We start from the raw sequence: 61,926 nt of genomic DNA, 5'->3' as shown, positions 1-61,926 counted from the left end.
AAGCATCAACAAAAACTCTTGTAATATCTAGAGTATATACAACTTCAGTGTTAATTTGAGGTTGTACTGGCAATGCATTATTGTCTGCATAACTGAAGTTCTGTAGATGAAATTGTATTCTAGTAACTGTGGAGAAATGGTTGAGGGTTTTATTTTGAAAGACATTTTCACATCTTTCCTTCCAAATCACCCAACAGCCCACCATTAAGGAAATTCTCCAAGTATTGTTTTCTGCAGAACCATTACTATGAGGATTACTAAACCAGGATATTATCCAATCCTTAATACTGTCACAATTTGCAGCAACCCCATCCACATTTACATTTAAGCTTCTCCAAACTGATCTTGCACGATGGCAGACTAACAAATGATGAAACAATGTTTCCATATGATGATTGCAGGTACCATGGTGCACTTGAATGCTGCTGTTGAATCCATCTGTTTTATCTTTAGTTTGTATAATTCCTTTTAATCATTTCCATATAAATAACTTCACTCTGTGTGGAACTTTAATTTTCCATAAAGCTTTCCAAACATCTTTAGGAAATGAATTAGTGGATTCATGGAGCAGAAAATTTCTTTCAACCAGCTTATTATAAGCACTTTTGACAGTGAACAAGCCATCTCTTGTGGGTATCCATCTGACAATGTCTTCTTCATTGATATTTACATGCATTCTTGCTATCTTATCAACCACATCAGAAGTGAAGAGAATTTGTAGTAAACTCATATTCAAATTATTTGAGATAGGAGATATAAGTTCAGATACATACTCATATTGCAGATGACTTGGACAAGAAGGTACAGGCTTGTCATTCAGATTAGTTATCCATTTGTCTAGCCAGACACGAGTTTTCTTACCATTGTGAACTTCCATGCAGATGTTCTGTTGCAGATTCTTGAGACCATCTTCGATACCTCTCCAGACCCAGCTAGAGTTACTCTTATCTTGTTGAATGTGAAGAAAATCTTTATTCTTGAAATATTTGGCTTTTAGAACTTTAACACACAACAACTCAGAATGAGTACATATTCTCCATGCCATCTTAGTTAGAAGAGCTCACTACACCAAAATCCTGGATTCGTAACAGGCATTCGTAACGGCTTTGTGGACATTACAAAATTCCCGTTATAAATAGCCGTTACAAAAAATTCATAACAGGATGAAGCCGTTACTAACTTTTAAAAAATTCGTAACAGAGTTAAGTTGTTACGAATTTTTTTATAGGCGTGCGAGTCACACGCTTGGTCACACTTGGGTCTAACACCTTTAGAATGTGTGTGTCATTCACATGCGTGGCATTATGTTTCCACCCCACACCCGTAGAACTAGAGGATTTTTCTCCCCTTAGTCTTTTTCTTCCCATCTCCTCGACTTTTCTTCTAATTTTTTCGTTTTCTTTTCTCTCTATTTTTCTCCTCCGTCTCTCTTCTCTCTTTTCTGTTCTGAAGATTCATCTGAGGGTTTCGATTTCACTCTATTATCTTTAGCATAAAACTAAAGTTCTTGTGTGGGTATTTCATAAATCAGTTTTGATTAAGTTTATTCATTAGGAGATTAGGGCTTTAAAAATCGATTTTAGGGTTTCATTCTGTATTATGATTCATTTTTCGGTTTTAGTTTGTTCGTCGGAGTTCGAACTTGGAAGAACTGATCTTCACTTTCAGCTAATCGTGAGAAAGTATCTGTTCCACTTTGTTTTAATTTAGGTATCTATTTTAGGTGTCCATCACTATTTCTATTCAATTACTGAAAAGAGACAATTCTATAATATTTATTTACCACCTTCACCTTCTTTCTTCTTCATTGAGTGTATTAATTCATGAGCAATAATAGTATTGTCATTTATTAATCTTCCTGAAACATATTCAACTTGATAAGGAGATACAATTTTGTCCATAAGTGGCTTCATTCTTGTAACCAATATCTTTGAGACAATTTTGTAAGAAGTTTGCACAAACTTATTGGCCTAAACTGAGAAGGAGTGGTTGGTTTTTTAGTTTTAGGAATAAGGGAGATATAAGTTTTGTTTATGGACTGCAGGATATGTTTAGAAGAAATGAAGCTCTTCACCATATCACACACATCATCTCCATTGTGACTTATAAAATCCATCTTGAAAACCTTCAGGACCTGGTGCTGACCAATTTTTCATGCTTTTAAGAACTGAAAAAATTTCTTCATTGGATGGAATTGCAGTGAGTAATCTATTGTCTTCTTAAGATATAATTGTAGGAATATGATTGTAAAACCTTTCCTCAATGATTGGATTTGAAGAAGTATTAATCTCTTGAAAATTATCAGTTATGAGTTTAGCAAGGTGATCTAAGAATGAAGCCAAGTACCAATTTTATCCTTGAGAGAATCAATATTATTTTTCACTCTCTTCCTCTTGGTTAGAGTATGGAAATATTTTGTATTATTATCCATATCTTTTAGAAAATTATCCCTGGACTTTTGTTTATTGAATTCAAATTGGATATGATGCCATCTTTATAGTTCCGCATTTATCTCTAGTGCTTTAGAAGTATTATCTGAAGAATTTGGTTGAGCTTGAATATCAATTAATTGTTGTTGAAGAGCATCCACTTGAAGATTAATATTACAAAAATGTTTTCTATTCCATTTAGAAAGTGCAATTCTGGTAACGTGGTGTCCAAACATTATATATACCCCATATGTTGTTGAGATGTGGTGTCCAAACACTTTAGTGTACAAGGTAGTATCGCCAATGTGCAACTCAAATGCACGCTGCTTGTTATATTACTAGTGACAACTAAACAGCAATTACATTTTATAATTAAGCAAACAACAACAATATATGGAAACGCAGAGATCAGTGGAAGCAAGACCAACAAACTTATAATAGTACAACAACAATATGCTAACAATCAAAGTAAATTACTAAATCGAAGCTGTTTTATTGGAAAGAAAATCAATTAAAGAAAAGAAAAAAAACTAATATGATATGCGTCGACCGGTATGTGGGAGAGAGACGTAATAAACTATGGGTATCGAGACGGATCATCGATTAGAGAATAGAAATCAAAGAAGACAATGTTTAAAGTGGCTCGGCACTAACGCCTACGTCCACTGATAGAACCCTGTAGGATGAATTAGATTGATCTCCAGATTTAATGTACTGGGATAGTTTACATTTACATGATTGATCCTATTTATAGTTCATAGGATATGAACCTAGAAGATAAAACAAACTACTCGTATATCTTTGACCAGGTGAAACTTATTTATCTACATTACGGGATATTCTAGCGTATTGCTACCGACTTGGTCTTCTTCGCCTGGAATGCACCATATATTCCAACACCCCCCTCAAGTTGGACATGGAGAGGATCGAAATGTGCAACTTGAGCTGTTGTCGAAGAAGACGATTGCAAAACTTAAGATATTTATTTTCTTATGCTCTCCACCATAGGGTCTTCACTGTCGGTCTTCGCTGTCGCTCTTCATATTTAATCGTCGACCACATCAACACTTGAACGTAAGTGAACTACTGTTAGTGATGCAATGCAGCAAACCATGAGTTGTTTAATAGTTGGCTACTCAATTTGTTTGGCCAACAGTAACAACTTTCCACGGACTTTTTTTTTCCCGACGAGTGTGTGATCTTATATTATTAAAACACGTCATCAAGAATGAAGATGAACTAAAATCACGAGATGATCCGGAGATGGAATCATACATTCAGAATTGATATTTCTTAAAAGAAGGAATAATATTAGATTGAGAAATCCTTAACTAGCAAAGCCAAAGATTACATAATTGTTCGAAAATATCCAGAGATAATTAGATTACGAAAATTGACGAGATTCTCAAAGAGAAACTGATCTAACTGTGATTATAACTCAGATCATCATTAGGTCTATGGCTGTACCCTCAGCCGGAACCCATAGAAAAACTCATGATGTGGATAGAGAACACCATCACGATGCGATAAATGCAAATATATTTTGGAGTGCAAAGTTCTTGACAGCATACATGATTAGCTCTATGTTTGATACCCATAAAATATGAGAAGAAACTCGTGATTTTGAGAGAGAAAAATTAGTTTGAGAAAACACAATAAAGAAGCTATTGATACGTTTCTTTGTTGTGGAGTACTAAAAGTACCGGCAAAGAAGAATATTGAACTCACAAGAGTACATGACAGCATCTTGCCTTGAAGATTTCAAAAACAGAAATCGAAGATATCGATAGAATTCACGCGTCATTGTATAGGGAGATCACAGTAAGAACACGGAAAACAGAGATAATTAAAATGATCAAATAGGCCGATAATGAATATGATCAATTGGGCCGTGGAGCTCATGAAAACTTTGAGCTGAATATTTTGAGCTTAGATGAGATCTAAAAACAGATATATTTAGACCGGAAACAATGAGATTACATTTAACAAGAAAGTTGGTCCTTGTAGAAAAAAAAATAGGGTTATGCCCAGTGAAACCCTAAATTTAGCCGTAACCAGGAACTTAATATGGATTCATACAGCCCATGAAAATCTATAGACTAAAAGCTTATTTGAATCGGATAATTAAGGATTTACCCTAGAATAAGGATATGGAATCCAAAAACACATATAGTGTTGACTAATTTGATCGGCAAAAAATAGGCATGCCAAACTGATAAAATCAAAACCTTTGACGTGGGAAAGAAAATCATGCTTCAGGTAAGGAACAACGATATACATCGAACAAAAGCCATGATTTAAGCTGTGATAGTAGAAAAACAATCCTGCATTGAAGAACAAAAATAAACAAAGATTTCTGTTACAAGTGATTTTCACACAGTGGAGTCTCCCGAGAGTAAGAAGTATGACTCTGCTAATATAAAAAATATATATTAGTTTCAATAAGGAAACGGAAAAACTGTTGAACATGAACAAAGTCATTGAATGACAATTTCAAATTAAGAAGCGGAAGCAAATCGGAGCGGATCTCCCTGCTCTGATACCATAATAAATTATGGGTATCGAGACCGATCATCGATTAGAGAAAAGAAATCAAGGAAGACAACGTTTAAAGTGGGTCGGCACTAACGTGTACGTCCACTGATAGAATTCCGTAGGGTGAATTAGATTGATCTCCAAATTTAATGTACCGGGATAGTTTACATTTACATGATTGATCCCTACTTATAGTTGATAGGATATGAACCCAGAAGATAAAACAAACTACTCGTATATCTTTGACTAGGTAAAACTTAACTATCTACATTACGGGATATTCTAGCTGACTTGATCCTATAATCTAGAAGGTGCCTTGACTGCACAATATCTTGGAACTGACTTATCTTCAAGTATTGCTACCGACTTGGTCTTCTTCGCCTTGAATGCACCATATATTCCAACAAGACGGTCGGCCGGTGATGATAACTGATCTTCTGCGATAATTCTTTTCCTCCATCCGGATTATTAATTACATTAGCAGGATTAGCACTGCAACTGTTGCAGTAAATTAAATTACCTAGCTCAAAACTCTGTTCAGCCCAGACCGTGTTTTCAACTCCATTATTTGCACAAGCAGCGAGATTACAGCCTAAATCGAGGTAGCAAGCTAAGCAATTTTCCAACATAAAGCAGCCATCATAGGGGGATATATATCTACCGAGAACTTCTTTCCCATTACAATAATCACCATTCACGGCATCAACTACTACTCTTCTGTAATGACACGAAAAAAAAAAGAAAAGAAAAAGAGAGATAAACTTTTGTTAGCAGATTGAGACATATATGCATAAACTATAACTAAGAAATGGAATAGATCATGAAGAAATAAAGCAAAACAAAAATTAGCTTACTCGAAGCTGGAATTAATAAACATAACCAACATTACCCAACCAGGTAGTGATGAATGACGAGAAGAAATGGGACAACTCTTCTTATTTGCCATGATTGATGTATGATGAAACAGTTGATTGGATTGAATGTTGTTAGTATGTAGCTTAGACAGTAAATACTATACTTCTCTATTTTACTTCAAACATAATGGATCTACAATAGGTGTAATTCGCAATGTCAACGATGTCTATAGACACACAAACGTGCGCTACGTCATCATAAAAATATAACATCCATAAAAAATTAGTATGGTTGATGAAGTTAATTTTTTTTAATTCTTTGTGATTAGTGTGACACATGAGGAGTTAAAGGCTTATCCCCCGGTGCAGCTTACCGACTTCTTTCGCTTCCCCACTATTTAAAAAAAAAAAGAAAAAATTGGTTTATTGATTGATGACTATTTTAATACCATGTATGTTAAAAATCCAGTTCATCGCATACCTATAAAATTTTATATTTAAAGATTTCCGATGATCGAACTCGATTAGAACATGTACTTGAATGCTGAGTTTTTGTACAGCTTCAATTCTTAACCTCTCGCATGGGAAGGTCGCTTTTGAAGGTTCATTTTGCTAGATAAACAATTTTTTAGCAGTTACCGCAGTACAGTCCTAATGTTTAATTTTAACAAATGCACTGACCTCGACTCTTATTTTAGGATGCTTCAAGAAGAATATGCATTTATCTCATACCCCATAATTGAGGTATATATACAAGGTAGAATGACACAAATAAAGATCTTGGGTCTAATCTAAATATGCTTAACTAGGTTATGAAGAGTCAAGAAAACTCTAGGGACAACTAGATTTAGGAGCACCGTAGCTCGAACTCCATCAAAGAAGAAGACGACAACAACTAAAGAAGCCATGAAAACCCTAGAAATGGTCCCCTAAAGACACGAGCTCATCAAGGCACGTTCTTTATAAAAACAACCACTTGTGGATTTAGTGGTTAACATAGATAGTACTACCATAATAATCTAGCAATAACTCATTTCCCACTTGCATGCCCATTTTCCTTATCCACAAAACCTCGACAAATAATCATCAGCAGAAAGAGTGTATCATGCTCCCACAAACTGACCCGCAATCACTAAGTTTTCTTTCAAGTACTCTTCCACGCTTATGGATTCTTCTCTGCATCGTCATATCACTCCAAATATCTCTTTTCTTCTTAAATCACTCGCTCCAAGTATCTTTGATCTCTTATGAATATCATTTTCCTACAGTACCACCAGTAAACATCTCCATTACAACCCAAACCACAGAAGCAATCATCAAAGAAAATCAGGAAACTAATAATTATTATTATTATTATTATAATACTTGTTGTGATAGTAAAGTGTATGTATATGAACTACCAAAAATGTTCAATACAGAATTATCAGAGAAATGTGATGAGCTGCTAAATCCATGGAATTCACGTTGTGAAGCTATTTCTAACAATGGGTTTGGTCGTAGATATTCGGCAACTGGAGGGGAAGTTGGTAGTAAAGTAGTTCCTCATAATCTTATATCTTCATGGTATTATACTGATCAATCTGCTTCTGAAATTATTTACCATAATCGTATACTACATCATAAATATCGTACTTATGATCCTTCTTCTGCTTCAGCTTATTATATACCGTTTTATGCTGGTCTTGCTGTTGGTAAATATTTATGGTCTCGTCATCATAATTACAGTACTTCTGTTCATCGTGAAAGTCATTCCTTGATGCTACTTAAATGGGTTCAACAACAGGTTTATTTTAAGAAATCAAAAGGTTGGGATCATTTCATTATGTTAGGTAGAATTAGTGGGGATTTTAGAAGATCAACAATCGATAATAATGGTTGGGGTTCTATCTTTATTCGTATGCCGGCGATGCAGAATATCACAAGATTATTGATTGAAAGGAATCCTTGGGATTATTTTGATGTTGGTGTACCTTATCCCACTGGTTTTCACCCTAAATCTGAATCGGAGTTGTTAGTTCACGTCCACGGAGAACTTTGTTTTCATTTGCTGGAGCTAAAAGGGGTCCTGCGGTTCAGAATAATTTCAGAGGTATACTGTTGGATCAGTGTAAAGAAGCATCGAATCGGTGTAAACTCGTTGATTGTGGTGAAAATCGATGTACCGGTAGTTCAGTGGTTCTTGAAACGTTTTTGGAATCGGAGTTTTGTTTGCAAATGAAAGGTGGTAGTTTTACAAGGAAATCAATTTTTGATTGCATGATTGCTGGTTCAGTTCCAGTTTTCTTCTGGCACCAAACGGCTTATGATCAGTACAAATGGTTTTTACCGAGTGAACCGGAGAGTTACTCAGTTTTCATAGACAGCAGAGATGTTATTATTAATGGAACATCTATTAGACGTGTATTAGAAAAGTTTAGTGAAAATGAAGTGAGAAAAATGAGAGACAAAGTCATCGAATATATACCTAAATTTGTGTATGCCGATTCTGTATATGGATTAGGTTCCACAAAAGATGCTTTTGATGTTGCCATTGCTGGGGTTTTGAAGAGGTTAAAGGCACAGAGTATGGTTGGATAGAAAAGAGAACCATAAGAAATGCTCATTCCGAAATGTATTTCCATGAATTTCTGGAACACCATAAGACTCGCTCCAACGGCCACAATAACCTTCTTTTTTCTAGCTACTTATGTTTTTCTTTTGGCTTTTTGTATTTTTACCTGTGTAATGCTCCATATTGAAATTTTCTACTGGTAATTACAAAGTAGGAATAGTTTCTTACATTTCTTATTCCCTAGCTTTTGATGCTTTGGAGTTTAGTTCTTCCCTAGTTATTTAGGATTCTTATTCCCTAGCATCTTTTTTTGTTTTGAAGCATATTTATTCATTATCCGAAGTAGAGTGGGTTTATATCGGATGTCTAAAGGGTAGTGCAATTATCTATATATCCTTAAATGATTTAAATTGCTTAAGTGCACTTATTCTTAAAAACCTAAAATCAAAATCACCTTTAAACTTTAACATACTCTCTTCTTCTCTAGCTTTAAAATAATAGTCGATATTTTGTATAATTGCCACAATTAATCTTCGATTTATGAAAATTTGACCATCTATTAAACATAGATATAAAATGACTTGCACAAAAAAACAAGCACTAGATAGACGTTTAAATTCTTTTTCTAATCCGTCAATTGAAGAACAAGAAGAAGTTGAGGTTTTGAAACTTCGTGCAACCCTTCACGAAAACAACATGAAAGAGAAGCAGTCGTACAACAAAAACACCAACATTGAAAACTCAGTAACTAAGATCATTTCTACACAGGAAAATAACAAAATTTCATCAATTAAAATCCTCACAAATAACCAATTTCCAACTTACAGATCTCCACATGAAACTCTCAAAAAAAATATTGATGAAACATGGATTAAACCTACAAAAAAGAAAAAAGAAAAAAAAAAAGAAACAACTTCCAACCATTCATATCCAACTCTTCAATACCAGTTCCCATTAAAAAGCCATACAGAAATCACCCAAGTTTCAGAAACTATTTCCCCTGGAAAAGGAAAGATAAAATCAAACACCTTCAAGCCCTATCACCTCACTTTTGTGGTCTTGAACCCGATGCCCCAACTGCATCTTTCTTCGCATCTCTTCCATCCCTTTCCTTTAAACCCTCCTCTATTTTGATATCCTTATTTGTATCCCTGGTGTTTGAAGAGGTGTCGAATTCCAAATCTGTAACCTCATGTCTTCTCACTATTGATGTTACAAAAGTTGGCCATGTCACTGGAAAAACTATTCCATCTGAGCGTTCCAGCATGTCAATCTCCTCAGCAGGCACCCATGTCTTAAAAATAGGAACTGTATATCGAGGTTTATGGACATACATATATCTTGGTTTTTTTTCCTCCTTTCATATTTATCCTTCTGCAAGTCTTTTTCTGTGAAAGTATCTTTCCTTTGATATTTGATCATGTTTTTGAAAAGTTTTTCAAAACCTTATTTAATAGACACACAATTGAAAGTGCATTTAAGTTATACAGTTAACTTGATGTCAAAATTTGACAAAATTTCTTTCATATTCTTTGCATTCAAGTCTCCTAGATACAATTATGCTGAGAAAAAAAGTGTTTCGATTTACACTACTAATGAGTCTGTTGGTTTCCCAATGTTTTTAGGCGGTAGATTACCTCCGATGGTCATCTTCTTCCGGGATCTTGTTCAGTCTCTTCAGCATCCTATTGATATGGACCTTGTGATATGGGTTAGCCCATGTCATTATCTTCCTGCCTTGTCTCCTACCCTCAAGCACATGGTCTCAAACACTCATAGTATAGCTCCAAAAGACCTAAGCCTTGGAGACAAAGAAACTGTCGATTTTGCTTTTTCTTCTAGTTTGACCAACAACTTGCATTGCACTTCAAGGTGCATTAACTACAAACATCAGTGTTTGGCTTTTCCCAGCACTATCTCTTCCCCCTTATCCAACATTTGTATCTTACCTTTGCAAGTCGCTACACACATATACTTCACATGCAAAATGAATTCAGAGAATCTTAGTACTTTGATTGTCAGCAGTCACGGGGACTACTCTGTGAGATATCTTTACCACCTCTACAAATCTCACTCCACAAACCCAAACCTTCACTCACTCTGCAGAGTATCCTTTACTTTCAATCTAAAGAAGATAGGGGAAAAACTAAAACCAAACCCACAAAATCAACGCTTGAATACTTTTGGTATTAGTTTTCATAAAGTTTACACCATAGCGCCATCTTCTGGTGCTTATATTGTTAAGGAAATAACTGAAGAAATGTAATCAAGTCAGATTATACATGATCCTCTACGACCAGTTGTTTTTCTAAGCAGGGATTAACTAAAGCCAAGACCAGTACAAGATGATAAGTGGTGCGTTGTTGGAAAACTTCATAGCAACATTTTTATCAACTCAAAACTATGCAAGGAAATACTGGAATCTTCAAAAAGAGGTGATTGTCACTCAGTTCAATAAGAAGAAAGAAAAATTTCCACTTCAGGTTTCATTATGCAGCAGACATTCTAGTTGTTAAATATATATCCTAAGCCTTGGCTGATCTATGAAGCTATCTTATCTATCATCCAAATTCCGTTTGAAGGAGTGAGCAAAATAAGAGAGGAAGAATTTTATAGAGTTCTTATAAGCATCACTATGAAGAGAGTTCCAAATGACTACATAAATTTCAGTGTACTTGAAGGAATAACAAGACCAGTTGGAAATATGGTGATGTTCAAAGATCCATATGGAAGAGATTATTATGAAAATAATGTTGAAGTTATGGATGACATCGATGTTACTCGTATTCTTCCTTTTGGTACTGACTGTGTTGTTGGTGGAGTTAAAGTTTGTATTGAGTTCTCTTACTATCTTCACCCTTTTAAGATGTGTCAGTTCTGTAGAACTCTAGACCATTCCAAGAGTAGCTGCACCCCTAAAAGAAGAGAAATCTTAGCTACCAAACTGGCTTTGAAGATAACCCACCTTATCAACCCATCTTTTAATATTCAAAACCTTGAAATCAATGAAATCTCTACTCCTGCAAAATCCCAACCTCCTAATAAAGCTGCAACCTCGAGTTTTACTGCAAATCCTTTTTCTTTGCTAGCTTTGGAGCCTCAACATCTAGAGTCAGAACCAGAGCCAAACATAAATCCCAAAGGAAATACTTCCCTAAATCCTCATCAACAAGTTTCTCTCCCTATGCTTGCTTTTACAGGAAAATCAAAGTCCTTTGCAAAGTTACCAAACTCGGATCTTTGTCGTGTCACTGCAAAATAACAAGTCTATTATGCTACAGGCTAGCAAATTAAAAATTTCTCTTACAATCTGTTTCAAAACCGGGTCAACTCACCTCTTGTTTCTGAACAAGTTGCGAATAATGAGCCCAAGTACCCTCCAGGTTTTGGCCCAAACCCAAATTTCTCAAAAACTCCTACGACTAAAAACACTGCTACTTCTTCTAAATCCAGAAAATGGATTAGAGAGGAACATCATAAAAACCCTCTCTAACCCTAAACAAACCTAATGATTCTACCAGTTGTCTAGTGGAAGGGGGGAAAGAAAAGAGTATCCCTCTCCTTACTCAAACCAGAAAAAACCTAAATCTGAATTCAATTCTTCTCAAAACCCTGTGTTTCTTTTTTTTGAAGCATGTAATTAAATAAAAGGGGATTAGTTTATAATTTATCGCGGGTATGTGGTACCCACAGAGTCGAGAAATAGAGTTTGACTAATAAAAGATGGGATTTTCTGGTCCCATATCTTGGTCGATAGATTCCCTGCTTGACTTCCATCTGCCACATGATTGGCTAACCCGTCTGCTGCTTGATTTCCTTCCCTGTAGTTGTGATGGATAGCAGCCTGCGGGATTTGTCGAAATCTGATTTTTATTTCTTCAATCATCCCTGATATGTGCCAAGGTGGGGGGGTGGATGAAGTGATGAAACACAAAAGGTTTTATGAATCGGTTTCAAAGATAACTTTTGGCCATTGTCTTTCTGTTGATGTTCTTGATGCCAATAGCAGGGCCCAAGTTTCTGCAGTTAATGCAGTTGTAATTCCTAGCGGCTGAGCTAAAGCCATTGTAATTTGTGCATCATAATCTCTGCATATAAATCCTTCCCCCGCAATTCCTGGGTGACCTATGGCTGCTCCATCCGTGTTAATCTTAATCCAGTTTATATTCGGGATGGACCATCCTACCGATATTGTTGATATCCTTTTGTCCCTTGTAGGGTGGTCAAAACCCTATGTTATGGTCCCCTTCTATCCGAATCCAATCTGGAAACCAAATTTTGAGCTTCATCTCTGGCTCATCTGAGAAAATTCCTAGATGTATCAAAGGCAAAAAAAACCATTAAGTCCCAAAAGGCGACCAAAGGAACAAAGGTGGGATATACTGGAAAAGAGGATCAGGGAGGTATTTCTTCACCTGCAAAGCATTTGGATACCAACTCAAATCAGGATTTTCTTCCAATTCTCTTCTCTTATTTACTGCTTTACTACCATGATGAAAACAATTGTTATTTCCAAATAATCATGACATGGTATGGAGGTAGAACTCTTAATTTCTTAAGTTTTGGGTATTCTGATGTGTCTTATTTTTGGCAATGGGTTAGAATCTTGTCTTGGAACTGTCAGGGATTAGTCCAAGCTCACACTAGACAACAACTGAAAAAACTAGTTAATGCTCATGAACCTAATATTCCTTTTCTTTCTGAAACTAAACAAATGCATAATTTTGTTGAAAAAATTCTTCATGACTCCCTTTTTTAAAATCTGGTCTGTCAAAATCTTGTGGGTCTAGCTCTTGGTCTTGTTGTTGCCTGGGATAGTACCACTAAAATTAATGTTTTTTATAAAGATGATAATCAGATAAAATACTCTGTGTACATGAAAAATCTAAAACTGAATGGCTTTTAACTTGTATGTATGGTACCCCTTATAAAGATAATATAAAGGATGAGTCTTGGAAGTATCATCTTCAAATGGGTGAGAATATGAACAAGCCCCGGTTGGTCTTAGGATACCTCAATGTCATTCTCAGTCAGGATGAGAAAAGAGGAGGAAACAAGGCAAGAGGTTTTGATACTTGGAAATTTAATTATATTTTTAATCGAATAGGTCTAAAATACTTAGGGTTCATTGGCTTCCCTTATACTTGGTCCAATCAGCAAAGTGGCTCTGATCTTATGTAAGAAAGATTAGACAGAGGTATGGCTAATTGGATCTGGCTAACCCATTTCCCCAATGCCACTGTTATACATCTAAACCACTTAGTCTCTAATCATTTCTACATTCTTATGAGCACCGACATTCCTTGTCAGGAGGGTTTCAAACACTTCAAATTCTTTGGTCTTTATCAAAATAAACAAAAGTGCAGAGATACTAAAAAAGCCTCGTGGGAAACTAGGATAACTGGGTCTCGTGCTTATATTCTAGTTAATAGGATAGCTATTTTCAAGAAGGAATTTAGTCTGTGGAATCGTAATAACTTTGGAAATATCAAAAATAACCTTTTAGGCCTAAATAATAAGCTTGACCTCCTCTTGTCTGACCCTAACATTAGACTTAATGATAAAAAAACATTATTGACACTAAGAGTGATATTCAGAAGTTGCATGACTATGAGGAAGCTTTTTGGAAAATAAAAGCTAGTGAGAATTTCATAAACTTAGGGGATATAAACACTCACTATTTTCATCAGAATGCTATATATTATAAGACAAAGGCAAAATAGAATCATAGGCTTATATGATAGTAGCAATAACTTGGTAGAAGGAATAGATCAAACTGCTAAATGTCTGAATTTACATTTTGAAACTCTGTTAACTACCTCTGCTCCTGTTATTAACTATAATATTGTCAATCTTGTTCCTTCTTCTATAACTGATTTTGAAAATAATAAGCTAATCGAATCTTCTTATGAGTCTAAAATTCATGATGCTTTGTTTGGCGTGCTTCCTAACCCCAGTCCTGGTCCTGACAGTTTTTCTGCTTGTTTTTTTCAAAAAAATTGGGGCATTGTAAAAAAAGATATTATAGACACTGTTAAGGCTTTCTTTCAAAGTGGGCATATGCTCACTCAACTAAATAAGACCTACTTTTCCCTAATTCCTAAAGTCCAACACCCAGCTGGTCCTAGTGATTAAAGACCCATAAGTCTCTGTAATATAACCTATAAAATTATCTCAAAAGTCATTGCTAATAGATTAAAACCCTTCCTATACAGATTGATATATCCATATCAATCTGCTTTCGTCAAGCAAAGACTAATCTCAGACAACATTCTTTTTGCTCATGAGATAATCCATGCTACACGGAAAAAAAAAAAAGAGTAAAACTGATTTTATGGGGCTAAAGATCGACATGTCCAAGGCCTTCGATAGAATTGAATGGGATTTTCTCAATTGCAATTCTCCGAAAAATGGGATTATGTGATGGTTGGTGCAACCTTATTCTCCAATGCATTAGTACCAGTAGCTCTGTTATTATTATTAGTGGCGTGCCTTGCAGACCTTTTAAGCCATCTAGAGGATTGCGACAAGTGGACCCTTTGTCCCCTTATCTGTTTATCCTATGCATGGAATCCTTCTCTAGAATTCTATCTGATGCTGAAAATAAAGGCCTTATCTCTGGTTTTAAAATAAACAAAAACTTCCCTTTTATTAGTCATTTGATGCTCGATGATGACTGTTTGATTTTTTCCAAAGCTAATACTACTCAAAGTAAAAATTGTTGAAACTCTTAGAGGATTATGGTAGCACTTCGGGTCAGATGATAAAATTTATTTTTGTCACTCCTCATATCTCCGATAGTCTTGGTAGAGACATCATAAACATTCTCCAAATGAAAAAAATTAGATTAGATGATAAAATATCTAGGTGGTCCTTTGTTTACTAATAAGTATAAAATTGATTGTTTTGATAGTTTAACTGTTAATATGGGAAGTGGTCTTAAAGGGTGGAAAAGTGAGTCCATATCCTCTCCTGGACGAGGGATCATGGAAAAAATTGTCCTTGAATCGTTGCATGTTTATTATATGTCTACGTTTATCCTGTCTAAAACTACCACTAAGAGAATAGATAATAATATATGTGACTTCTGGTGGGTCAAACTGGGCCCTAAGAAAGGAATGTACATAAAAGGCTGGAGAGGTCTTTGTAAAAGTAAGGAAAAAGGTGGAAATGAGTTTAAAAAAGGTTGATTTAATGAACCCGTCCCTCATTGCCAAAAATGGTTGGAGGCATTTCCACCAACCTAGCTCTATTTTTTTCAAAACTATGAAAGGGAGATATTTTCCTAACACTAATGCCTTTCACGCCACCTGTAATGATGAATCATCTTGGGCCTGGAAGGGTGTCCATAAAGGTCTCATAATTATCAAAGATTTTAGCATATGGAAAATTGGAAACGGTAACTATGTCCACATCTGGAACGATAGCTGAATCCCAGATGAATAAGGAAAACCTATTAGACTCTTAAGATTGGAAACTAACTCTAGCTACAACATGTGCATGAACTAATGAATGAAACTGGTTAGAATATGGATCGTGCTAAACCAAATTTTTGAATGGAATACCATTGTTAGAATTCTTATTATCTCTCCCAATAAAACTAAGGATGACACTCTTAGATGGATTGATAATAAACAAGGAATTTTACTAGTAAATCGTTGTATAATCTCATGGATAAAAAGGACTCTCAGCCTACTGACTTACTTGCTAAGAAAATCTGGGGTCTAGATGTCCTTTCAAGAATTCAGTTATTTATATGAAAGATGAAGAATGATAAGCTTCCTTATAGTGGTCACCTAGATAGATATATGGGTTATATTGATCCTCTTTGTACTATGTGTAATAACTGCATTTAAACTGGTGAACATTCGTTGATGTACTGTAATTTTGCCAAAGATGTTTGGGCTCATTGATCCCTCAATTTAGAAAATGCTATAAATGGTTTTAATAAACTGTCTGACTGGTGCCTTAGCTGGTTCTCTACCAGGCACACTGATACTCACTGGGGTTCCTGGGCTTGTGTTTGTGCAACCATCTATTGGTTCATTTGGAAGGAGAGGTGTGACAATTTTTTGAAAGAACCAAACCTTGTCCTAAAAATACTGCTAACAAAATTATTATATATCTGAACTCTGTTTTGGTGCATCAGCAAAACTCTAATTGCAGACTGAATGATAGATTGATGGAAGTTCCTGACCAAAGTCCCAACTTGCATATCTCATTTACTTACATGACTGTTATAAACAATGTCACAGGACTAACAGGTATTCGTGTTTGCATATTAGGTCCCTCTGGAGAACTTTTTGGCAGGAGAACCAGGAGCATCAGAGTCCATGAAAGAGAAGAAGGAGAGTGCGTAGTTGCCAAGGAAGCTGCAGATTGGGCCACCCAAATCAATTGTAGAATCTTCAATCTCCTGGGATGCAACAAGAATATCACAACAACTCTGTATGGAGGAACTCAAAATACCATTTGGAAGACAAATGAAAGAATAGACCAAATCATTTTGAATCTCAACTCTTTTGACAAAGGTTTTTTATAAAGTTATTAAAAGTAGAAACTTTCCTGATCTTTATAAATTAGTTACTTTAGGTTGCAACACTCAAAGTCCTCAGCTGTGGGGGAACCTTCTCTTCAAACTCATTGTCAGTCATTTTTCTCTTTATCTATAAAAAAAACAACACACATTTTTCAAAAAAAAAACTGAAATTCAATCAGAAATTCAACCGAGTGAAGAATCGACTCTTGAAATGAGTATTATAAGATAATTTATATAAACCAGTTTCTTATTTTGTTGTTTTTAATTGATAGAATAAGTATAATCATTAGAAAAAAATATGGAGTGAAGTTCGGCTTATAATTGAGACGAAATAGCAACCGAACTTCACTATGTTTGTCACCCTGAAGGTGCTTACGAACAGTTCGGCTTATATGACCTTGATTTTTCCAACTATATTACGATTTGGTAATCCACTTTAATTTTTATAAATTTGAATTAATCTTAATTTAATCCATAATATTCCAAAATTATATATCTATAATATTTCTTTAAGAAACATTATAAATCCACTAGATTTAGGTAAGCTAATATTTGTTTTTATCCATATAAATCCAGGTCGAATACACCCCTGTAAAGGTTGGCGGGTTCTCTTCGTCCGCTCGTGGTTGTGATTGTCCGCCGCGTTTAAGTTTCACCCGCTCGCGGTTTGTCTCCGTCTATGTGCTTCTTCACCCACCGCCCACTGTTTTTCGGTAGTGCAAAATCACGTTTGCCATCTATGTGGCTCAACAAATAAATTTTTTAGTTGATTGCCATAGAAATTGCCCTAAGGATTTTAATTTTACCAAAACAAGTTTTTTGTGAGAAACAAAAAGGAAGGTGGATAAATATAATCAAGTTTTTAAATTTGGTAACATAATTTTACCAAATCAATTTAGGTGATAGGGCTTAATTCAGTAAATGACCATTAGTCATGTCCCATTCTCTATTTCACTCGGTAGAAAACTTCGATAATTTTTTTTGTTTAACTTATCATTCTGTTTTGAAAACAAAAGTGTTGCACCTACCGAGAAAAGTAGACAAAATCTGATTCATCAGGAAAATATGATAGGTCAATAGATACATAATTAGCAAGTAGTCTAGGTCCAAAGAGAAGTTTGCTAGATTAGGATCCATAGGTATAAAAAGTGACCTTTTGGCTGAGCGGTTAGCAGTTTTCTCAATATCAATTAGTTCTCCCGCAAAACATCCCGACTGGGGATCGGATGGTTCAGGGATGCGCTCATAGCATTGAGATTATCAATGGCAAAAATGGGTCCCAAGAATCTGTTTCAATTATAGTCCAAGTATATATCAGGGCCACTGCTCCAAAATGTCCACATCCTAGAACCACTACTATAGATTGAGTTGAGGTTCCCTGTTTTCCGGAGTAAAAAAAAAAAAAGTTTTATTGAAACTTTTAAAAAAGAGCCGAACCGGCAAACAAACGGGCTGTCTCCATCTCTCTCTGTCACAGAAAAAAAAAAACACAGAGATTTTTTTCATTAATCAGCCATGGCGAAGGGTCGTACAACTACTGCTAACTCTTACGAAGAAGAAAGGAAGAAACAAATCGAAGATAACAAGAAACGACTTCAGGTCTGTATTTCTTAATAACTGTTCATTTTTTCCATTTTCTTTTTTCATTTCAATAATTCAATTAGACAAAATCTCATTTAGGGTTTTTGATTAAATATCTCTACTAATATTTCTGGGTTTTCTAATTAAAGATTAGTAGAGACTTATGTATTAAAGCTAACATTGATGAAACATTTCATCTCATTTAGGGTTAGGGTTTTGAACTAAGGGGCTGTTCTCTAGGGCATGCCTCCAATGCAGGAGGAATATGCCCAGTTCTAGTGTTATTGCTTTCAAGGGGAAGCAATTTATGGAGATTGTCTCGAGTTTGAGGACATATCTGTGGCTATGTTGTGAAAGGCGAGCTAGGCGCTAGGGTTTGGCGCCTCGCCTAGCGCCTCACACGACATAGATTTAGGCAGTAGTCACCTTTCTGAGAAACCCCCTGGGGAATCGAGTTTGACAGATCTGAGATGACTTAGCCTAATATTTAATTCTTGTTTGTTTAGAAGAAAGTGAACAAGGGGTAAGCTAACGCTGTGTATACCAATGCATTGGTCTACAAACAATTAGCATTTGGGAATGAGTAACACTAGGAATTGGATGCATGAGTTGCTTGCTGCTTGATTTGCCCAGTTGAATATTTCAACTTAGTTCGTTTTTGAATTGCAGGAACTGGGTATTGCGAAGGTGGCTAAATGTCTATCAGATGTCGCTAACATGGAAAAGCAGTCTCCGGCAGTAAGTTCTGAACTGGGTTTTCACTTCGAATACTTACTTTCTTGAATATGTGAAGTTCTCAACAAATGTAATATTTTTGTTCTTTTCTCTTGTTTACTTCTGAATCCATTTTGATGACATAGAAAAAGCAGGCCAAACCTAGAATCAGAAAGACTCCTACAAGCCCTGTTGAAGTGAGATGCTCTTCACGTGCACGTAACACGGTTTCGTACAAGGAAGAGGTAACATAACTTCTATGCTCTGCTTAGTGCACAGTGTAAACTCTTTATTTTTATTTTGAAAGAGGGGGTTACATTACTTATTCAAGTTTACATTGCGGGCAAGCGTTATCACATTTGAGTCGTCAGTTACAAGACCAACTGATTATTTTTTTCTTCATATGATTCAGTTCGTTGATGACCATTTGCGGGGAAATAGGTTCAGATCAAGCTCATCGTTGAATACAAGGTCAATTTTCTAGCTCAATGAGCTGTCAGCTGTGTATTTAATCTGCAGATTGTTTTTCCTCCGGTTTTTAAATTGCTAATACTCAATTACAATGATGACCAGCTACTTAGGGAGGCCACTCGAAGAAATAAAAGTTCCTACCTATGAGCAACGATCTGATACAATGGAGCGTGCTGGGATCTTTCAAAGTGAGCTAAAGCGGAAGTCTAAATACCCATCGTGTGTCAAATCGATGGTTCGATCTCATGTATACAGCTGCTTTTGGCTGGTAAGTAGACTAGTTTGTGCGACATGTTTTGTTCCTCCATATTCAATAAAAATATAAGTTATGTGATTATGGTTTCATATGATGATGATTTTAAGGGTCTTCCAAAAGAATTCTGCGACAGCCACCTTTCCATGGATTGCGAAAAATGGGAGATGGTGTTAGTGGATGAGAAAGGCATAGAGTATGACACAATCTACATTCCAAAAAGAACAGGTCTTAGCGGTGGGTGGAAAGCTTTTGCCCTTGATCATAAATTGGATGATGGGGATGCAGTGGTATTGGAGCTTACGGGGCCAGCGAGATTCAAGGTAGGATCATCCATCTCACACCTGTTACTATTGGTTGTACTATTTCTAAGGTATCTGTTTGTTTTCACATTTATGGATTATATCATCACCAACTAGGGTATTCCTTTTCATGATTTAAAAAGGTAGGCATAGATGGCTAGAAGTCCTGTTTAATGACCATCAGTGTATGTGTCAAAAAATTTAATGTGGTTGGTGTCAACTGAGAATATTAGCTGCAAAGATTTTACTGGCATAAGAGAAATAGTTTGGTGGCACTATATCAGAAACTGCATATGGTGTGGGAACTTCAATATTTACTGGCATAAGAGAAATCACCATATACTCAAATACACCCATAATACAAACAAACCATGGTATTAATTAGACTGTTCTAAGGGAATAGTTAGCCTTAGAAATGTTGTCTCAAAACCTGAACGTTCGTGCAATATTGCTGACATGGTAAATCGCCAGTCTATGTAACAAACAAACCATTCAGTGTAGATTTTGTATCTACTCAGTCAGAGATTTGAATTCTCTAATGGCTGAAATTTTCTATTACCACACCTCAAGAACACTCCTTTGGCCCAAACAAGTCAAATCTTTTATAAAATGTTGGAATTTGTAGTTTCTCGAATCACTGTTAACCTTGGAAAATATGAATTGTTCACTTTTGCAGGTCTATATATTTAGAGTGTCTGATAAGTGGGGTGAAAACTGGGGTGATGTTAATATTGCAGAAGTAAAGAAACCATGTACTGAGGATACTACTGATGAGAATATAAGTGAAGAAAAGATTGTAGAGAGCAAAGCTGAAGGAAGAAGAACCCACAGTCTAAAGAGAGTTAAGAAGTCTGATGCAGATAACAAGGATGCAGATGGCAGTGCAAGCGAGGAAAATGATACTGTAAGAAGAAGAACCCATAATCCAAAGAGACTTAAAAAGACTGATACAGACAGTGGGGATTCTGATGGCACTATGCTTGAGGAAAAGGCTGTTGTAGAAACCAGAGTTAGAGGAAGAACCCCCAATCCAGAGGGAGCTAAGAAATCTGATGCACGTGATGCGGATATTGATGAGAACACGAGTGAAGAAAAGGATGTAGTAGGTGATCCAAAAGCTACAGGAAGAAGAACCCGCAAGTCACAGAGAGTTGTGAAGTCTTCAACAGCGATTAGTGCAAGTGAAGGGGATGGGAGCTTGCATAACTTGCTCTAGTTAAAGAAAAAGATAACTGCACAGGTTTTAGCACAGTAACATTGCCATCTTATTACGTGTATATGAAAAATTGCTAATTGGTACTTGGTAGTAGCTCTAGGATAGGTGGTCAGGTCAAGCTACTTGCTTTTTTTTTTGAAGAAGTTATAATTTCCGAAGCTTTTAAGAATAGTAGTCCATAACTCTTGTAGGTGATATTAAGTTTTAATGATTGATTCTACCATCATAACGTCTTTTCTAGGCATTTGATCTAGCAGCACCAAACTTGTATTTGTTGTTTCCAACTGTTTTTTGACTGCCCGATTTTGTTACCTGAGTGCAACAGAAAGGTTGTATTTTCCAAGTGTTAAAAGGAAGAGGATGCTTCTTGTTTGTCAAATTGGTGACATCCCTTGCAGGAATTTTATTCATTTTTCTCAGTACAACCAAACATTCATGTATGTAACCGAAACAAGATCTTCTACTGTATAAGTGTAGCCTCGAGTCAATAAGAATGTGCAGGTATTTACAAGAATTGTGAACTCCTAAGTACATCAAAAATCTAACATGGAATAAGTATGGGCGGGGCGGGGTGGCAAAAAGAACGAAAACAAACGCTACCTGTATTATCTACCTTGCTCTTTTTTTTTTCCATGTATTTTTGGTTCCGACCAAGGTTTTCGATCGAAACATTTTTGGGAGATAAAGAAAAAGATGCTTTACAAAGAATGCCAGATCCAGAGTTTTTGCTTTTTCCTTTGCCATGTCACTTATTTTTCTCTACCTGGTCTTTTTTTTTGCTTTTGGAAATGGCACGGATTAAGATCACTGGGGTGTTGAAGATAAGTCATACCACTTCTGCTAACTTATGAGGCTCTACCCGTGTGTGCCATACTGCCTCTGCGTAGCTTACCCAGTGTACAAATCTGTCTGAAAATTTTCCAACCCCAAGAGCATTGGAACTCTGGAAAGAAGAAAAACAAGAGAAACTCAGTACCAGATCTATCTTAAACATCTCGCTCCACATATTGCTCAAATTAGAAAATTTGAGTGTATGTCGTCGAAGTAAACATGCTTCCGGCTATAAGTAAAGAGATGTTTTTTTCAGATGCAGCTGATTTGTGTTGTAATTTATGAGAGCTAATCAAATTTAGAAGCGACAGAATTCAAGAGGAATTTGGAAAGTGAAAGAGGTAAGGTAATTTCGACCTTCTCAGTGGAGTCATTTTCACTTGTAAAGGACGTAGTTTTATCTTTTATTCCCTCCATAACATTCTCTTCGGACCTACAAGCAGTCAGATTAGAAGCATGAGTCCACAAATCACTACAGACCAGCGGGTTCAATTTTCTCGATATCAGACTGTCAGGATCATTCTAACCAATTTGGATTCCCACGAGGGAAATACATAAGTCTTGCACACGAATAAATTGGTTGGTTAATCAAATAAATGATAAGAATACCTCTCATGTAGGTCTCCTGCACACGAATTTCCAGCAGAAGAAAGCCAATCAACATCAACAAAATTTGAGCAGTTATGCGAGTCCTCGTGGAAATGAATCCGAGTGCTTTGCATGTCAGTGAAAACTTGCTTGCTAGCCATCGAGGTGAACCTAATAAAACAACAACTTAGACTTTAAAACCAAGATATCCATCACCTTAATTGCCAAACACAATTTGTTAATTATCATCCAATCAGTTCTTCCATACTCCTACTAGACACAATTCTAGCCACTTGCCAACAGTATATGAACTATCAGATACTGACATAGGAAATTAAATACCTGACGGTTATACTACGGAAGCAACAAAAGTGAAGCAACTAAAAACCAACCTGGAAAGTGAAATGTCACTGTCACAGATTTCAGGTGTAGAATCATCAAGAAGATGACTGCACTCTCCCTGATTTCTTTGCCCAACATTTGTAGCCGGCATTGGATCATCACTTGGAATGACAATGTTACCATCTGATAAGGATCTTTTAAAAGATAGCCTACAGAAGATAAGCTCGTATTATAGGTTTACACACCAGAGCAAAATGACTACAAGGAAAATTTAGTCACCTAAGTTGAAATGTTGAATATCCAATTCTCCAACTTTTATTATCTTATACTTTGCAGACTATATACTTGTTCTTACCGCTAAATTACATAAGAAGCCTACTACATTACAAAGTTGCAAAATATCATCAAGAATTCTTAGAAAATCCATACCTAGCGTTTTCATCTGCAAAAATAACATCACGCCTCCCAACATTGAAATGCTGGTCTGAATCTAGTTCCCAGAGTGCAGGATTACCCTGTTGTGGTTGGAAGTACCCCAAGAATCTGCTTTGCGGTAAATATATCAAATGCTATGAGTATTTACATCGTATAGATTAGAAAATATCATGAATATGAAGTAAAGAACAATTTTAAGCCAGGGGGTAACGTACATATTTATTGCATCTTGTTTCTCAGCATCCATGTAAGCATTGTTGTAGTAACGTTGAACTGACCTGAAGAATTCTTGGGTACCAATGGCTGCCATCCAGTGGCCCCTTATCAAAGAGAATATCTATGGAGCATCGAAAATACAAGAGTTTAGTTGTTATCAAAAAAAATTGTATTTGCCGTACAAGTAAACTGGCGGTACAAAATATAGAATGCAAGTGAGCTAGAGTATTATTCTTGACTTCCATGCTTCACTAAATTCTTTGCAACCATGATAACGTATTTCAAAAATTTTAAGCCGTTCTTTCTTCTTTCAATTTCTCCTCTCATGCAACCAAAGAAATTGCACCTAAAATATTCATGTTGTGCGCTACCCTGAATTAAAAATCATGCGCAGAAATACTAAAAAAAATGGTTACCTTATTATGAGCAGCAGATCCACCATACTGGAAAGCAATTGTGTCGCCCATTATCTCATATAGCCCCATGAACTGAAGAGCCAAAGGGTTATCCTGGGTGATCTTTGGACTATCAATCAACCCCAAGGCATGAAGTTGATGTCCAAGAGCACACAAGCCGTATGAATATTGCGCAACGTTGGTACGATCCAAGCAATCGATGCAATTGGTCCTAAGGACACCATTTTGTAGCTTCGGTTGCTTGATCAAGGGATTCTCGTTAGCTTCACAATCATTATCAACCTCAACCGTGCCCGTTTCTGAGTTATCCACGTTCTTTAATTCATTTCCCAGATGATTCTCAGGAGGCAAGACACTGGTATCATTGTTCCTGAATTAGAACACATGTTTATTACTACGGAATCAAAGACGTAACATCTTCATGATTATGAGAAATGCAGGGAGAGTGGATCGCCACATACCCATGCAGGAGCTACTACATTTTTGCATTAGAAAAATAATAAAACTTACTCGAAGATGGATCGTCCTTCAGGCACCAGGTCGGGTGTTAATTGTGAATGGAAGAAGCCTGTCAAGCCCAGGGAATATTCAGCAAATCTTCCAAGTAGTTCCAGCACATTTTTACCTTTGCTAAAAAAATACAAGAATATTGTAGAGTTAGAATCATGTATGTTACCGTAGTAGGTAAAATCAATAACATCAACACCAAATTACTGCGAAGCAAGAGCAATAGAGAAAGCCAGACCTTTTAAAATGTCTGTTGAGATCCAAGTGAAGGAATCTCAGACGATTCTCTGTGGATAAATCTTTGTTAATAACTTCAATTGCATAAGCAAACTCGCTTCGTAGTTTGGATTCTCGACGTTTCTTCTCACGCGTCTGTTTTGCCAACCAGAATACGAAGGAAAACAATCAGGATACACAATTGGGTAATTGTTGAATTTGAAATACAAAGTCAGATTGAGCATAAAACTTTCGCATTGCAAGTGTAAGACCTACCTTAATCAAATTTAAAACGATTATTGGGTTTCCGTATCTCTCCCTAAGATCATCAAAATGAATCCTGGTTGCTCTATAGTTTTGGTCCTTTCCCGACACTGAAACATAAAAGATACATTAGTACAAATGTTAACATGATACAAGCTTATGAGGTACAAGTTGACACTTACAAACAATATCCGGTTTAATATTTAGGCGTGATGTTTCCTGCGACCAGAAGAGAGGTATAGAGCCTCGGTGCTGTACGACAGAACATATTTCTATTGGACCTCCTTCAGGAAGATCTTCAAACACAATCTGTTCAGTCTCAACATCATTAGCTACTCGTCCTCTCTCATTCACACCACGTTTACGGTACCTACACAAGGAAAGAGATAATAAGGAAATGCAGAACACCTCTTAAGATACTTAACTCTAAAACAGTTTGGTTGCATCACATATACACGAATGTGGGAGACAGGACACCAACATTTTTATGAATGTTATTGACCTTCAAGAAAACAAAATTAACAGCGTAGTCAAAAATCCTAATTTATTCAGACCTTGTGCCAGCATACAGACGTGAGCGCCTAGCTATAAGTGTCAAGTTGAAGTCCCTCCCAGAAACTGAAAATTTTTCCTGAAACGAAAGACGCACAAATTTGAACATTTAGGCCCAAAAATGAACAGCAGGTGGGACATCTGGACAATGGCCCCTGTGATACTGGAAAAATTGGTTGATTATACAAAGGAATTCTCAGTGGCCCGTAACTTCAGCATGGAAATGCACCCAAGATGACTAAAGCATCTTGAGGTACAAAAAAGCAACAACAGACAACAGTTCAAATGAATGATTTCATTACCAGGCAAACCAAGTTTCTCATGGGCGAAAAGAAGGTAAATTGAGCTTACAGTTCAATGTGAAACAATTACGAGGGGTTGTGCTTCATCGAATTCTTTGTTATGTAGTACTATATTATAGTGTATATTATGATAGCATACTCGATAGCCCATTCAAGAAATACATACCTGTTTAAAGAAACCATGTACTAAGGCCACAGTCCAGAGAGTATTCTTCAGATTACTCCGAATTCCACGCGTCAAGAACGCATTCCAAACAAACCTTGTTTCGTAGAGGATTTGCCCGGTCTGAGCATCACTCATGTTCCTTTGAAGACTACGCATAACATGGTATGAGTAGCTGAAAAAGAAGTCCTTGGTAAGGTCTATTGTGCATAGAAGCTTCTTGTATCTATGCCATAAACAAGAAAACAAAAAAACAAAAAACATAAATCCATAAATACCAATTGACGAAATAATTGGAGAACAACAAGGTCAGAAATGGTTAGAGCAAAAAGAAGCAGGCCATATATTAAATTGTTAGGAACAAAACAAACATAACCTGTATCCCTCAGATCCTGTAAAAAATACAAAATCATATTTACCCTTACAACAGCATGAAGTTTTCCTTGGGTATTAGCGGAAACTGATCTGGCTTATTGACTTAATGAAACGATATTTAACACTTCACAGATGCAGTTCTAAACATATATATCTGTAAATACCAGAAAATATCTAAGCATTTAGAGGCAACGGAAAGAGCTCACAGCACCCACTGACACTGGAAGTATCTCCACCAAGTGTATGGAACTTATCTGGTACTAAAAACAAGACGTTCCAAAACTCAGATCATTTGTTTCAGATGAACCCAAGAATAAAACAATCACACAAATAAGAGTACTACACTGGGAGGGTACAAACATTTCCAAAATTAAAATTCTAAGGTCTCCTCTTGAAGGTACCGTGAGCATTATACATTTACACACAGAATCGACAAAACACCTGTTTTCGTTCTTAGAAAAAGCCATATTAGTCCGCAAAGTAGGATGTGGAATAGGAATCATCTCGCTCTTGCTGATTGCATATATTGCATGGCCACCAATACAACCAATCTGCCTTCTTTTCGTGATAAGCAGCATGTAATATGGCCCCAAGAATTTAACGAATCCTGAGAAAAACAAAAGAAAAATCACTGTTATGAATTACCTCTATGGTTAGCAAAAAATCTTTGTACCACAACACATCGGAAGTATAATATTTCTCATACCAATAATTCCATAACAAGTTGTGACGAATTTAAGCCCACCGGTCAATATATTCCCTTCATGTAACCGCTTCAACAAATCGTAACATTCGGCTTCTGAATAAATGGTAGAATCTTCAAGAATGTCTAGCTCGGTAAGCTCTGATCGATCAATCTTCAATACTCTCCATACCGTCCTACTCTTGTTTCTACCAATCAAATAAAACTTCTGCACAGACACACACACACACAAACATTCTCGATAAAAAGTTCAATGTGCAGCAACATTAATTCATAGTTTACCACCATAAGCTAATCGATTATTCAACCGTTCAATACTATGAATCACATCCTTCCATTCTAATGCAATTCACTCACAAAAATGAAGCCAATTGAACAAGAAAAACACCATATATCCTAAACAAGAACACAATTGAAAGGACTAACAAAAGGGTCATACAAGTATGAAACTGCTAAGCTAAAAACTGAATTCAAACAAGAAAAAGGGTTTGAGATGTATACCGATTGAGTCTCATAAAGTCTGAATTTCTGCAGAAAAGACTTGTTTGGATCCATTTGGTCTAGTTCTTGAGAACCAGCTTACTTAAGCTCATAATCAATTTTTGCCATGATTATGAATGAATGAATTTTTTTTAGATTCCTTTAAGGGAATAATCCAAAAAATTCAGTTAGTCAATCAACACTGTTCTTCTCCTTCTTCTTCTAAGCTTCTTCAAGCTCAGCATTTTCTACTTGTTCAATCACAAATTATCGAAACTCCTTTAACATTCAATATAATCAATCAATCAAAACAAATCTAGAAGAAAAAAAAATTACACAGAGATTTCAAATACAGAAAATGAATAGATATAGACAAAAAAATATTACACAGAAAATTGAATAGAATACAAGATTGGAACTTTATGAGTTGTATAGATTCAGAGAAAGAAAGGGTTACAAGAAACAAAGGGAAACCACAAAAAACAATGAGATGTAGTTTTTGTTTCTACCTTGAGAGAAAGAGACCCTTTTATATCTACGAAGAAATGGAAAAACTTATCTCTGAAAAGAGTAATAAATTTCTTCTTCTTCTTCTTCTTCTTGGGATTTAGTCAACAATGGAAAAAATACCCGGGAAATGAATAAGAGTTAAAAAAATCTTTAATTTACAGCGAGAGAGGGAGAAGAAGAAGAAGAAATGTCCTGTTCATTGGGCGGCGGAGGACAGGTAAGTATGAGAACATAAAATACTGTATGTAGACCTAGTATTATACACATGGAATACTGTCATTATTATTTTCTTGTGTAAATATATACGGGAATCGGGTTGGGTTTGGAAAACAGGCTCAGTGGCTTCAGATCTGTGAGGAGACTCAGGATTGGGCCCATGTCACTTATCCGAAAAGAAAAATAATTAGTATTTAGCAGTGCTATCCTGTATGACTTTGCGGGATGGTTTTCTGTTCAGACGGTTTCTAAAATGTTAGATCCGGTGTATCCCACATCTAAAACCCATATGTGGAAACGGTGAATTTTTTGGACCCATGATAGGTCTAGGACCGAAAGCCAATAACCAATGAGAGCGAATCCAACCGTTTATTGACGGTCCAACATCTCAGAATCCGTTTGAGCAGAAAGCCACCCCGCAAAATGCGCGCGGGATAGCATTTGTCTTCGGGATATATATATATTCTTTTTGTTTGAGAAAATAAAATAGTGGTCCTTAAAAGTACATATAGGTACATTAGTCTAGAATTTATACTATTACAGGGTTTGATCCCAACCTCTCCTATGGGAGGAAGTCTGAGAACCATCAGACTACTTGATGGTTCTCAATATGGTGACAAAGCAGGTTCAGTGACTTCGGATCTGTCAAGAGTTAGGACTGGGCCAATGTCATGTATCGAAAAAGGAAAAAACTCATTACACATTTTCGTTATGTTACAGAGAGGGAGATATCAGATATCTAATGTCAAAATGAACCCTGATTGTGGGCAGGCATACTGCATAAAGACAAAAAAAAGGTTATGAAATAGCAAAATCAGATTACCCCTTAACCAAATTTTTTTAATGGAAAATCTGCCCTTTATGTATTAGTGTTAGTAATATTTATTAGTGATTAAATATTTTGTTTAGTGATTAAAATAATTTTCAGAATTATAAAGGTTGTTTAGATGATTTTTTGGATCATGGTTCGGCGAAACAATTTGAGGTTCGGCTCACATCTATGAGCCGAATCTACCAATTGATGAACGGTTCGGATCACTGAATCTGTTTACTGCATGCGCCGAACCTATAATTTTCAATTTCAACCCTTTTACTAGACACTAGTTCGGCTTATATGAAAGTTTCATGAAATTTCATGCCGAACTGTTCATATACACTTACAGGAAGCTTTTGTGAAGAACAGTTCGGCTAAAAATGCAACTCAATTTTGAGCCGAGCCCAATACTGTAACCGTCATTTAATCGATGAAAAACAGCAAATAGGAGATTGAGTTTATAAAAATTACTTTCTTATTCTCATTTCCGGAGTTGAAGATGAGGTTGGTTCAATTTATGGTTCAATTTGGTGGTTGATTTTCAGTTTCTACACCTTCATCTTCAATTGGTTCTTCTTCTTCAATTGATGGATTAGAAGACGATTTGGTTTGCCTACTCCCTGCTTTTCTTTGTAGGAGTCATTATGTGGTAGAATTTAATCGACGGTCAAATTTTTACGAGTCGACAATTAATCACGATGATGAATTTTTTTTTCGCAGGAGGGGGAAGAGTTCGGCTAGAGGAGGAGAAAGAAGAAGAGATGTTAAGGGAAACTGATTTTGATTTCTTAGAAAACTGATTTTAGATTTTTGTATGAAGGGTATATAGGTAACTGAACTACCCATAGGGTACCCCTTATAAGGTCACCCAAAATGGAACTATAGTTTTATATGCCTAGAAAGATTTAGGTATGCCCAAAATCAGGGTTCTTTTATTATATTACAGAGAGGAAGATATCTAATAACAATATGGTGAAAAAGCCGGTTCAGTGTTAGAAGTTAGGACTGGGCCTATGCCATGTTTCAAAAAAGGAAAAAAAAAATCACTTTTGGTCTGTTACAGAGAAGGAGATATGTAATATGAATAAAGTCGCTAAGTATGCTTAATGGCTTCAGATATGTTAGGAATTAGGACTGAACTCGTGTCATGTATCGAAAAAGGAAAAAAATCATTTTTGTTATATTATCGCGAAGAAGATACCTGATATCACTATGGAGGTCACCATGTTGATAATGTGTAACATACATAATCTGATTTTATGTACAGTTTTTAGTGAATGTATGTGTTGACATTTCAACCTCATCTTTCGATTTAATTTGGCAAATTTTTTTAACGAGAGACGAAATTTTTAGCACGCATGGTAGTGGGTCAATTATTAACTGCTTCACCAATCAAATGACAATGCCGAACTCTTTTTTTATCTAGTGTGCAAAGAATGGAGTGAAGTTAATGTCATTCGTTACGATATACCGATAGATGTTTTATTACCTGATGAGTGCCAAATATTGTATATATTTGCACCTTTTTATTGGCATTTAACTCATCATTTGTGCACTAACGCTCCATTTTATCCCATATTCTGTGTTTTCGTTGTTTTCAAGAATAAATACTTTTCTCAATTAATTTTGCATTTTTAGGTACTAAATAAAGCCTGGTTAACTCACAGAGCGAAAAGAGCAAAGAAACGGCAAAGACTCCCGCAGAAAGGCAGCGAAGAATGATGTTTGCAAGAGCCGGATCAACTAGAAGTGGGCTTGAAGAGGAAGAATTGTTCTTAAAGAAGATATGGGCTTGGCATACCCAAGGCCCAAAACCCTTACCCAAATCCATTTCCAATATCCATACCCATTTCCATGAGAGCCGTCAGATTGGATCCACCACATCATCCCACGGTCACCTCATCATCGTGCATCAAACTCTGAAGCTCCTGTCAATCATCATAGTACCTAACTCCCATCTAAGCCGTCAGTTTTGATGTATCACAAATCCAACGGTCGCTTCACGCCTGTTTCCCTCGTGCCGTTCGATCCAATCCATATTCGATCATCCAACGTCTTTCATTCGCTGTGCATCAAACTTGATGTTCCTCTCAATACCATAGCAGAAAACACTATCACCCTCAAACAAACACCCCCTTCTCCCCAAACTGTCGACTGCATCTCCCCCAAAAACTCCATCTTCTCCCTCACCGTCTGCAGAGAAAACTCTGCCATCACCTGCTCTCTGCCTCCACCTCGAGCTTCACCACTTCCACCTTCACCCGACATCCCAGAAACCAAAACCCATCACTCTAAACTCTATCTCTCTCACCTCTATCTCATTCATCCTATGAGATAAACCTAAGAGAGCTAGGGTTTGAGTACTAGTCGATATGAGCATCAGAGAGTATGGGAAAATAAGGAGAGGACGAGAAGGAAGCATGGGTCGAGCACAGGGGAGACAAATTCAGAGAATCAGTGAGTTTAATTTCCAATTAAAAATTAGGGTTTCCAATTTAGGGTTTCTGAAAATTTGGGTATTTTGTAATACTATAAAAGGGAAGTGTTAGGGATGTAGAAAGGATGCCTGGGCTAGCCAGAGCTTCACCCAAGAGGACCGGACTAGCCAGTGCCTCAACTGTGTTGTTTTGATTTTTTCTATCAATGCTCTGTTTATGTTCAATGTTTCAATTCCAGTTATTTAATGTGTTAAACATGTTCTAGTTTAATTTTCCAGGGTTTAGATGAAACCCTAGCTTAACATTTGTTATTCATGCTCTTGTCAGTAGCCTTGATGTGTTTAAATGCTCATAGTGAAACTCCATCTTAGGGCTTCAACACTAGCCTTTCACATTGTGTGTCAGGAATCAATTGTAGTTAGAATCATCTAGTGTTGCTGAACTGCAACTCATGCTTAATTTTATATATTGTTCTTTTGATTAATTGTGCTTTAGATAGACAGTTAATGCTTAGGAGGAGTACCTTAGTTGTGATAGGATATTTCATATCAAAATGACCCTTGCTATATATATAGAGGATTTACATCCCTCTTGCTAGTGGTTATAGAAAAACAAAGTTACTGTCAGTGATGAATAATCAGTGTGAGTTAGAGGTGGATTCAAAGACCTTGGTATTTTGTTTACATTTGTTTCCAAATTCTTGCTTCACTGTTTGCTTCTAAATTTTATACTTCACTGCCTTTGGCTCATTGCCATTGTAACTGTCATTTGCCACTGTCACTCTTTACTTCATTAGTTCACTGCTCAGAGAATTAGCTTAGGAAACTTCAACTCACACCCTATTCCCTATGGATTCGACCCGTATTTGCACAAGCTACAACCGACACCGTGCACTTGCGGTATAACCATGTAGGCTTCCCTTATACTCTTATTTCATACATCTTTCCTAGCCTACCAAGTTTTTGGCGCCGCTGCCGGGGACTTGGTGTCGTGTAGTTGGAGTTTTTGCATTTAGTGTAATCATCTTAGTGTAAGCATTTTGCATTTAGTGTATTCCTTTCATCTTACTTTTTTTCTGTTGTTCAGTGCTCCCAGCTTGGGCTGTGCTTATCTCTTTTTATTTGCTTTTCTTCCTTGCTGTCTGCTGTTGTTGCTGCCAAGGCAAGTGCTGGTGGAGCTGTTGTTGTGCCTGAGAGCCTCTTGTTGCTAAGGCTGCCCCTGAGTTGCTGTTGAACTGCCCCTCCTGAGACCTGCTAGCCTGACCTTTTGCTAAGTTGTTGGGCTGCTGCCAAAGCCCAACTGGGCTGCTGAAGTTGTTGTTGCTGTGAACCAAGCCCAACTGGGCTGTGCAACTAAGAAAGCCCAACTGGGCTGTGCCAAAAAGGGGTATGCCTAAACCCATTAAGTGAACCCAAATTGTGGGCTTCCAATTTCTATTGGGTTTGTAATTTGATTGAACTGTGGGCTTGTTTTCAATTTTTTGGGTTTATTGTTCAAGAATTCTGTAGGCTTGTGTAAACTGTGACTCTTGAACTGTGGGCTTAGCCCAACACAAAGTTTGTAAAACAATGTTGTTTTAAAAACTGAAACTGTTATAACTGTGGGCCTAACCCAACTCAAATTTGAAAAACAAATTCCAAGCCCAAGTGGGCCTTATTTTAGGCAAAATTTTCAAAAGCGCCACAATCAAAAACACCCATTTGGGCCTAGTCTTTTGGCTAGTCTGTGAGCCCAAATAGAAACCAAAGTTTCTCAAGCCCATCAAAACCAAAAAAAAAATTCCCTAAAAAACCAAGGTTTCTTTTTAATCCCAACAAAACCAAATGTCTCCCATTAAAACCAAATTTTTCCCAAAAATCCAAACCCATTAAAAACCAAAAAGTGGGCTTTGTAATATTTTTACTTAGCTTTTGATCCCAATCATGTCTAGATTTTTGTCTACAATTGGGGATTACAACAAATCCCTTAGAGAACTTGCTTACGGACATACTTCACGTTATGAACCTCCCATAGACCATGATGTCAATAATCATAGGAATTATTATGGACATTTTCAAAGTCCTGAGCCTCAATACATGAACCCTAATGACTATTCACACATGCATAACTCACCACAACGTGAAAATGAACATTTTGCTAATGCCTCACTCACACAATCATCTCTTGTGGATCAATTAGAAGCTCGAATCGCAGCTTTAGAAATGCAATCACATGAGGAATCTGTCACATCTAATTTTCTTAGGCAACCTGAAATCTATGCATGTCCCGCATGTGGTAGTTTAGACCACCCTGTTGAGAATTGTCATATTTTGCATAAATTTAGGCAATCTGGAGAAAATCCAAGGTATGAAATGCCCATAAATTGTGAGGTTGGTAGTCATTGGGACCATAATCAATCCTTTGAGGGTTGCGATCAATCTTTTATAAACCATAATGACCATGCACACATGTACCATTCACCACAATTTGAACATGAAGAATTTTGTACTCCCATGAATTTAGACTCCACCACAGAAGCTTTCAGACTCAGTGAGCAAAACTTTGCTAGATCTACATCACGAATTCAGGCATATTTAGATCAGATTTTGCTTCACCTACAAAAGGAGGAAATTCATGAGGAAATGTATATTGTCCCTAATGAAGTGTCTAGTCCCATTCATGTAAATGATGTTGAACATGAACCTAATTTAGAGGAACATGAATCGACTAATGACACCACCACTGTTAATGAGGACCAATATGCATGTTACCATGATGATGATTATGAAGATTATGATGATAATGATGTTATGATAAAAGAACATGAAAATATTGTGGAACCTTTTGGTGCAATAACATATGGCTTCTCGCCCTCGACCTTCATGAATGTTGTTTCTTCTAATACTCATAGCAAATCATATGATTTTGATATTGATATGGTACTGGTACAATTGTTCTTCGAAGACGAGCATGACATAGGAATAGTTGAATCTTCTGTAGACACTAATGTTAATATGCATGAAAATATATTTGATGTGTCTGATTCTCTACCTAGGTCACATTGTGATTTTTCTCCTGATTTGCCGATGCATGAGAATAAATCTGTTGATGATGTTGATTCTGATTGTGGACTTGCTAATTTATTTGATGAATGTGAGCATGTTGTGACACTTGTAGAAGACTTAGGAGATATTTATTTGATTAATAATGATGTGCCTATCGTCCTGCCTGAGTCACAATCTAATGGCCTTCCACCCAACCTAGATTTGGTTTGTACCCATATTGTCAAACCAATTTTTCTGAAAATACCTAATCTAGGGTTGGAACTGTGTGCTTCCCAAGTCCTCTTGGACTATTTTGCATCTAAGTATAATACTTTTGAGGAACCACAGTTGGAATTAGCATGTGTACCCGTCCCTAGCACAGTTCACTTTGAGTTAGACCTCATACATGATGAACCCCCAAAACTGCGAGATTTTGTATCCAAAATTTTATCTGTTGAAAAATCCAGGTTTGGGGGTAGCTCATTTTGTTTCACAGCTTCACTTGTATGTCTATCATATTATTATTGTGTGAAGCTGTTGAAATGTCTACACTTCATCTTTTGGGTTGATCATCAACTCTTTAGATTGTTAGTGTATGATGAATTTTCTTGTATATAATCCAGTAGATAATATTCTTGATAAATCTTTTGTTTCTTTTGTATATATTGTGCTAATCCAATATGATCTCGGCTAAAAAATGTTGGATTCTAGCCTTGAATAACGGAGTTCTAATCTTGCTTTCGCCGTCAAATTGGGTAATCTCTTTCCTTTTTCTCTACTCAGCATGATCCTCATCGTATGTTGTATTACAATTTTGTTCATCTTTTGAAACATTGAGGACAATGTTTAGTTTAGGTTTGGGGGTAAAGAGTAGATACCACGATAGCATGCCATAATTGAAAACAGAACTCTTTCTTTTTGAAAAAAATAAAAAAAATTATTAAAAAAATCAAAATAAAAAATAAAAAAATTTGAAAAAAAAAACATAAAAATGGAGTTCATTTACCTTGAAATGTTGACTCTTGTGCATGTATGTAAACATAAGGATTCTTAGTCTAGATATTTAGGCACCCTGATTCTAGCACAATTCACATAGTGATAAGAAACTTGCACGCGCACGATCTACCAATACATGTATAGCCTCATCCTTGAGGTGTTCTATCGGAAGTCACGATTACCAATCACTTTAGAATACTGAACGAAACTTGACTAGCTTGTTCTTTAGTTGGTTGGGATAGAAGGTGGAGGTTACATTAAGAAAGACAACCATCGAATTTAACTGGGTGCATCAAAAAGGGCTACCTCTTGCAAAGTGTCATGTAATTTTTTGTTACTTTTTGCTTATGTATCAAAAGATTTACCATGTTGTAAATAATGCTCTCAAAAAAAAAAAAAAAAAAACGATGTATATATTCAGAAAAATTTCAAAACAAATAAATAAATAAAAAATTAAAAAAAAATCAAGTATTTATCAATTTCATCCTCTCTTGTTCCAAAAATAAAAGAGAGTAGTCAATGTAAATAAGAGTCATGTAAAGAGTCATCTTTTGTGTTTTTGTGTTATAAGCAAGGAAGGGTGTATGTCATTGATGTACAAAGCGAGTAATTGTGAAATACCTCCAACTCATTTACAATTCTCGTAAAGTCCGGACAGCTAGCTAGATTTCGACCTCGGTTCTTAGCCTGAGAAACTATCTCTTGGTGATTAGTAGTCATAACATCCGATCTTTCTTTACACATGTGTAGATACACTTTACACTCTTATCACATGTCTTTATTTGTTATCAGTGCTAGGATTGTGCCTTTGATAGCTAGATTGACTTCTCTATTTTGCTGTGAGCTTCTACTGTCTTGCACATGTCACATTTCATGGAATCTGAGCTTATATTTTGTCCTAGAACTTTGTAGGTACGTTCTAAGCAAACCTTCACGAGACTTCAACTCGTCCACTAGGGACACTTAGTGGTTTAAAAGGCTTATTGCATTCGCTAAATGCAATCGAGAGACCAGCGACAGTGGTATAGGCAGGATTTCCTTAGTTTTGTTTTACTTGAGGACAAGTAAAATTCAGGTTTGGGGGTATTTGATGAGTGCCAAATATTGTATATATTTGCACCTTTTTATTGGCATTTAACTCATCATTTATGAACTAACGCTCCATTTTATCCCATATTCTGTGTTTTCGTTGTTTTCAAGAATAAATACTTTTCTCAATTAATTTTGCATTTTTAGGTACTAAATAAAGCCTGGTTAACTCACGGAGCGAAAAGAGCAAATAAATGGCAAAGACTCCCGCAGAAAGGCAGCGAAGAATGATGTTTGTAAGAGCCGGATCAACTAGAAGTGGGCTTGAAGAGGAAGAATTGTTCTTAAAGAAGATATGGGCTTGGCATACCCAAGGCCCAAAACCCTTACCCAAATTATCCATACCCATTTCCATGAGAGCCGTCAGATTGGATCCACCACATCATCCCACGGTCGCCTCATCATCGTGCATCAAACTCTGAAGCTCCTGTCAATCATCATAGTACCTAACTCCTATCTAAGCCGTCAGTTTTGATGTATCACACATCCAACGGTCGCTTCACGCCTGTTTCCCTCGTGTTGTTCGATCCAATCCAGATTCGATCATCCAACGTCTTTCATTCGCTGTGCATCAAACTTGATGTTCCGCTCAACACCATAACAGAAAACACTATGACCCTCAAACAAACACCCCCTTCTCCCCAAACTGTCGACTGCATCTCCCCCAAAAACTCCATCTTCTCCCTCACCGTCTGCAGAGAAAACTCTGCCATCACCTGCTCTCTGCCTCCACCTCGAGCTTCACCACTTCCACCTTCACCCGACATCCCAGAAACCAAAACCCATCACTCTAAACTCTATCTCTCTCACCTCTATCTCATTCATCCTATGAGATAAACCTAAGAGAGCTAGGGTTTGAGTACTAGTCGATATGAGCATCAGAGAGTATGGGAAAAGAAGGAGAGGACGAGAAGGAAGCATGGGTCGAGCACAGGGGAGACAAATTCAGAGAATCAGTGAGTTTAATTTCCAATTAAAAATTAGGGTTTCCAATTTAGGGTTTTTGAAAATTTGGGTATTTTGTAATACTATAAAAGGGAAGTGTTAGGGATGTAAAAGGATGCCTGGGCTAGCCAGAGCTTCACCCAAGAGGACCGGACTAGCCAGTGCCTCAACTGTGTTGTTTTGATTTGTTCTATCAATGCTCTGTTTATGTTCAATGTTTCAATTCCAGTTATTTAATGTGTTAAACATGTTCTAGTTTAATTTTCCAGGGTTTAGATGAAACCCTAGCTTAACATTTGTTATTCATGCTCTTGTCAGTAGCCTTGATGTGTTTAAATGCTCATAGTGAAACTCCATCTTAGGGCTTCAACACTAGCCTTTCACATTGTATGTCAGGAATCAATTGTAGTTAGAATCATCTAGTGTTGCTGAACTGCAACTCATGCTTAATTTTATATATTGTTCTTTTGATTAATTGTGCTTTAGCTAGACAGTTAATGCTTAGGAGGAGTACCTTAGTTGTGATAGGAGATTTCATATCAAAATGACCCTTGCTATATAGAGGATTGACATCCCTCTTGCTAGTGGTTATAGAAAAACAAAGTTACTGTCAGTGATGAATAATCAGTGTGAGTTAGAGGTGGATTCAAAGACCTTGGTATTTTGTTTACATTTGTTTCCAAATTCTTGCTTCACTGTTTGCTTCTAAATTCTATACTTCACTGCCTTTGGCTCATTGCCATTGTAACTGTCATTTGCCACTGTCACTCTTTATTTCATTAGTTCACTGCTCAGGGAATTAGCTTAGGAAACTTCAACTCACACCCTAGTCCCTGTGGATTCGACCCGTATTTGCACAAGCTACAACCGACACCGTGCACTTGCGGTATAACCATGTAGGCTTCCCTTATGCTCTTATTTCATACATCTTTCCTAGCCTACCATTACCCAAAGAATCTTCCCTTACAGAGAAGGAGGTATCAAATATCAATGTCACCATATTCATAACAACCTTATTATAGGGGCGGCAAGGTTTCTTAGATTGGCGGTATTCCAATAGGACAAAAACAGTCATTACATGATCATTCAAGGTGTACCTTATCAAAAAAAAATTGGAAATGACAAATTAACCCCCATAATTGATAACCTAGTTTAGTGATGATAATCAAGTTTAATGATTAACTTCACTTATATTAACTCAAAATCAAAACTAAATCAGATTTTAGAGTTTAAAAAAAAAGTTTGGAGATGGTAGAGAAGTTTTAACCCAAAGTGAAGGTCAATCTCAATCAATTGAAGAAATTAACCAACAAAGTGAAAACCCAATGCCTGAAAATGACCATGTATACTTCTAAATTAGTCCCAACTAGCTTTTTGTTGCTCAAATACGTAAAAAAATTCAATTTCTTACATTTTCAGAGCTAATTACGGTTAGAATTTTGCTCGTAACCAACCGTAATTCATAGTTACGGTTCGTAAAAGATGGACTACCAACCGTAACTGGTTAAATTTTGGGAAAACCTAATTGTAAAACCAGTTACGGTTGGTAACCAAATGTTATATACCAACCGTAACTGAATAAAGATCTCAGATACAAGAACATACGGTTGGTAGTTGAACTATTACCAACCGTAACAACATCAAAATCTCCAATTACGGTTCGTAATAGAGTTAAAATAACCGTAACTCACATAAACCCAGAAACTTTAATTTCAATTTTCATCTAAAACCCTAATTTTTGATAGAAATTAAACTTAAATCAAACAAGATAAACTAAACCCTAATTGGATGTTTCAAAACATACTTCATATAAGCCATTACACTACACTTGATTAATTTTCGAATCGTCGATTAATCGAAGACGATGAAATTTTGAGTTTTAATGGAGGTTACGGTTGATGGGAGGAGAAGAAGACAAGAAGAAAGAAAACAAATTTTCAATTTAGTTTTGATTTAGGTTAAAAAAATGGGGAGGATAACCTAGTCAATTTACATCCTTTTAGGACATCCCCTAACCTACTAAAAAGACATTACTGTCACACTGCCGGGCTCTAACAAAACATGACGCCCCTATAATAAGCTTGATTCATAGTGTGCAACACAAAGAAATCTAATATCGTGCGCACTTTCTAATGAGTGTTACGGACATTTTAATCACATCTTTCGTTTTAATTTTGGAATTTTTATAATAAAAGGTTGAGTTTCTTATCATACATAGTAACAGAATCGATTATTGACAAATTAAATAAAAATATCAAATTAACACTTTAAAGAAATGTTCCCGGAAATAATATCATTCATTACAGTATCCTGATTAATATTTTGCTATAGTAGGAGGATGTCACAGTATTATATCATTCGATAATGTTACCGAACTATTTGTTTCTTTAGGACATGTTAATGTCATCCGATACATGGTATACTGTTCATATACACATACGGGTCGGAATATCCAAATGGTACCAACATACCTATGCTAATATGCTCCATTTTATTATTTTTAATTCTTGTCATTTTCCACTCACAAAATAATCATATATTTACCGACAAAATATCATTTGAATCTACAAAATGATTTCCATTTTTAACAACGGTGTTGCTGAACCTTTTTTTTTTCAATCCTATTATTGGGCTGTAAATAAGTGGTTTTTTGGGGGCTGAATTAGGTCATGAAATAGTAATCCATACAACCCCTTATCTTGAACTATTTTGTAATACCTAATCTACCCCCAATTTGATTAGTGTTAATTAAAATGATTAAGTTAATTAATCAGTATTAGTGAATGAATTAGACTAATCAAATGATTAATTTTTTGAAAATAAAAACTTGATTTTCCGAGATTTTGAAGAAGAAGAAAGATGATTTTGGTGATTTTTTTTTTGAAAAACTTTGAAGAAAAATGATGAAACCCATCGTCACAATGCTCAGGATAACCTTATAATCAACTCCGGGTAACAATTTTATCGATTCAAATCCGGGCAAAATCTGAGTTTTTTACGTGTTACGGCTGGGATAATATGTCGAAGCATATGTAAATCGTTAAATACGGTTGGCAACTGAGGAACTCTTAGCCGTAAATACGCATAACAGATAGAAAGTGAACTTCTGGCCTTTATTCTGCCTAGAATCACCTCAGTTCGTATAACAGCTGGGTTAACATGTTTAGAAGGCAATTTTTCCGTCCGATGAATATGTAAGTTTAGAAATTTAGAGTTTCAACATGAATACATACTACGATTGAAAGATAGTAATACTTTCATTAATTAGACCACAATACAACCAATTACATACTTACTAGATCCACATTACAAAGTTGGTTTTAATAACATCCCTTACGATGTATCAAAAAGTCTTTCATTATGGCGAATTGAGCTTCGTAGTAGAAATTAGAACATTTCCATTTTATCCAGTCCTTCTTAGTTTGAGCTATGAATTCATCATCAGTATCACCTCTAAGTCGAAGTTGCTTGCACATACGAAGTAACGCCAAATATTCTTCCACTTCTTTGCGTATGTCTGAAAATCTAAGATACAATTCAAATCCATCACGTTTATTAATGTTACCTGTTTCACTACCAAAAAATTCAAAAATCTTACTCCAATGCGATTGGCTGGATAAACCACCTTTTATTCGTTCTTCCTTTCTCTTTAGATAGCATAATACAAAATTTTTGCAAAGAGATAAGTCATCTTCTAAAGTAAAGTCAGGTTTATCCTTTAAGTACATTGCATTGAATTTGTAGGGGTTTTGGTGGAGATTATTGATGTAGAAGGTGTGATCTTTTTTTGGAATAGGTGGTTAAATGGAAGTGTAGTTATTTCAAGTATAAATAAGTGGTTGAACAGCTAGGACCTTCTATAAATCAGTCTTATAACAGATATATTTTTCAAAATTCAAAAAGTATCTGATAGGAAGTGGTATAAAAGGAAATTCTAGTATTTACGGCTAGGAATTGGGTATGTCGACCAAGCCGTAAAACTGTAGGTTATGTAGTATGTCAGATTTACGACTAGGAATGCAAGCCGTAAAACTGAGTTTTTACTTTATGTCAGATTTACGGTTTGGAGTGCTAACCGTGAATTAGATACTCATCCTGGATATCTATCTGTAACATAGATTCAAAATATTTTTGGTTTATCAATGAAAGAAACGGATAGGTACTTCCAAACCGTTAAAAAAAAAACATGGTTGGTTTACCTATACGTTTCTCCCTCTACGACCAGAAGTTTATAACTGAAACTATGTGCCATTTTTTTTGGCAAATTTATTGGTTATCAGTGAAGGAAACGACTAGGCCTTTCCCAACCGTAAAACGAAACACAGTTGGTTCACCTATCCGTTTTTGGTTTACGACTGGGACTCCTAACCGTGAAATATTTCTTACGGTTGGGAAACCCATACGAGTACATGAGGTCTATTCTTAGATAACAATTATAGGCATTTACAGCTAGGTATTGTGAAGAAACGACCTAGCCGTAAGTGTCTAACATTTTCCGATTTGTTGATTTTTTACAAAAGGAAATACTAAAATTCGTTCATACATATGCAAAGATATAAAAATTCATCTGTCCAAATCCATAACCAAACAACGAAAATACTAAATACTATAATCCATAACCAAATCCATAAAAATACATGAAGATAAATATTAAAAGGCCACTACATCTCTATCAGTCATTCACTGGATTCCTTCCTCAATTCAGACTCTGAACCCAATGGTGATGCCTCATCTGAATCCCCGTCCCCTTTCTCCTCTTCCACAACTTCATGTACCACTTTAGCTTTTTTACCTCTTACATGGCCTCCTTGAACTGGAGTTTTTTTACCTCCACCACGTCCACCTCGACCACTTGGACCTTTGTCACTTTTATCAATTGTACCTCCACCACATCCACCTTTTTTACCTCTACCACGTCCACCTCGACCACATTTTCCTTGCTTTGATTGAACATGCTCATTGGAGGGAGTATCCGAGTCCTCACTAGAAGAAGGAGATCTAGGCCTCTTACCTCACCTTGATCGGTCCTCTTCGTAAGCATATAAACCTCATTTGTCAAGGTTTTATTATGCCTTTACCTCGATTCTGGAGTAACCTTTGTTCAGGGACCGTCATCTTCTCAGTCGAATTAACGCTACGGGTCAGGTCTTCGACCACCCAATTACCTCGTTCAATCGATTTTATCATATAAAATACACGAACTTTAATTATTCGTATATACTTAAAAAAAACATATTCAAACCTAAGGATAATTAGTAGTATACGTACCACCATCTCCCTCCAAGATCACTTTAATCAGTCCTTGATGGCCTTGATGTCGAACTGTCTCCCTTCTTGAACTATTTTCTCGCTTCCGGATCCAAAATTTCCACATAAGGATGAGACCATTCTTGATACCATTCCATGTAATTCTCATCCGCATCGGAATCTCTATAAGAAGCTTCAAGCCTACATCTTGGTTTACTTGTTCTGAGCGAGCATTCGAATGATCGATCAACGATACTGCTTCATAGGTTAATTTGACATCTTTGTCCTTAAATTGGGAGTTGGTTATGCTCGGTTTAAAATGAGAGGCTTCGGGTACTATTTTATGGACAATACCAATTTGACGGAGCTTTCTACGAGGATCTAAAATGACGAACCCGGTTGGATGAAACAAAGGTATAAGTTAGGTCGCCACATCAGAAAATACTCTATCACCAACTTCATTAACTCCATCATCATCGCGTCTCAAATATGGATCAGAAACCACATCATCGATTGTCAAAGCATCCAATTTTTTCCTCATCTCGACCCTTTCCGTCTCGTTAGCCTTGTGTGGGTCCCTCGAAGGGTGTATCTTCCTCCTTTAGGTTTCTCTAGAGCCCCCTTCTTATCTCGAGATGACCGCAAGCATTTAAAATGGTCGTAAGCCAAACACTACGAAAAAATAATAATTTATAAATAAGATATTACACACAATTCAATAGGAAAGTACAAAAAAATTTATTATATGGAAACAAAAAGATACCTAGATAAGGGCAATGCATCCCACATTTTGTGTTTCGTTCCACCTAGAAGCTTTGGAAAGATTGTCCATCACACTAGAAAGGAGGGCGGTCCCCCACAAATACCTAGGTACCTCGTTTGTTTCCGTATCGAGACTGGGAAACTTCAACCACTGCAAATAACAAGCATTCACCTAATTTCCCGAGAAATCGGGAAAAAAGACGGTGCCAAGAGAGCGCAAAAAGTAAGCTACAGTTGTATGTCTAGCTCTTGCTCCGTCCATCAACACCTATCCACTATCAGCGTTTGGGGCTAGAATCCTCAAACTTCTCCCTCATACGAAGCAATTTAATCTTCCTTGCCATCTTAACTGATTCATGAAGTTCACCCGGTACACTGAATTTCCTTTTATCTCTAGGCAATGCTCTGCAACCTATCTCGAACTCTTCTTCCGCTTCAAGTTTGCCCCACCTAAGACAATCTTTCACCAAGACATAAAGCTCTTCAAAAGGAATAGAATTTTTGAAGAGCCGGACTAGGTTAGGCTTATTTCAAAAGGAATATAACCCAGACTAGGTTCGGCTTGAAATTTCATGCCGAACTTATCATATACACTTGGCTAAAAACGCAACTCAATTTTGAGCCGAACCCAATACTGTAACCGTCATTTAATCAATGAAAAACAGCAAATAGGAGATTGGGTTTATAAAACTTACTTTCTTATCCTCATTTCCGGAGTTGGAGATGAGGTTGATTCAATTTCTGGTTCAATTGGTGGTTGATTTTCAGTTTCTACACCTTCATCTTCAATTGGTTCTTCTTCTTCAATTGATGGATTAGAAGACGATTTGGTTTGCCTACTCCCTGCTTTTCTTTGTAGGAGTCATTATGTGGTTGAGTTTAATCGACGATAAATTTTTTACGAATCGACAATTAATCACGATGATGAATTTTTTTTTCGCAGGAGGGGGAAGAGTTCGGCTATAGAGAAGGAGAAAGAAGAAGAGATGTTAAGGGAAACTGATTTTGATTTCTTAGAAAACTGATTTTAGATTTTTGTATTAAGGGTATATAGGTAATTGAACTACCCATAGGGTACCCCTTATAAGGTCACCCAAGATGGAACTATTGTTTTATATGCCTTGAAAGATTTAGGTATGCCCAAAATCAGGGTTCTTTTATTATATTACAGAGAGGAATATATCTAATAACAATATGGTGAAAAATCCGGTTCAGTGTTAGGAGTTAGGACTGGGCCTATGCCATGTTTCAAAAAAGCCGGTAAAGAGAAGGAGATATGTAATATGAATAAAGTCGCTAAGTATGCTTAATGGCTTCAGATATGTTAGGAATTAGGACTTAACTCGTGTCATGTATCGAAAAAGGAAAAAATCATTTTTGTTGTGTTATCGTGAAGAAGATATCTGATATCACTATGGAGGTCACCATGTTGATAATATGTAACATACATAATCTGATTTTGTGTACAGTTTTTAGTGAATGTATGTGTTGACATTTCAACCTCATCTTTCGATTTAATTTGGCAAATTTGTTTAACGAGAGACGAAATTTTTAGCACGCATGGTAGTGGGTCAATTATTAACTACTTCACCAATCAAATGACAATGCCGAACTCTTTTTTTATCTAGTGTGCAAAGAATGGAGAGAAATTAATGTTATTCGTTACGATATACCGATAGATGTTTTATTACCCAAAGAATCTTCCCTTACAGAGAAAGAGGTATCAAATATCAATGTCACCATATTCATAACAACCTTATTAACGGGGCGGAAAGGTTTATTAGAGTGGCGGTATACCAATAGGACAAAAACAGTCATTACATGATCATTCAAGGTGTACCTTATCAAAAAAAAATTGGAAATGACAAATTAACCCCCATAATTGATAACCTAGTTTAGTGATGATAATCAAGTTTAATGATTAACTTCACTTATATTAACTCAAAATCAAAACTAAATCAGATTTTAGAGTTTAAAAAAAAAGTTTGGAGATGGTAGAGAAGTTTTAACCCAAAGTGAAGGTCAATCTCAATCAATTGAAGAAATTAACCAACAAAGTGAAAACCCAATGCCTGAAAATGACCATGTATACTTCTAAATTAGTCTCAACTAGCTTTTTGTTGCTCAAATACGTAAAAAAATTCAATTTCTTACATTTTCAGAGCTAATTACGGTTGGAATTTTTATCGTAACCAACCGTAATTCATAGTTACGGTTCGTAAAAGATGGACTACCAACCGTAACTGGTTAAATTTTGGGAAAACCTAATTGTAAAACCAATTACGGTTGGTAACCAAATGCTATATACCAATCATAACTGAATAAAAATCTCAGATACCAGAACATACGGTTGGTAGTTGAACTACTACCAACCGTAACAACATCAAAATCTCCAATTACGGTTCGTAATAGAGTTAAAATAACCGTAACTCACATAAACCCAGAAACTTTAATTTCAATTTTCATCTAAAACCCTAATTTTTGATAGAAATTAAACTTAAATCGAACAAGATAAACTAAACCCTAATTGGATGTTTCAAAACATACTTCATATAAGCCATTACACTACACTTGATTAATTTTCGAATCGTCGATTAATCGAAGACGATGAAATTTTGAGTTCTAATGGAGGTTACGGTTGATGGGAGGAGGAGAAGAGAAGAAGAAAGAAAACAAATTTTCAATTTAGTTTTGATTTAGGTTAAAAAATGGGGAGGGTAACCTAGTCAATTTACATGCCCTTTAGGACATCCCCTAACCTACTAAAAAGACATTACTATCACACTGCCGTCCCTTTAACAAACCATGACGCCCCTGTAATAAGCTTGATTCATAGTGTCCAACACAAAGAAATCTAATATCGTGCGCACTTTCTAATAAGTGTTACCGACATTCTAATCACATTTTAATCACATCTTTCGTTTTAATTTTGAAATTTTTATAATAAAAGGTTGAGTTTCTTATCATACACAGTAACAGAATCGATTATTGATAAATTAAATAAAAATATCAAATTAACACTTTAAAGAAATGTCCCCGGAAATAATATCATTCATTACAGTATCCTGATTAATGTTTTGCTATAGTAGGAGGATGTCACAGTATTATATCATTCGATAATGTTACCGAACTATTTGTTTCTTTAGGGTGCATATCTAGAGGGATGTGACATGTTAATGTCATCGGATACATGGTATACTGTTCATATACAGATACGGATCGGAATATCAAAATGGTACCAACATACCTATGCTAATATGCTCCATTTTATTATCTTAATTCTTGTCATTTTCCACTCACAAAATAATCATATATTTACCGACAAAATATCATTTGAATCTACAAAATGATTTCCATTTTTAACAACGGTGTTGCTGAACCTTTTTTTTTTTATGAATCCTATTATTGGGCTGTAAATGAGTTGTTTTTTGGGGGCTGAATTAGGTCATGAAATAGTAATCCATACAACCCCTTATCTTGAAATATTTTGTAATACCTAATCTACCCCCAATTTGATTAGTGTTAATTAAAATGATTAAGTTAACTAATCAGTATTAGTGAATGAATTAGACTAATCAAATGATTAATTTTTTGAAAATCAAAACTTGACTTTCCTAGATTTTGAAGAAGAAGAAAGATGATTTTGGTGATTTTTTTTTTGAAAAACTTTAAAGAAAAATGATGAAACCCATCGTCACAATGCTCAGGATAACCTTATTATCAACTCCGCGTAACAATTTTATCGATTCAAATCCGGGCAAAATCTGAGTTTTTTACGTGTTACGGTTGAGATAATATGTCGAAGCAGATGTAAATCGTTAAATACGGTTGGCAACTGAGGAACTGTTAGCCGTAAATACGCATAAGAGATAGGAAGTGAACTTCTGGCCGTTATTCTTCCTAGAATCACCTCAGTTCGTATAACAGCTGGGTTAACATGTTTAGAAGGCAATTTTTCCGTCCGTAAATGAATATGTAAGTTTAGAAATTTAGAGTTTCAACATGAATACATACTACGATTGAAAGATAGTAATACTTTCATTAATTAGACCACAATACAACCAATTACATACTTACTAGATCCACTTTACAAAGTTGGTTTTAATAACATCCCTTACGATGTATCAAGAAGTCTTTCATTATGGCGAATTGAGCTTCATAGTAGAAATTATAACATTTTCATTTTATCCAGTCCTTCTTAGTTTGAGCTACAAATTCATCAAGAGTATCACCTCTAAGTCGAAGTTGCTTGCACATACGAAGTAATGCCAAATATTCTTCCACTTCTTTGCGTATGTCTGAAAATCTAAGATACAATTCAAATTCATCACGTTTATTAATGTTACCTGTTTCACTACCAAAAAATTCAAAAATCTTACTCCAATGCGATTGGCTGGATAAACCACCTTTTATTCGTTCTTCCTCTCTCTTTAGATAGCATAATACAAAAATTTTGCAAAGAGATAAGTCATCTTCCAAAGTAAAGTCAGGTTTATCCTTTAAGTACATCGCATTGAATTTGTAGGGGTTTTGGTGGAGATTATTGATGTAGAAGGTGTGATCTTTTTTTGGAATAGGTGGTTAAATGGAAGTGTAGTTATTTCAAGTATAAATAAGTGGTTGAACAGTTATGACCTTCTATAAATCAGTCTTATAACAGATATATTTTTCAAAATTCAAAAAGTATCCGATAGGAAGTGTTATAAAAGGAAATTCTAGTATTTACGGCTAGGAATTGGGTATGTCGACCAAGCCGTAAAACTGTAGGTTCTGTAGTATGTCAGATTTACGACTAGGAATGCAAGCCGTAAAACTGAGTTTTTACTTTATGTCAGATTTACGGTTTGGAGTGCTAACCGTGAATTAGATACTCGGCCTGGATATCTAGCCGTAACATAGATTCAAAATATTTTTGGTTTATCAATGAAAGAAACGGATAGGTACTTCCAAACCGTTAAAAAAAACATGGTTGGTTTACCTATACGTTTCTCCCGCTACGACCAGAAGTTTCTAACTGAAACTATGTGCCATTTTTTTTGGCAAATTTATTGGTTATCAGTGAAGGAAACGACTAGGCCTTTCCCAACCGTAAAACAAAACACATTTGGTTCACCTATCCGTTTTTGGTTTACGACTGGGACTCCTAACCGTGAAATATTTCTTACGGTTGGGAAACCCATACGAGTACATGAGGTCTATTCTTAGATAACAATTATAGGCATTTACAGCTAGGTATTGTGAAGAAACGACCTAGCCGTAAGTGTCCAACATTTTCCGATTTGTTGATTTTTTACAAAAGGAAATACTAAAATTCGTTCATACATATGCAAAGATATAAAAATTCATCTGTCCAAATCCATAACCAAACAACGAAAATACTAAATACTATAATCCATAACCAAATCCATAAAAATACATGAAGCAAAATATTAAAAGGCCACTACATCTCTATCAGTCATTCACTAGATTCCTTGCACAATTCAGACTCTGAACCCAATCGTGATGCCTCATCTGAATCCCCGTCCCCTTTCTCCTCTTCCACAACTTCATCTACCACTTTAGGTTTTTTACCTCTTTCATGGCCTCCTTGAACTGGAGTTTTTTTACCTCCACCACGTCCACCTCGACCACTTGGACCTTTGTCACTTTTATCAATTGTACCTCCACCACATCCACCTTTTTTACCTCCACCACGTCCACCTCGACCACATTTTCCTTGCTTTGATTGAACATGCTCATTGGAGGGAGTATCCGAGTCCTCACTAGAAGAAGGAGATCTAGGCCTCTTACCTCACCTTGATCGGTCCTCTTCGTAAGCATATAAACCTCATTTGTCAAGGTTTTATTATGCCTTTACCTCGATTCTAGAGTAACCTTTGTTCAGGGACCGTCATCTTCTCAGTCGAATTAACGCTACGGGTCAGGTCCTCGACCACCCAATTACCTCGTTCAATCGATTTTATCATATAAAATACACGAACTTTAATTATTCGTATATACTTAAAAAAAAACATATTCAAACCTAAGGATAATTAGTAGTATACGTACCACCATCTCCCTCCAAGATCACTTTAATCAGTCCTTGATGGCCTTGATGTCGAACTGTCTCCCTTCTTGAACTATTTTCTCGCTTCCGGATCCAAAATTTCCACATAAGGATGAGACCATTCTTGATACCATTCCATGTAATTCTCATCCGCATCGGAATCTCTATAAGAAGCTTCAAGCCTACATCTTGGTTTACTTGTTCTGAGCGAGCATTCGAATGATCGATCAACGATACTGCTTCATAGGTTAATTTGACATCTTTGTCCTTAAATTGGGAGTTGGTTATGCTCGGTTTAAAATGAGAGGCTTCGGGTACTATTTTATGGACAATACCAATTTGACGGAGCTTTCTACGAGGATCTAAAATGACGAACCCGGTTGGATGAAACAAAGGTATAAGGTAGGTCGCCACATCAGAAAATAATCTATCACCAACTTCATTAACTCTATCCTCATCGCGTCTCAAATATGGATCAAAAACCACATCATCGATTGTCAAAGCATCCAATTTTTTCCTCATCTCGACCCTTTGCGTCTCGTTAGCCTTGTGTGGGTCCCTCGAAGGGTGTATCTTCCTCCTTTAGGTTTCTCTAGAGCCCCCTTTTTATCTCGAGATGACCGCAAGCATTTAAAATGGTCGTAAGCCAAACACTACGAAAAAATAATAATTTATAAATAAGATTTTACACACAATTCAATAGGAAAGTACAAAAAAAAAATTATTATATGGAAACAAAAAGATACCTAGATAAGGAAATGCATCCCACATTTTGTGTTTCGTTCCACCTAGAATCTTTGGAAAGATTGTCCATCACACTAGAAAGGAGGGAGGTCCCCCACGAATACCTAGGTACCTCGTTTGTTTCCGTATCGAGACTGGGAAACTTCAACCACTGCAAATAACAAGCATTCACCTTATTTCCCGAGAAATCGGGAAAAAAGACGGTGCCAAGAGAGCGCAAAAAGTAAGCTACAGTTGTATGTCTAGCTCTTGCTCCATCCATCAACACCTGTCCACTATCATCGTTGGGGCTAGAATCCTCAAACTTCTCCCTCATACGAAGCAATTTAATCTTCCTTGCCATCTTAATTGATTCATGAAGTTCACCCGATACACTGAATTTCCTTTTATCTCTAGGCAATGCTCTGCAACCTATCTCGAACTCTTCTTTCGCTTCAAGTTTGCCCCACCTAAGACAGTCTTTCACCAAGACATAAATCTCTTCAAAAGGAATATAATTTTTTGAACCCTCAAACTCAACTTTTCTTTCCAAAGCAAGACCTGTAATTTGGTTGCATCATCCGGAATGATAGTCATCTCTCCGAACGAGAGTAGAAAAGTCATGGTTTCGGGCCAGAATCTTTCTCTAAACCCAAAAAAAGTTACAACATCATAGGTCTTCTGCAAAGCCTCGATTCCAGGCCATAACCCTGAATCTTTTACCAAGGATGCCACATCTGAATGCTCTCTATCCAACGACCAAGACTTTCCTTGTTGGTGCTTTAGTTTAGGAACCGCTTTATCGGGAAACTACAAACAATAAAAAAATTTGGTTGTTACAATTAATAATCCATAGTAAAATTTAAATAACATACATAAAATTTGATTTATTACCTTTGCGGCACAAATCCTAACAGCCCATGATGACTGGTAACCAAACAAGATGGATCGATATTTTGGCTGACCCCAATGTCTCCCATTCTTCTTGGGAGGTACAAGCTTCATAACATCAATGATTTGTCTTGCTGAGTCTTTTGGTGGATACTTCTTATTCTCATTCTTCTCCTTCTCTATCATGCCTTTACCATTATCGATAGCAACAACAACACTTGTTTCGTCCAAGTTTGCTTCATCAATCTCTTAATTTGGTTGTTCAACAATCACGTTTGCACTTCTTTCATTTCCTCCATCAGTGGAAACTCCACCTTCATTTTCTCCATCAGTGGCAACTCCACCTTCATTTGATACATCAGTTTCAATTCCAACTTCACTTCCTCCATCAGTGGAAACTCCACTTGCATTCCTTGCATTTGCACCCCCAATGGTTTTGTGTGTCGAGGTTGCGTAATCGGGACATCACAAGGTGTTATTTCTTGTGATCTTTTCTTCCTCCTTTCATTTCCTCTAGTTGATTGCATATTAATACAAACAAGACCAAAAAAAAAAGGCAAATAAGTAAATACGGTTGGGAAATCTACACACAACCAAGTCGTTACACAAAAAAAGGGTAGGAAAAACTGACAGTCCCAGACGCAACCCGTTTTACGGATGGGACCTTTAGTAATCGACCAAGAAATAATAGCAATAACAGTTAGGAAATAAAATTTGCGGATTGGTTTCTCAAATTACAGATAGGAAATTACTATACGTAGACGCTACCGCTGGATTAAATTTCAATACAGTACACGATACGACTAGGAATAACCTGGCCGTGACAACTAAGGATGAGAATTTGAGTAATCGACCAAGCCGTTACAAACTTAACGGCTAGGAAGAAATATTTCACGGCTAGGAAATAAAATTACGGATAGGAATAACCTAGACGTAAAAACTACCGCTGAATTAAATTTCGAACACAAAAGAAGATACGGCTAGGAATAACCTATACGTAAAAAAATTGTTGCGGTTATTTTCATCGCCTATGTTACGGCTGTGATTTCTTAGTGATCCCAACTGTAATAAGTATTTACGGCTAGGAAAACAAGAACTCCCAGGCGTAAGCAATTTCAGAAACTGTTTTTTCATACCTATGTTTTTCGAAACCAACTAATCATTCAAACGCTTAAATAAAGAGTAGGTTTTTCGATTCATACCTTATTGCAGTCATATCAGGAGTCTCGGTGGCTGGTTCATCTCCTTCATTCACTTATTTTTGATTTTCAGTTTCATGTTCAATTTCAGAATTTGATTTATCTGGTCCAGGAGGAGGTTGTTTCGACGATCCTACCTTTTCCTTTGTCTTCACCATGGTTTTATACAATGAATGTAATCGACGATGATTTTTTTTTTTTGAATCGACAATTAATCGTCTCAAACGAAGAAGAGAAGAAGAAGAAGAAAACAAAAAGAGGAGAAATATGAGAAGAAGAAGAAAGAAACCAACCAACATTTTTTTACTTTTAATGATTTTTTATTTCTTTTAATTAGATTAATTAGTTAATGGAAGGGTAAAAGGATAATAAGTTAAATTTATTTTTACATAACTAGATTTCTTGCATTCCTCGACTCTTTTGAGGTATTTATCTTCTGGAATCTATTGATTGAAATGAATTACCTTTTAATACAAGGCTTCGATAATTGAGATATAAAAATATCTCGAGATTAGAGACCAGAAAGAAAAAACTATATCTGAGTAAGAGATAGGTTTCACGACGATATGATTTGTGGTAATAATAATATCAGATGATATAAGGCTTGATAGAAATAATCAAACAACATAACATTTCTGTGATCAGTTGCCATGAAAAAGGAAAACATGAAGAAGAAAAAACATACAAAAATCTTTTCTCTCTCATCATCGAATCTCAAATATTAATAAAAGTTCTAATTTCAAAATAAAATAAAAAATGATAGTAATTTCATAGTTTCGTCAAATACTGTATTTTCCATAAAATGATAAATTTCTTGTAAAAACACGTGGCGTGTACTAATTTGAAAACTAATTAATCATGATTTGTAGTTATTGTTTTTTTTTTTTTTTTGATAAGAGTAATTTGGAAGTAATTGAGTCTTTCTTCTTATCATCATCCATATTGTAATGTCACATTAATATTTAACTAATCAACCACACCTAATTACATTTAGACATTAGTTTTCTAGAATCTTCTTTCATAATTGCCTACTGATCGAACCAAGGTAAATTGCCTCAGTTGAGTTGAAGCTAAAACAATAGTAGATTTTTCACAATGACAAGATGAACCAAGGGGATGCTTGAAGGTCAGACCATTCAAAGTCATATCCTCCATTTTAATAGGTGGTGAACCCTTGGGCAGTATTAAACTACCTATAAGATTTTCCTTGCATTAATTCCTCAACTCCTATGAGGTATTTATCTTGTAAAATCTATTGATAGATATGAATTACCTTTTAATACAAGACTTCAACAATTGAGATATAAGAATATCTCGAGATTAGTGACCAGAAGGTAGAAACCATATAAAAGATAGGTTTTACAACGATAAGATTTGCAGTAATAACAACATCAGATGATTTTGGGCTTGATAGAAAGGATCAAACAACATAACGTCCATGTGATCAACTGCCATGAAAAAGGAAAACATGAAGAAGAAAAAGAAAATATAGAAAAGTCTTTTCTCTCTCATCTCTGATCTCAAATATTAATAAAAATTCTAATTTCATAATTAACTGGGCATCCCAGTTCCTTAAAGGTTGATGTGCTCCATGAGGTCACAGGTTCGAGTCCCCGATGGCGTAGTATTACAGAAGTTGACATGAAAGGTAGAGTTAGCTTGCTCCCCTTGCGATATAATCAGCGCCTCTATTTGCTTCGGCTCCCTTGGCTGGTTTCTTATTAGGCTTCCAACTAACGTAGTAGTACGTCGTTGGAGCTTAGCTTGTTAGGCTTCCAACTAGTTTCATGTAATAATAAAAATTATTTTTTATTTTTTAATAGAATAAGACAAAAAAACACAATTTCTAAATCCATGTAAAAATAGAAAAAACCAAATAGAGTCATACACAACTTTAGTAATCCAATAATATAATACTATTTCATTTCATAATAAATAAAATACAATCTTAGTTATTTCAACTCAAATTTTAACGAAATAATAAATACTGTGTTTTGGCATAAAATGATAAATTTTTCGTTAAAGCACGTGGCATGTACCAATTTGAAAACTAACTAATCATAATTTGGAAGTAATTGAATCTTTCTTCTTATCATCATCCATATCGTAATGTCACATTAATATTTGACTAATCAACCACACCTAATTACATTTAGACATTGGTTGTCCAGAATCTTCTTTCCGTGATATTTCGACTGGGACTCACGATCTTTTAATCAATCGAAACATTGTGTTCTTTCATACTTTAATTTGATAGGCATTGAAAAAACAACGCCTTGCTTCTCAAGTTAATGTAAAATGGCTTGTTTATCATGGGTCCAATTAGTCTTTGGTTTGGTTTAATTAACTTGATTAATGACTTGGTAGAGTGTGTCTAGGAGGATTCAACAATGGCCTAAGTTTCAATCTATTAGTAGGTTCCCGTGTCTATTACAGTGGTAAATACGTGAGGAGAGACTTGTGAGGATCGGCTTCTTGTTCTGCTTTTCCCGTGTTTTATAACAATTTCATATACATTGTTAAATTAAATACTCCATCCGTTTCTAAAAAATAACCAGATTTCTTTTTTTGGGTATGTCAAAAAAAAATAGGTTTGTTTCCATATATGAAAAGTCAAATGTTATGATTTTACTATTATATTCATAGAGGGACCACTTCTCTCTCCTAAAAAATGGGGACCACCTCTCTCTTCTCTTTTTTCTAATAACAAATGAGTGGGGACACATGGAAAAAACATGGAAAAGTGGCTCCAACTAAATTAATTAGTACATACTTTGGTATGAGTTTACCAACTAAATTCCACAAAAAAATAAAATAAAGTATCGACATATCAAGTTTTTGTATATACATAATACACAAAATATACATACAAGTTTAATATTTCATCTAAAATTTATGGAAAATGGGTCATTTGTCCAAATATTTTTAAAACATGGTTCAAATGGACGAGTAAAAATTAGTATGGGTGAAATGGACACCAAAAAAATAGCAAGGATGAAACTTGATTCATCCTGACTTAAACTTAAAAAATAGCAAGGATAAAACTGGATGCATCCTGATATAAATTAAAAATAAGAAAAAGTATTTGAAAATGGGTAGGATGAAACTGTTGGCTATTTTTACATTTTTGTCCATTTAAACAGTATCAAAATCTAAATGTCCTTTTCGTCCAGGAATTGTTGATTTTGGTCTTTTTAACCAATTTTGTGTTGGCTTAATTGATTAACTTGATTAATTACCTTACACCCAACAGATCACATTTCCGGTTTAATATTTTTCTCTCATCAATTTTAAGATTTTTAAAATTTAAAATTTAAATCATGACCAAGTTCCAACCTAGCTAGCTATGTAAGGCACCGAGTAGTTCATTAAAATTTCAACAGAACAGTGAAGAGTTCTTCACAAACACTCTTATAACGCATCCTAAACGGATATTTTCATTTAGAATAAGAAAAGAGTATGCCATTTCTATGTGGCCAATGACGTTCGTGTAATTTTATGTTCGTTATTTCTCTCAACAGAGAGTGTCAGTCTCGTAGTGTTTTCGAAGAGTGTGTCCAGGAGGATTCAACAATGGCCTAAGTTTACTATCCACTAGTAGGTTCCCGTGTCTATTACTTATGATTTTACCAACTAAATTCCAAACTAAAATAAAAATAAAATAAAAATAAACACTTAAATATACATACAAGTTTGATATTTCATCTAAAATACGTACAAATCTCTGTACCTTGGTTTTTTTCGTAGAAATCCGTACTTTAACTTTCTTTTTGAGCTGACGAACCCATTTGGAGCAAATAGTGTGTACGCACAATCAGTTGAGGCCTATTTTTATCTCTTTCCATTTTATGGCAATTGCTTTTCTCTCTGCAATCACTTGTTGCTTTTACATCTTCAAAACAAATCCAAAAGTCAGCTTTACGGTCCGTACATAACAAGTAACTAGCTAGAGTACAGCTTGCTTATTTAGTTTATGCAAAAGACTTTATCAAAGTCGTTAATCAAATGTCACTAGCATTAATGTCATACTAAAATTAGCTAATGACATATTCAACTGTTGATAGGTAAGAATACATTAAAAAGAGTTCATCAGATAAATCCCCCACAAAATTTCATCTTATGGTTGCAATACTGCAAATGTTTTTCTTTCACCACACAAATAATTAGTGTGTGCATGTTGTTTTCTTTTTTTATTTATGTCCAAAATTGTATTAAAAAACGAAGCAATATATATAATAAGCTCAAAAAAACTACTTTTTTTTGATCGATCAAAAAGGAATTGTATTAAGAAGCACACAAGTTGTGCGCGAGCGAACACACCAAAAAGAGGGGAAAACAACCTCAACCAAAAAAAAAAAAGTTCCAAGGATAAGCTAAAAGCAACAAACGCCTTTAGACAAATCTTAGAAACTAAACAACCACTGTTACTTGCCAACTAAAATAAGAGTGCACGCTACATTTAAGTAGGATTTTCATCAACTCCTTCCACAACGAAACTCTTGTGATTTTTCGCCACACCACTAAACATTTCATTACGATTTGCCTTCGAAGATGGAAATCTTAACCCCATCATACAACCAAACTCCATGAGATTACCCGCTGAAAACTTACTAGGACTAGTAAGAGATTTCGAAGAGCATTTCTTTTTGGTGATTATCGTTTTATTCGGGATGAGACCCACTTTAGGCTTCATGCGCCCCTTAGTGTTAGCTCTTTTAACTGGCTCGGACGCTGCTGATTTGGAAATGCTGATCTCGGCAGTTTTTGAAGCAACCTCATGATCTTCTTCGATCCCTTGAAATCGTTTATATGTTTCAAATCCAGGGGGAATTGACGGATCCGAAGAATAGGAATTTTCCTTTTCCAATTGATCCAAATCATGCCCAAGACTAGGTGAAACTCCTGATGTAATAGAAATTCCACTAGAATGTGGCTCTTCCCCATCACAAATTTGGTTTTTAAAAGCATTAACATGCAATTGAATTCCATGTATAATCATCACCATAAATTCTTCTTTAGTGTCAGGAAAACCCGTCATATTAGGGTTTAGAACCCCTTTTGACATATCAAAAAGTTTACCAAACTTGTATTCCAGGTACTTTTGTGCCTTTATTAAATTATCTGGATCACACTGTCGACCCAAAAAGAAAGAATCAGATGGGGTTAGAACACTATTAACCTGATAACCCACTTCTTTTGATATAACCATCTGATTATCAACCTGATGGGATGTTTGATTTAATTCCATCATCGTAATATCCAAAGGGGAATTCATTACTGGAGATGTAGTCTCGATTGTCACCTTTGAGTGCACCGAATTATGTTCAATTGGGAGAGATTCAAAGACCATTCGTTGAAAAGAATCATCCAAGCAAGGAAAAATAAAATTAGGGATTTCCCCCTCTTCTAATTCCGCTGGTAATAAAGGTGCCAACACCTCTGAGTCTTTAATAACCCGAGTCAAATCACAAATCGCTGACTCATTTGCTTGTGACTCTGCGTCAGAACCATTCGCATCCGACGGTCCCAAAACCTTATCATCTATAGAAACTGAACGGGATGTTGTCGCAGATGTAGCGGGACTGGCTAGTAAGATAGACTTTTTGGATAAGGAAATAGAACCCTTGGGAACAAAACCGTACTCGCCATTTTTAGACCCACCAAAGTTAAAATTCAAATTTTGATGTTGCGAAGAGTACAACAGAGGCCGACTTTCCTGCACGCCATTAAATGAAGGTAGTTGAGAATTAATGGGAGGAGACGTACAGGTCAGAGGGGAGATGACTGCTGGTAGCCCTTGATTTATCCTAGAGATACGCATAGCTTCATCACTATCTACGCCGATTATGATTGAATATGAATCCGGTTCAAAAACCAGGCTCCGATGAATCCCTGAAGAGTGTTCTACCTGCTTCTCTCCACTCCATCAACCAGAAGAGAACCAATAGTAGCTAGCCTTTTTTTCTCTTCCAAAGAAAAATCAAACATCATTCCTTCATTATGAGATAACAGCCAGATCTTAAATGCTTCATTAATGCTCAAATGTTGTTGCATCCACCCCCAATTTCAGACCAATCTACATTTATAGATTTAACATCTATCTTTAAAGCCAAACTCCAATTGCCCAGAAAATTACATTCAGGATCTCTATGTACTGACCCCTCTATCATAAGATTTTTCTTCCAACAGTTATTTGAGATATGGTTTTTGATGTTAGAAATTCCTATAGATCGAAAGTTAGAATGAGATACAACACCTTTGTCATTAAAGTTTCAAGAGTTTTACACAACTCACGCCAGCCCTGTTTGTTCCTCCCCATGGGAAAGAAACAATGATGAAGATAGCCCTTGTAGTCTGGAACATAAAGCTTTAAAAACTCCCCTCCTTGGTTCTTGTCTCTAGAGAGAGTGAACCATTCATATTTTATCTAGAAAGTCCAATCTTTTTTGCAAAAATCTTCCTGACGAATTTCATGGAGCTTTAAGATCAGCCACAATCCTCCTTCTCTGGTGAAGGAATTGATCCAGCGTCTTCCTTTGTATGACTCATGTGAACACTCAAATCACGAAGGCATCCGAATGCTCACAACCAATCATCGTAATCTATAGTGATTTGTGATGATGATATCTTAGTGTTGATTCCTTGGCTCAAAACCTTCGGGTTTATCACAGCCTCATCTAACAACTCTATGCGGGGCGTTTGCGCATGGGATATAGGTAAAAACAAAGGAAACAATACATACAAGTAAAGATCCATGGGGTTAGGCAAATATAAAGTGCTGAAATATAAACAAGACCGAGGTTTATGTGGTTCAGCACTAAGGCCTACGTCCACGGGGTTTGTTGTTTCACTATGTTCTTCACGGTTACAAGAGTAGTCGAATGACTTTTGGGCTTACATGTATTTTCTCTTCTAAAAGATTAACTTACACTCGAAATCTCTCTCTCCTTCCCTTCCTGATTTTTCCGATCCCCTTTCCTCTTGGTGGAGAGGGGATATTTATAGGGTTAGAGTGTGGGACCCCTCTCTGAAGGCCGTTGGAACATTATCTTCTAATGTCTTGTGTCCATCACGCAGAGGTCTGCGTTTGCCACTTGATCACGCAGAGACATCCTCGCTCGTCCCACGGGTTGATCGACACGTATACTGCTCAGAGTGTTTAATGAGGGTAGTTGAGATGCCTGCTCGTGTCAGACAAGTGTCTTCTGCCCCTGTCACGTCCGTGTCAGCTAACTTTCTCTCCACCGTTGATCATAGCTTCTTTTGGGGATGAGATAAAGTAACTCCTTGGGGTTTATTTGGTGTTCCGTAGTGCATCGTATTTTGATGTCTTGGCCTGTATGATTTCCACGTATCTTTCTATATACACTTGTCTGATGGTGAGATATATGTATACACAATTTGCCCCTTTTCTTTGGGCTTGAATGTTTAATGGGTGCATTGAAGAAAACAGTCGTTGCATATTCTTCTATCTCTCCTAATAACTTTTCCTAGATACTTGGGCACGTTTCCCATTCCTCCATTAATTTCATTTTCTTTCTTTTGGGTATATCAAGGAGAGAAAGAAAATTAATTTCATTCTTCCTAAACATTCTCTCGGTTTTCATTCTTCGTTCTTCAGCCCTTAAATTCTCTGTCAGTCTTCATTCTTCAGCCCTTAAATTCTCTGTCACTCTTCATTCTTCAGCCCTTAAATTCTCTCCACCTTAGCATTAATCACGCTTGCCTCCTCTTTATTTCTGATTTGTTCTTTCTGTTGCTGTTTTTGTTGGTAAGTTTTTCTTTTCTTTGTTTCCATGGTTTTGCGCTATGTTGATTTGTAAATTTTCTGCTACTGTTGTTCCTTGTTTGTGATGAAGAACTTCTTTTAATGCTTGCATGCTAGTTTTCCCCTGTTCTTCGTCTTAAATCAAGGAGGCCATTGTTTTCTTGTATTGATTGAGCTTTTCAGGGTAGGGATTTTATGGAATTTCGAGCATGTATGCTAATTTTAGGGTTTCTGCGTTATCGTGTGTGGATTGCTATTTATGTGGTTTTTTGATTGTTGGTAATGTCCTTGAGTTTGTTTTTGACTTGTTTATGATTAATCTTTTCGCATCCATGTCTGACCGTCCGCGGCTTCCTTATCAGACTCCTGGTTCTGGTCTATCGAGATCTCCTCCGCGTAGAGAGTCTCAAGATGATGTTCGTAGAAGTCGAGTTTCTTCTGGGGCGAAGGCCTCATCTTCTAGGGAAGAGATTCCTTCCACAAATCCTTCTGGGGCTCGAAAAGTCTTTGATCGCGCGGTGTCTCGTCCTCGTGATGATGTTAGGAGTACGCAGGCACCGGCTCGTGCTGTCGCTTTTGATGTTCCTCCTCTACGTTCTGTAGTGCCCGAGCATCATCTGCCGCCCCCTCTTACCACTTCTTTTAAAGGGAAGAATACGAAAGGTGGTGTTCCGAGGGATGAATCTTCAAAAAATCCTTCTTTGAAGAGAAAGGCTTCCGAGGCGTTCATTGGTTCATCCGGTCCCGCCGAGGAGGATGAGGCTGCCCCATTGATACGCAGCGTTTCGGTCAGCAAGAAAAAAGTAACGTTCAAGCATATTGAACTCGAAATTTTCAAGGAAAAGCATGAGCTTCAAGCCTTCGAGGTTCGTTTCTATGCCCCTGAGGATGATATTACTTATGAGCTTATCTCAAAGTATGAGTTCGATGAATTTCATTTGTTGACTACGGTTGGAGCATTCGAAGCTGGTCTTATACTGCCGTTGTACAAGTCAGGTGATTCCTTCTATTATGATGTGCTTGCTAGTCGTGAAGGCTCCTCCACCAATACTCACAGCCGTTCTGTATCGCAACTATCGGGGAATTATCTCCGTGCCCTGAGGGAGTGCTATCTGCGGAGTAAGGGGGAGACGACAATGACTTGTTACGTTCCTAATCCCGCGGAGAAGGAATGGTATACTCCTGAGAATTTCAATAACTCCTTCGGTGATTACGTCAATAGTAGGAACCGTAAGCCGTGGAGTGTCAGCCTTCGGAATCTCGCTGCTCCTCGGGGCGAAATTCGTCTGTTAAATGAGGTCAGCGATGCCAAGCTGAAGTATGTTCCCGGCACGGAGGGGTCTAGTCAGCCGTGGGCTTACATGTATTTTCTCTTCTAAAAGATTAACTTACACTCGAAATCTCTCTCTCCTTCCCTTCCTGAT

At 36.3% G+C, this 61,926-nt stretch overlaps 4 protein-coding genes and 1 pseudogene across 5 annotated transcripts; 2 read left to right on the top strand and 3 right to left on the bottom strand.

Annotated features, from left to right (window-relative positions):
• Nucleotides 1-6,875: 6,875 nt before the first annotated feature.
• On the top strand, nt 6,876-8,540 carry LOC113326068 (annotated as a pseudogene).
• Nucleotides 8,541-18,297: 9,757 nt separating this feature from the next.
• On the top strand, nt 18,298-21,698 carry LOC113326648 (B3 domain-containing protein Os05g0481400-like). 2 transcript variants are annotated; one of them, XM_026574344.1, is made up of 7 exons: nt 18,298-18,507; nt 19,159-19,227; nt 19,359-19,448; nt 19,616-19,674; nt 19,777-19,942; nt 20,038-20,250; nt 20,906-21,698. In XM_026574344.1, the coding sequence occupies exons 1-7, from the start codon at nt 18,424-18,426 to the stop codon at nt 21,443-21,445; spliced, it is 1,221 nt and encodes a 406-aa protein (XP_026430129.1). In that variant the 5' UTR covers nt 18,298-18,423; the 3' UTR covers nt 21,446-21,698. The 2 variants fall into 2 exon arrangements, with proteins under 2 accessions (XP_026430129.1, XP_026430128.1); XM_026574343.1 differs by having other exon boundaries at nt 18,299-18,507; nt 19,350-19,448.
• A 117-nt stretch (nt 21,699-21,815) lies between these two features.
• LOC113326647 (phosphoinositide phosphatase SAC2-like) lies at nt 21,816-28,473 on the bottom strand. The gene is made up of 16 exons (XM_026574342.1): nt 27,857-28,473; nt 27,359-27,563; nt 27,094-27,259; nt 26,281-26,503; nt 25,815-25,891; nt 25,443-25,630; nt 25,273-25,370; nt 25,019-25,152; nt 24,784-24,903; nt 24,274-24,643; nt 23,857-23,978; nt 23,636-23,749; nt 23,257-23,415; nt 22,886-23,035; nt 22,634-22,709; nt 21,816-22,388 (listed from the first exon to the last, which is right to left on the bottom strand). The coding sequence occupies exons 1-16, from the start codon at nt 27,908-27,910 to the stop codon at nt 22,272-22,274; spliced, it is 2,373 nt and encodes a 790-aa protein (XP_026430127.1). The 5' UTR covers nt 27,911-28,473; the 3' UTR covers nt 21,816-22,271.
• Nucleotides 28,474-49,870: 21,397 nt separating this feature from the next.
• On the bottom strand, nt 49,871-50,810 carry LOC113326702. Its single transcript, XM_026574378.1, has 2 exons — nt 50,668-50,810; nt 49,871-50,574 (listed from the first exon to the last, which is right to left on the bottom strand). The coding sequence occupies exon 2, from the start codon at nt 50,441-50,443 to the stop codon at nt 49,898-49,900; it is 546 nt and encodes a 181-aa protein (XP_026430163.1). The 5' UTR covers nt 50,444-50,574; nt 50,668-50,810; the 3' UTR covers nt 49,871-49,897.
• A 262-nt stretch (nt 50,811-51,072) lies between these two features.
• LOC113326712 lies at nt 51,073-51,686 on the bottom strand. The gene is made up of 2 exons (XM_026574383.1): nt 51,539-51,686; nt 51,073-51,454 (listed from the first exon to the last, which is right to left on the bottom strand). Exons 1-2 carry the CDS (start codon nt 51,647-51,649, stop codon nt 51,128-51,130), a joined length of 438 nt encoding a protein of 145 aa, XP_026430168.1. The 5' UTR covers nt 51,650-51,686; the 3' UTR covers nt 51,073-51,127.
• Between the last annotated feature and the right edge of the window lie 10,240 nt (nt 51,687-61,926).

Source organism: Papaver somniferum, unplaced genomic scaffold (genome assembly GCF_003573695.1).
Source record: "Papaver somniferum cultivar HN1 unplaced genomic scaffold, ASM357369v1 unplaced-scaffold_10, whole genome shotgun sequence".
NCBI classification, from domain to species: domain Eukaryota; kingdom Viridiplantae; phylum Streptophyta; class Magnoliopsida; order Ranunculales; family Papaveraceae; genus Papaver; species Papaver somniferum.
The sequence above is the reverse complement of the archived record's forward strand: the minus strand, read 5'-3'. Positions and strand labels throughout refer to the sequence as shown.

Coding starts and splice junctions, on each gene's coding strand:
- LOC113326648 (XM_026574343.1), top strand. CDS start 18,424: ATGGCGAAGGGTCGTACAACTACTGCTAACTCTTACGAAGAAGAAAGG. Junction 19,228..19,349: donor TGGAAAAGCAGTCTCCGGCA/GTAAGTTCTGAA, acceptor TTGATGACATAG/AAAAAGCAGGCCAAACCTAG. Junction 19,675..19,776: donor AGCTCATCGTTGAATACAAG/GTCAATTTTCTA, acceptor AATGATGACCAG/CTACTTAGGGAGGCCACTCG.
- LOC113326647 (XM_026574342.1), bottom strand. CDS start 27,910: ATGGATCCAAACAAGTCTTTTCTGCAGAAATTCAGACTTTATGAGACT. Junction 25,153..25,272: donor TCGTTTTAAATTTGATTAAG/GTAGGTCTTACA, acceptor TTGGCAAAACAG/ACGCGTGAGAAGAAACGTCG. Junction 24,644..24,783: donor GAAGGACGATCCATCTTCGA/GTAAGTTTTATT, acceptor GTTCTAATTCAG/GAACAATGATACCAGTGTCT.
- LOC113326702 (XM_026574378.1), bottom strand. CDS start 50,443: ATGAGGAAAAAATTGGATGCTTTGACAATCGATGATGTGGTTTTTGAT.
- LOC113326712 (XM_026574383.1), bottom strand. CDS start 51,649: ATGAAGCTTGTACCTCCCAAGAAGAATGGGAGACATTGGGGTCAGCCA. Junction 51,455..51,538: donor TTAGGATTTGTGCCGCAAAG/GTAATAAATCAA, acceptor TATTGTTTGTAG/TTTCCCGATAAAGCGGTTCC.